Raw genomic sequence first — 54,872 nt, 5'->3', positions numbered from 1 at the left:
CGTGTTAAGTGAAATAGGTCAACCACCAATGGGCAAATATTATATGATTCTACATATTATGAAGAACTTAGATTAGTCCAATTCACAGGGACAATAAATACAATGGTGGCAGCCAGGGGCTGAAGCATGAGGACCATAGATACAGAATTTTAGCTCAGGATGATGGGGGGCGGGGGGAGAACTCTGTAGACAGATGGTAATGATGATTGAATAATAATTGTTATAGACTTAGTGCCACGGAAGTGTACATTCAAAAATGGTTCGGTTCAGTTCAGTTCAGTCGCTCAGTCATGTCTGACTCTTTGTGACCCCATGAATTGCAGCACGCCAGGCCTCCCTGTCCATCACCAACTCCCAGAGTTCACTCAAACTCATGGCCATTGAGTCGGTGATGCCATTCAGCCATTTCATCCTCTGTCGTCCCCTTCTCCTCTTGCCCCCAATCCCTCCCAGCATGAGTCTTTTCCAATGAGTCAACTCTTTGTGTGAGGCGGCCAAAGTATTGGAGTTTCAGCTTTAGCATCATGCCTTCCAATGAACACCCAGGACTGACCTCCTTTAGAATGGACTGGTTGGATCTCCTTGCAGGCCAAGGGACTCTCAAGAGTCTTCTCCAATACCACAGTTCAAAAGCATCAATTCTTCAGTGCTCAGCTTTCTTTACAGTCCAACTCTCACATCCATACATGAAGACTGGAAAAACCATAGCCTTGACCAGACAGACCTTTGTTGGCAAAGTAATGTTTCTGCTTTTTAGTATGCTATCTAGGTTGGTCATAACTTTCCTTCTAAGGAAAAAGCGTCTTTTAATTTCATGGCTGCAATTACCATTTGAAGTGACTTTGGAGCCCCACAAAATAAAGTCTGACACTGTTTCCACTGTTTCCTCATCTATTTCCCATGAAGTGATGGGACCAGATACCATGGTCTTTGTTTTCAGAATGTTGGTTTTAAGCCGACTTTTTCACTCTCCTCTTTCACTTTCATTAAGAGGCTCTTCAGTTCCTCTTCACTTTCTGCCATAAGGGTAGTGTCATTTGCATATCTGAGGTTATTGATATATCTCCTGGAAATCTTGATTCAAGCTTGTGCTTCTTCCAGTCCAGCATTTCTCATGATGTACTCTGCATGTAAGTTAAATAAGAAGGGTGACAATATACACCCTTGATGTACTCCTTTTCCTATTTGGAACGAATCTGTTACATGTTGAGTTCCAATTGTTGTGTCCTGGCCTGCAAATAGGTTTCTCAAGAGGGAGGTCAGGTGGTCTGGTATTCCTATATCTTCCAGAATTTTCCACAGTTTATTGTGATCTACACAGTCAAAGGCTTTTGTTGACACATGGTCAACAAAACAGAAGTAGATGTTTTTCTGGAACTTTCTTGCTTTTTTGATGATCCAGCAGATGTTGGCGATTTGATCTCTGGTTCCTCTGCCTTTTCTAAAACCAGCTTGAACATCTGGAAGTTTGCGGTTCATGTATTGCTGAAGCCTGGCTTGGAGAATTTTGAGTATTACTTTACTAGCATGTGAGATGAGTGCCTCCAGTACTCTTGCCTGGAAAATCCCATGGATGGAGAAGCGTGGTAGGCTACAATCCATGGGGTCCCTAGGAGTTGGACACAACTAAGTGACTTCACTTTCACTTTTCACTTTCATGCACTGGAGAAGGAAATGGCAACCCACTCCAGTGTTCTTGCCTGGAGAATCCCAGGGAATGGGGGAGCCTGGTGGGCTGCCATCTATGGGGTCGCACAGAGTTGGACACGACTGAAGCGACTTAGCAGCAGCAGCAGCAGCAGCAGAGGTGAGTGCAATTGTGCAGTAGTTTTAGCATCTTTGGCAATGCCTTTCTTTGGGATTGGAATGAAAACTGATCTTTTCCAGTCCTGTGGTCACTGCTGAGTTTTCCAAATTTGCTGGCATATTGAGTGCAGCACTTTCACAACATCATCTTTCAGGATTTGAAATAGCTCCACTGGAATGCCATCATCTCCACTAGCTTTGTTCGTAGTTCGTAGTGATGCTTTCTAAGGCCCACTTGACTTCACATTCCAGGATGTCTGGCTTAGGTGAGTGATCACACCATTGTGATTATCTAGGTCATGAAGATCTTTTTTGTACAGTTCTTCTGTGTATTCTTGCCATCTCTTCTTAATATCTTCTTTTTCTGTTAGGCATATATCATTTCTGTCCTTTATCAAGCCCATCTTTGCAGGAAATGTTCCTTTGGTATCTCTAACTTTCTTGAAGAGACTCTAGTCTTTCCCATTCTGTAGTTTTCCTCTATTTGTTTGTATTGATCACTGAGGAAGGCCTTCTTATCTCTCTTTGCTATTCTTTGGAACTCTGCATTCAGATGCTTATATTTTTCTTTTTCACCTTTCCTTTTAGCTTCTCTTCTTTTCACAGCTATTTGTAAGACCTCCTCAGACAGTCATTTTGCTTTTTTGCTTTTCTTTTTCTTGGGGATGTTCTTGATCCCTGTCTCCTGTACAATGTCACCAACCTCTGTCCATAGTTCATCAGGCACTCTATCAGATCTTGTCCTTTAAATCTATTTCTCACTTCCATTGTATAATCATAAGGGATTTGATTTAGGTCACACCTGAATGGTCTAGTGGTTTCCCCTACTTTCTTCAATTTAAGTCTGAATTTGACAATAAGGAGTTCATGATCTGAGCCACAGTCAGCTCCTTGTCTTGTTTTTGTTGACTGTATAGAGCTTCTCCATCTTTGGCTGCAAGGAATATATAATCAATCTGATTTCAGTGCTGACCATCTGGTGATGTCCATGTGTAGAGTCTTCTCCTGTGTTGTAGGAAGAGAGTGTTTGCTATGACCTGTGTGTTCTCTTGGCAAAACTCTATTAGCCTTTGCCCTGCTTCATTTCGTACTCCAAGGCCAAATTTGTGTGTTACTCCAGGTGTTTCTTGACTTCCTACTTTTGCATTCCAGTCTCCTATAATGAAAAGGACATCTTTTTTGGGTGCAGTTCTAAAAGGTCTTGTAGGTCTTCATAGAACTGTTCAACTTCAGCTTCTTCAGCGTTACTGGTTGGGGCATAACCTTGGATTACCGTGATACTGGATGGTTTGCCTTGGAAACGAACAGAGATCATTCTGTCACTTTTGAGATTGCATCCAAGTACTGCATTTCAGACTCTTCTGTTGACCATGATAGCTACTCCATTTCTTCTCAAGGATTCCTGCCCACAGTAGTAGATATAATGGTCATATGAGTTAAATTCACCCATTCCAGTCCATTTTAGTTAGCTGATTCCTAGAATGCTGAAGTTCACTCTTGCCATCTCCTGTTTGACCACTTCCAATTTGCCTTGATTCATGGACCTAACATTCCAGGTTCCTATGCAATATTGCTCTTTACAGCATCGGGCCTTGCTTCTATCACCAGACACATCCACAGCTGGGTATTTTTTTGCTTTGGCTGCATCCCTTCATTCTTTCTAGAGTTATTTCTCCACTGATCTCGAGTAGAATATTGGGCACTTATAGACCTGGGGAGTTCCTCTTTCCGTATCCTATCATTTTGCTTGTTTATAACCTAGAGAGCATATTAAAAAGCAGAAACATTACTTTGCCAACAAAGGTCCATCTAGTCAAAGCTATGGTTTTTCCAGTGGTCATGTATGGATGTGAGAGTTGGACTGTGAAGATGGCTGAGCATCAAAGAATCGATGCTTTTGAACTGTGGTGTTGGAGAAGACTCTTGAGAGTCCCTTGGACTGCAAGGAGATCCAACCAGTCCATCCTAAAGGAGATCAGTTCTGTGTATTCATTGGAAGGACTGATGCTAAAGCTGAAACTCCAGTACTTTTGCCACCTCATGCGAAGAGTTGATTCATTGGAAAAGACCCTGAAGCTGGGAGGGATTGGGGGCAGGAGGAGAAGGGGATGACAGAGGATGAGATGGCTGGATGGCATCACCGACTCGATGGACATGAGTTTGAGTGAACTCTGGGAGTTGGTGATGGACAGGGAGGCCTGGTGTGCTCTGATTCATGGGGTCACAGAGTCAGACACAACTGAGCGACTGAACTGAACTGAACTGTTTACGGGGTTCTCAAGGCAAGAATACTAAAGTGGTTTGCCATTAGCTTCTCCAGTGAACCACATTCTGTTAGACCTCTCCACCATGACCCATCCGTCTTCTGTGGCTCCACACGGCATGGCTTAGTTTCATTGAGTTAGACAAGGCTGTGGTCCCTGTGATCAGATTGGCTAGTTTTCTGTGATTATGGTTTCAGTGTATCTGCCTTCTGATGCCCTCTCCCAACACCTACCATCTTACTTGGGCTTCTCTTACCTTGGACGTGGGGGTATCTCTTCACAGCTGCTCCAGCAAAGCGCAGCCACTGCTCCTTATCTTGGACGAGGGATATCTCCTCACGGCTGTCCCTCCTGACCTTGAACGTGGAGTAGCTCCTCTCAGCCCCCCTCACCCGTGCAGCTTCCCCTCTTGGACGTGGTGTTGCTCCTCTCGGCTGCCGCCTCTGACCTCGGGCATGTGGTAGCCCCTCTTGTGCCGCCACCCCTGACCTCGGGCGTGGGGTAGGTCATCTTGGCCACTGCTCCTGACCTCGGTAGTGGTGTAGCTCATCTCAGCCGCCACTGCTGACCTCGGATGTGGGGTAGCTTGTCTTGGCTGCTTCTGCACCATCGCAGCCTGGCATTCTCAGTCGCCACCCCTGACCTTGGATGAGGGATAACTCTTCTTGACCATGCTTCTGCGTGGTCCATCTCAGCCATGCTTCATTGTGGTCATCTCAGCCACCACTCCTGACCTCGGATGTGGGGTAGTCAAAAATGGTTAACACAGTAAATTTTATGCTATGTCTATTTTACAATAATAAATGAAAAACCTGAAAACACAAATCTATGAAAAGAAAAGTTGAGCAAATTTATGTAGTTGGTATGGAGCACCCACAATAAAGAAATGCCATTTACAGAAACATGCTATTGGTGTGTGAAATAGCATGAAGTAGGAAATCCAAGAAGTGTGTTAATTTTTATAGAATGTTTTAAAAATTTTATGAAACAGAAAAATACTTTAAAACCTCTAAGAACCCTGGAAGTGCATACAGAAGCAGGAGTGTTTCTCTTGTGTCTGCTTCTCTTCTACTTCCTCCTTTCTGGAGCAGAATTCCAACCCTTTTCTAGAAGACTTTGAGATTACAGTCCTAAAACCGATGGCCAGTGGAGATGTGGGTTTATTTTCAGAGTTTTCCCTTAAGAGATTGTGGGCCAGTAGTTTCAAACTTATTTGCTGGGGGTAGGCATGGGAGTGACTCTTTTGTTCCCATTCCTACTGAGATAGGTTATATATTGACCAAGAAATCTGCTGCTGCTGCTAACAGTCGTGTCTGACTCTGTGCGACCCCATAGATGGCAGCCCACCAGGTTCCCCTGACCCTGGGATTGTCCAGGCAAGAACACTGAAGTGGGCTGCCATTTCCTTCTCCAATGCATGAAAGTGAAAAGTGTAAGTGAAGTTGCTCAGTCATGTCTGACTCTTAGTGACCCCATGGACTGCAGCCCACCAGGCTCCTCCATTCATAGGATTTTCCAGGCAAGAGTGCTGGAATGGGGTGCCGTTGCCTTCTCCAACCAAGGAATCTAAGTGAGGCTTAACGAGAATTTTTGTTCACAGGTAAAGGAGAAGGCTTGAATGGATTTTTATAAGGGAATTCTATGCATACCTCATGACTCTGCTATACAGACTACTGACCAAGAATGAGGTCTTGGATGACAAAGTATATTCTAGTATATTCTTTACTCTGTACTCAGTGACTACAGAGTCACTGACTACAGTAATAAGTGACAGAGTCTTAATCAATAGGAAAGTACTGAAAATGTACTATAGCACTTCCCTATAAACTCAGCTCTCAGCTATGTAGATTCCATAAAAACTTCTGATAACATAGAAAACAAAATTAGAGCAAAATATATGGAGAGTACATGTAAAAATAATCTTTCAAGAACATCATTCTTGGGGGGAAAATACAAAATAATCCAACACACAGCACAGATTACTAAAATAATAAAAAATCTAACAAAAAAAGACTGACTCAGCTAACTATTCTAATCAAGCTCAAAGAAATGGAAATAATGTTATATTTCTTTGTTCCAGATATCTCATAAAGCATAAAAGTACCAAGGTAAATCTTTCATAGACATTATATGAATCTAATCATGCAACACGTCTGAATTACTTAAAGCCTTGTCTGTGGGGTCAGAACTAGGTTTACCTCCCTGACCAACTGTAGCAAACTCATAATTGGACCAGTGGCCATGTTATGCACTTTAATTTTCTCAAGACTTCAAGAGTTGTTAAAAAAATACAAGGTTCTTAACATGCATTCTTCTGAAGAAGTCACAGTGTTATATGAGTGTATTGATGTCCACATATACAAGAAGATCAAAGTTTTGAAGAGGATTTCTAAACTCAGCAGTCTAACAAAACTTCCTGGGCCCACAATGACAGAGCCAAAGTCTCATAATGTTGACAAATGAAGCTGTCCTTCTATGTAGTGGAAAAATAACCACATGAGAGATATGTGATCACGGTCTTCTTCTTTGATGTTTATTGAATGAGATAATTTAGGAAAGATGAAATCTATTCTGACAAATTCCATTTGAGAATCAACTCTAGGAATAAACAACTCACTCAGTGGGACCAGAAACAGTGTGGCTAATTCTGAAGGTTCCCATTGGATTATGTCACACTGATCTAATTTATGAGTACATAAGCACACACAGAAAAAAAAAAATAAAGGTATGTTTAGGTTTTAGAATATGCTATATGTCCATATACAACCTAAAAATGGTATAAGCATTTTTTAGTGTTCAGTACGTTTAAAATAACATAAATAAATGTATGTAAGATCATATTTGTGCCATAACTTTTTATATTTCTTTGGGCCAAAGATCTTACCTCATCAATCACATAAATTTCAAAGCTCAACTTTATAAAATTCTGGTATAATGTTGTTGAGGTTTCTTTTGTTCGTGTTTATCTTGCTAGCAACTATAGTTAATGCCTAATTTATAATAAGAAAGTTCTTCAATATTTGTTGAATGAGGAAAGCTTATTGAATAGACTGAATAACTAGTTTTTCCATATAAAATAACACTCTTGAGAATTTATGAATGAGCATACTTTCACCAGTAAAATAGTCACTGAAAATATTTCATTTTTTTTTAAATCATAGAAAAATATATCATTTCATAAAATTTGATACCTGGAAAAGATGTGTAATTCCCACATAAAGCTTCACATACAGAAAAGAGTTTTCTCTTTTTTCCATAGATTTTGGCTTGGCTCATCAATTAAATTAATAAATTTAATTCCTAGCACACACTGTATGGATCAGATCTTTACTTCAAATTTTATATATGCATAATAGATACTGTAATTAAATTACTACAACTATGATCAGTTATTAATATTATTATTATCACTACTATAATGCAATTGCTTAAAAGTTTCTGTAAAGGTAAAGTGACGTCACTTAGTTGTGTCTGACTCTTTGTGACCCCATGGACTGTAGCCTGCCAGGCTCCTCCGTTCATGGGATTTTCCAGGCAAGAGTACTGGAGTGGGTTGCCATTTCCTTCTCCAGGGGATCTTCGCAACCCAGGGATCGAAGCCAGATCTCCTGCACTTCAGGCAGACTCTTTACTGTCTGAGCCACCAGGGAAGCTCAAAGGTACCTGTAAAGGTACATTTACCTGTAATTTATTACCTGTAAAGGTAAATGTTTGCTTAATTTCTATATATTTTTTCATATATAAATTTAAAGACAAAATTGCCAATACTTGGCAGTCAAGTGTCTCAATTTAAGACACTCAGAGAACTTAGGTTTGGAGACTAAAATAACCCACAAATATATTAAAAGTTCAGAATTTTTAAAACCTAGAAAATAAAACTATATTTTGTGCTTCTTTAGCATCCTCCAGAACCACTGTCCCTCATATGTCCCTTGTTCCAACTGATCTGACATGATCAATCCCTGGTAGACTGGATAAATTCATTCAAGCACAACCTTGTAGAGCTTCAAATTATGCCATCCTTCAAACCACATTCCCAGGGTAATAACTATCAACACCATTAATCAGAAAGTATAATTGGAGATGATCCTTCTACAAACTGCAAATGAGAACCAGTAGGTAAATCAAATCCCCTTTCCTCTCCTTCAAGTATCAGTCATGAGATACAAGTTCTAAACAATGGTCTCATAAGATAGAGAATGTTGCTACATTTAGCAGCAGCCAGCTCTATAAAGAATCATAATCAAGGATCTCCTACTATTTTTGTTCCTTATAGTCATTAATATATTGTTGTTGTTCAGTAACTCAGTCCGGTCCAACTCTTTGCAACCCCATGGGCTGCAGCACTCCAGGAAGTCTAATATGTAAAGTAGTATATGTGATTTTAGAGCTCAAGAAATTTAGGGATCCACTGACCCTGAACCTCAGGAACAAACCATTATTTTGCTAATCTAACTTCAGAGTGTGTCTAAACTAGTCAGATCCTGTATGCATATATAATGTATAATAAAAAAATAATATTATGTAATATAACAACAAAAAACAGCCTATTCCACATTTCTATTCTTCCCTATTCTGCTCAACATATCAACCCTAAACATAAATGAGCCTTAATTTACTTAGAGAACCAACTTTACCTGTCTGTGTCTGAGAGAAGACCACTCTCTTCAAATTTGCCTACCAGGTCACATTTAGTGTCCCAAAAAACAGTAGTTTGTTTGATATTTGTGGAATGAGATAATTTAAGAAAGGTGAAATCTATTCTGAAAAATTCCATTTGAGAACCAACTCTAGGAATAAACAACTCACTCACTGGGATGAGAAGCAGGGTGGCTAATACTGAAGGTTCCCATAGGATTAAGTACTAACACTCACAGGACAACAGAAACAATATTTATTCTGGGACTCCAAGCCACCCAGAAGAATAACCAATTGCTGTGAAAATAGGATGGCATTTGGAAGAAGATAAAGAAGGAACTCTGAATGCTGACTTTTCAGGCAAACAAGATGAGAACTCAAGGAAGATGCCAAAGATTGGTGATCTCCATTTCATAATTTTCATTTCCACAAGAGCTAAGAGCTATATCAAGAATACTGAAACTTGCATTTTCCAGTTCTGATAAAGCTGCTGTAGGATTGCTTGCTTCTGTCATGTGTATGTATTATAGAACCTCAAAAAATTCTCTCCAAACTGCTATCCAAAGCACTGAACGAATGCTCGGTATGGTTGAATGATAAAGATTGAATGAAAGTGAAGCCTGAACAATTCTGACTTCCTATCCAAGTTTTCTTCTGCAGTTATCATAATCAGTGGTGAGAAGACAGAATACCAACCTCTATGGCATCCATTAACATGTCATATTTGAACCCCAGAACTGTAATCTTGATTGGAATCCCTGGACTACAGCATATGCAGTTTTGGATTGGGTTTCCTTTTTTTGCTGTGTGCCTGGTGGCTCTTTTGGGAAACATCATTTTACTGATCATAATCCCTATGGAACGCAGCCTACACCAGCCCATGTACATCTTCCTGGCAGTGTTGGCTATCTTCTGGTTCAGGTCTTACTCCATGGCCTTTGACACTTGCTTAGCCCAGCTGTTCTTCATTCATGCCTTGCAGTGCATGGAGTCTGGTATTCTGTTGGCCATGGCACTGGACCGCTATATTGCCATCTGTGATCCTCTGAGGCACACATCCATTCTCACACCTTCAGTTCTGGGTCGCATGGTGGTGATAGTGGCAATTCGAACTACAGTGTTGGTGGGTCTCTTACCCATTCTAATCAAAAGATTGCACCGTTTCCATTCCACTGTAATTGCCCACTCCTACTGTGAGCACATGGCTATAGTTAAGCTGGCTGCAGAAGACATCCGTGTCAATAATACATGTGGTCTTTTCGTAGGTTTTACAATTCTGGGATTTGATATGATTTTCATCCTCATTTCCTATACCCTTATTTTCCAGGCTGTTTTACGTCTACACCAAAAGAAGGCACGGCTCAAAGCATTCAACACACGCACAGCTCACATTTTTGTTTTCCTTGAGTTTTATATTCTTGCCTTCTTCTCCTTCTTCAGCCATCGTTTTGGACACATTGTCCCTTCTACTCATATTCTTCTGTCTACCATCTACCTTCTTGTACCACCTGCACTGAACCCTATTGTCTATGGGGTAAAAAATAAGGTAATTCGTAAGCGTGTGGCACAGGTTTTGCTTCTGAATCATGGATCCCAGCAGTGACCTATCAAATGCGTCTGGACATGTAAAGAATATTTTTATTTCCTACAAAGGGAAAGAGTTCAGACTCTTCTTGTTAACTGCTGGGGTTTTATATCATCATGCTCTAACTTCAAAACATTTATTTCCAAGACAGCTAAGTTGACATAAAAAGTGTTCAGGTTAACACTGATATTATCTCTCTATCTCTAATATATTTCTCTTCTAATATAATCTTTCCTTTTCCTTTCCTTATTTTTAATTGTAGTTAATTTAGTTCTTCATAAGAGATCATTCTTTGATTTTAGTTTTCGAACTTTTGGTACTGGAATACCATCCAACCATTTTATCCTCTGTCATCCCCTTCTTCTCCTGCCTTCAATCTTTTCCAGCATCAGGGTCTTTTCCAATGAGTCAGCTCTTCAAACCAGGTGGCCAAAGTACTGGAGCTTCAACTTTGGCACCAGTCCTCCAGTGAATATTCAGAGCTGATTTCCTTTAGGATTGACTGGTTTGATCTCCCTGCTGTTCAAGGGACTCTCAAGAGTCTTCTCCAGCACCACAGCTGGAAAGCATCAATTCTTTAGTTCTCAGCCTTCTTTACGGTCCAACATTTGTACATGAATGTTTATACATGAATACTCTCTCACATTTGTACATGAATACTAGAAAAACAATAGCTTAGACTAATTGGAACACTGTCACAAAGTGATATCTCAACTTTTTGATAGCTGTCTAGGTTTGTTATAGCTTTTCTTCCAAGGAGCAAGCATCTTTTAATTTTGTGACCATTCACAGTGATTTTGGAGTCCAAAAAAATAAAATCTTCCACCATTTCCACTTTTTCTCCAACAATTTGCCATTAAGTGATGGGATTGGATACCATGATTTTAGTTTTTGGCATGTTGAGTTTTAAGCCAGTTTTTTCACTCTCTTCTTTCACCTTCGAGAGGCTCTTTAGTTCCTCTTCTTTTTCTGCCATTTAAGTGGCATCATCTGCATATCTGAGGTTACTGATAGTTCTCCTGGCAATCTTGATTTTGTTTTGTGAGTCATCCAGCCTGGCATTTCTCATGATGTACAATATATAATATACAGTGACAATATACAGCCTTGACATACTCCTTTCCTGATTTTGAACCTGCCTGTTGTTCCATACAAGGTTCTAACTGTTGCCTCTTTTCCTGCATACAGGTTTCTCAGGAGACAGGTAAGGTGGTCTGGTATTCCCATCTCTTTAAGAATTTTTCACAGTTTGTTGTCATCCACACAAAGTCTTTAATGTAGTCAATGAAGCAGAAGTAGATTTTTCTCTCTCTCTTTTTTTTTTTTTTCCTGAATTGCCTTGATTTTTGTATGAAACGATGGATGCTGGCAATTTGATATCTGGTTCCTCTGCCTTTTATAAGTCCAGTTTTTACATGCAGAAGTTCTTGATTCACTGCTGAAATCTAGCTTGAAGAATTTTCAGCATAATCTTGTTAGCATGTGAAGATATGAGCTGCATGATTTCCAAATATTTAAAACCTTGAGTAATAGGCTTAAGTCTTAATTTAGCTATATTGTATTCAGAGAATATGCTTTTCACAATATTAAACATTTGAAATGTGTTAAGACTTGAATTATGGCCAGTTTAAGGTCTATTTTGTATATTCTGAAATGAATATGCATTATATAATTATTGAAAAGTGAGAAAAATGATTATGATAGAAAATGAATTAATAAAACATGAAGCAAATTACAGGAAAAAAGTCAGAGAGAGAGAGAATAAAAATCACCAACACAAGGAAAGAACAAAGTCTTATTTCTACATGCTATATACATTAAAATATTAATAATGAAATATTGAAAATAAATTACTACCAATGAATTTGACTATGTAGACAAAATAAGCCCAATTCTTGAAAGATATAAATTACAAAAATTGTAAAGCAAAACATACAAAACCTGAGTATCTGTAAAGATATGAAATTTTATATCTGTAAAACAACTGAATGTTTATAATTTTTCTTAATTATTTTTGAAAAAAATTGTATATATAGAATAGATGTTAAATACACAAACACATGCAATTTAAAAATCATACACATACACACACACACTGAAAGTATTACCACAAGAAAAGTAACATATCCATCTTCTCATACAATTACTTTATGTGTGTGGGGAGACCACTGAAGATCTACCTTATTAGCAATCAAGTGTACAACACATTATTATTGACTATAGGTCACCATGTTGTGCATTAGGTTTCTCAAATGTATTCGTCTTACAACTGCAATTTTATACCCTTTGATCAAAAGCTCTCTTTTCCCACTTTGGTACAGCCTCTGGTGACCAGCATTCTTTTCTCTGTTACTATGAGTCTATGGGTTTGATTTTTTTTTAAACATTCAATATATAAATGAGATCATATTTGTCTTTCTGTATCTGGCTTATTTCACTTAGAGTAAAGTACTCCAGCTACATTTATGTTGTAACAAATGGCAGGATTTCCTTCTTTTTTTAAGGCATAATACATAGTTATGTATCATATTTTTATATACACATTTATCTTTCGATAGACACTTTGGTTACTTCCATATCCTGGTTACTATGAATAATGACACAATAAACATGGGAGTATAGATAGCTCCATGAGATACAGATATTATTTCCTTGGGATATGTATCCAGAAGAAGGACTGCTGAATTATATGGTAGCTCTATTTTTAATTTTTTTAAAAATACCACCATACTTTTTTTCATAATGGCAATACCAACTTACATTCTCACCAACAGTGCACAAGGGTTCCCTTTTCTCCACATCCTCACCAACACTTGTAATCTTTAGACTTTTTGATAATAGCTCTTCTAACAGATGTGAGATAATGATAATTGTGGTTTTGATTTGCATTTCACTAGTGATTAGTGATGGTGAATACCTTTTCATGTATCCTTATCTTAGGGGAACATTTTTCAGTGTTTTATCATTGTGCATAAAGTTAGCCATAGAATTTTCCCTCTACTTCTAGCTTTCTGGGCACTTTTATCATGAGAGGGTATTAGATTTTGTTAAATGTTTTTCTGCACAAGCTAAGATGGCCATGTGTTTTTGTTTTTTGTGTAGTTTTTCCCTGTTTGTTTGCTTGCTTCTTTTGTTCCATTAATGTGGTGTTTCATACTGATTTTTGTTGTTGTTGAGCCACACTTGCATTCCTGAAATATATCCCAACTTGGTCATGGTGTATCTCTTATTATGCTACTGGATTCAGTTAGCTAGTATTTTGCTGAGAAATTTTGCATCTATATTAATTAAGGATATTGGTCTGAAATTTTATTCTTGTTATATTTTTATTCAGCTTCGATAGTCTAAGTCCAGCCACACAGAGTGAGTATCCAGTCCTGAACACGTATTACCTACCACATTCCATGATATATACAGTGGTCCTTGTGAGCCTGCCCATATAACTCCAAGAAACATTTTCCTTCATATCCTTGTGGGGTGTTGGAACTGTCTGCTGTTTGTCTTAACTCCTGTCCTTTACTCTAGGTGGACATAAAGCAGTGTTTGTCTTTAAATCTTTTTGACAAGCCCCCCTTCCTCCCACAAAGCTACTCTAGTCTAAGTGGCTGGGAACAAAAGTGATGCTCTATGCTGGTTTTTCAGTGAACCAACAGATAGGTCAAAATGCACTTACAGTGTTTTTAGAAGTATTATATTATCTCCTGGCACTTGCAAGGTACACCAGAAATTTGGGCCCCCATTCCCACAGCTACTGCTGAACTGTGAAATGGAAGATGGTAAGTGAATTACCAAAAATGCGATAAAACTTTCTTCCAAAATTCAGCTGCTTTTCTCCCCTCCTCATTAAGCAGGTCCCTGGTGGTTGTCATATTTTGATTAGATCTTGACATTCTAAAAAATGTTTATTCTGTCAGTTTTTGAAAGTTCATAGTTGTTTGAGTAGAGTAGCCTGATTATCTGAGTTTCTTACTCCATCATTTTCCATGACGTAATTCTTAGTCCTTGTCTTTAACTGATGTTTATAAAAGATTATTCAGTTACATAGCAAACCATTAATGAAGAAATACCAAATGCATATTCTTATATCCATTTTAATAATAACCAAATCCTTCAGTATAACTATCTATCCCAAATCAGCTTAAGGAAGCTACTACTGGGTTTTATAAATCTTTTCAATGTTGCAATTCTTTGTGCTATGTATGACAAAAATCACACTTTTTGCTTAAAAGTTTTCTTAAAACTCAGCATTCAGAAAACTAAGATCATGGCATCCGGTCCCATCACTTCATGGCGAATAGATGGGTAAACAGTGGAAACAGTGACAGACTTTATCTTTTTTGGCTCCAAAAGCACTGAAGATGGTGACTGCAGCCATGAAATTAAAAGACACCATGGCAGATACATGTTGATGTATGGCAAAACCAATACAATATAGTAAAGTAATTAGCATCCAATTAAAATAAATAAATTTATATTAAAAAAAGAAAAAATTAAAAAAAAAGAAGAGCTATGACCAAACTAGACAGCATATTAAAAAGCAGAGACATTACTTGGCCGACAAAAGTCCATCTAGTCAAAGCAATGGTTTTTCCAGGAATCATGTATGGATGTGAGGGTTGAACTATAAAGAAAGCTGAGAGCCAAAGAATTGATGCTTTTGAACTATGGTGTTGGAGAAGATTATTGAGAGTCCTCTGGACTGCAAGGAGATCAAACCAGTCAACCATAATGGAAATCAGTCCTGAATATTCATTGGAAGGACTGATGCTAAAGCTGAAACTCCAATAATTTGGCCATCTGATTCAAAGAACTGATTCATTGGAAAAGACCCTTATGCTGGGAAAGATTGAACGGAGGAGGAGAAGGGGATGACAGAGGATGAGATGGTTGGATGGCATCACCAGCTCGATGGATATGAGTTTGAGCCTAGCATGCTGCAGTCCAGGGTCAGACACGACTTAGTGACTGAACTGAACTGATGACAAAAATTATCCATGAGTTTCCAGGCAAATGTGTATTTAAATCCTGAAAAGCAGCCTAATTCTAAAAGTGATTCATGTTTTTTTTTTGTATTTTTCAATTTTTGATCAAACAATGCAATAACATAATAAATATGAGTTAACAATACAGACAATAAGCGAAAAACTATACTGACCATTTCATTATAAAAACTTAAATACTCTAGAAATCAATTTGGAAAGAGAATATCATGCTGTACTAACCACAGTCACTTGAATAAATACAGAGTGAGGTGATACTTAAACAGGACAAATTTGCAAATTTGAAGGATTTAATTCATTGCAAATATCAAGTGGCAGTGACTTGAATTCAACTACTAATATAATTTAACACCATTTTGTAAATATTCCAAATTAGCCATAAAAGATGCACACACATATCAAATTCTATCTCCTCACAGTGCAGCTTTGTCTATGTATCTTTCTGAGCCTGATCGTAAGCGAAAAACCACAGTGTTTGACAGAGTAAGTTTAATTTAAATAATTATTCACTTTAACTGGGGATTGAACTAATGAGGGACAGGCTAGTAAGAAAGGAAGAGAATTCTAAAGGATGTAGAAACAGCAGATATAAGACTGCCACTACCCCTAGGAAGGACTGAGATAGAGTACCTAAGAGGGGAGCCTCCCTTTTCTGATCTGAAATTCAGACCTCATTAGAGAAGGCACAGACTTGGATCACTGAATGTTCCTGTGATGCTGATCCAGTGGAACTTGCCCGATATCTATCTTCTAGAGGGTGCCAGGAAAAGCTGCTCATGGGTTCCTGAGGAAGCTGCCGGCTGCTAGGTGCTGCTTACTTCATGCACTGTAGAACCCGGGCCCTGGAACAGTTGGCAAGAGTTGCAGGAGCCTGTTGGAGACTAGAGATGGCAACTAAACTGTCTTTGAAATGAGTACATAAGATGTTGTTAGTCGCTCAGTCATGTCCAACTCTTTGTAATCATGTGGACTGTAGCCTGCCAGGTTCCTGTGTCCATGGAATTCTCCAGGCAAGAATACTAGAGTGGGTTATCATTCCCTTCTCCAGGGGATCTTTGCTACCCAGGGATCAAACCTGGGTCTCCTGCATTGCAGGCAAATTCTTTACCGTCTGAAGCAGCAGGGAAACTCAAAGGATTAGAGTTAAGAACTAAATCTCCATCTGCCAGGATATCTGAATTTGTGTGTGTGTTAGTCGCTCAGTCATATCTGACTCTGAATCTAGAAGCAAAATTCTCTTTTCCCACAGTGCCTCACTAGTGCCCTCAACTGACACAGTTTATCACTGTACTGGCTGGTAAAAAGGAAAAAAAAGGCGGGGGTGGGGGAGGGGTGAGGTTGGGGGTGGGATGGGGAAGCCATGGCACATTTTCACAAACAAGGAAAAGTGAATTTAGAGCTGAATTAAGACAATTCTTAATTGCAGCACAGGCTGCATGGCATTAATAAAGTGGTGGGCATGTGCAACTATAAACAGAGAATACAAGCAGGGCCATGTCTTCAGTGAGTGCAGTGCTCAAAGTGTCCTTACCTACATAGATGATCCCCTAAAATTCTCTTTAATATCTTTTTTAAAAAATTCCAGAAGATGGAATAGACAAACAGAAGTTCATTTTGTTCTGATACTATTGCCAGCAATAGGGAGAGGAAGTACAGACCAAAAGTGAATACTCAATAGCCTTGAAATCCAAGGTGAGAGAATTTGAAAATTTGGGGTTGGGGGACTGCAAGGGAACTGCATTTATTAATTAGGTATCGATCACAAAAAGTAAATCTTCTGCTGTCTCCATGACTAGAGGCTGTTTTACAGTTTAGAGCACAGACATACCAAGGTTAGGTTCCTACCTCCCCATAGACTACGTGTGAGATGCACTGCCTTCCTTGAGGAATATATTTCAAAGGGGATGGTTACCAGGTCCTTGAGAAAGACATTTCTATGCTGTCAAACTCTCAGAGACTTTTAAATAACTTACATCTCAAAAGAGAAGAAAAATAATTTAATGGTTAGAAGTTTTCTAAAGTAAATGCTCTACAAGAAGAAAGAATAGTACGGTAAATACAGATTCACTGTAGTTTTGACACTCTATAATCCACAATATCCAATATATTTTTGCAGATCGCATGAGAATAGCTTTCAGGGAAAGGAAGGAGGAGTTGAGTTACTACAGATACTAAACAAGAAAAGCCCAAGGTCCCTGTTTATCACATAACTAAAATTTCTTTAGAGAAGGTCTACTCCCGGTGTAATTTACCAATCAGGATTGTGTTTTTCCCCTTTTGTCTTTTCTCCTTCCTTCCTCCATACCTTCCTTTTTTTCTCTCTCTCTTTCATTTTTTACTTTCTTTCAATGCAGCTGAGGGTCCATCTATAGAATTCTCTAAAAGATTAGATTTATAAAGTTAACCTAAGGAAAATTCCTTCTTACATCTTGTGACCTTTGGTCATAATCTTATAAATAATAACAGATCATGTATTTGATGAAAAGCATTTGTATCATTTAGAAGGTCACTGATATCCTCTCTATAACCTTAACAATCAGGCTGTTGCTTTGCCCAAATAATTCATCTAAGTCCTCAGCAGATTTTAATATCAAGTATCACAAACAAGTTCCCAAGGAGTATTAAAAAAGAATTTAATACATCAAATCACAGAACAATATCATTTTTTATCACTTTTAGAATAAGTAACATGTACTGATACCATTATTAAAATCAGGGTTTTATCAAGTCTTATAACACAGTCATATTTCAGTCATAAAATAGTAAAGTGTGATGCATATCTTGCACCTGGAACTTTTAAATCGCCACATTAGGGTCTCTCATTTTGCAAGTTTTGTGAATCTGTATTCCCAATAGTTCTTATTAGGTGACAGCAAAGAACTCTGGTTACATTCTAATACTGGGTATAGTTGTGCAACAGTTGTAGCCAAAGATGCTGTGGTGTGGGTGCATGGATATTAACATATTGTGTGTGCTGTTGCATTGACCTTACCCTTGTAGCCCCTAGAACATCGCCTAGATTGAACTCCACTACCATTACTGAAGCTGTTATTGAAGTTTAGCTACTCTCCAGAAACTCTGGGCACTCAGATGGGCACACAGAAATTCTCAGGTGATTCTCCGTTGGCCACAATTCTCATTGGGTGAGAGGATAGCTATTAATACATTTCCAAGTTCAAATCCTGTCAGAAAAGAGCTGTTCCACTGATTTACATACTAGCCAGCTATCTGTTTTTCCTGGTGAGTTTCTTCTCCATGAATTGGAATCTAAATCAATTTGCTAAAATTGTTTTCAATGCCACTTTTCCCCCACTCTGATCCAAGTTTTTTTTGTCCATTTGTTTTTTAATCATTGATAGGAGAGATGAAAGAGATTCATGTAATTTAGAGACATAAGAGATGAAACAGTAATCTAGTATCAGCCTCTTAACTACATGTGAGGAAAACTCAGAACTGACACGTCCCAGTTACTTAGTGTCAGGACAACATCAAAATACGGTTTCACACTCCTCAACCAATGTTTACCTATAAGCACTGTAACACTGCTTGTTTTATTAAAATAAGAAGATACAGTTTATGGTTTGGAAAGTTGTCTGTGTGTGTGTGTGTGTGCATGCATGTATATTTTCAATTTAAGCAGGAAAGTTTATAAGATGTGAAGAGATGGTGAAAGATAGAGGCATCCTGTTGCCTTTGATAGCTTTGATGTCTGGTCTTCTCATTGTAACTACAGCTCATATCCTATCCCCTGAAATACAGTCTTCTCTTTATCTGGGTGCATTAAAGTCTCATATTTTTGACTCTTGTTTCTTAGACTTTATACTACTTTCATTGAAGGTATCTTCCTATTCCTTTTTCTTTCTCTTTCATTTAGAGATCAGGAATGAACATCATCTGCTTTGATTATCATAGAGAGAAAATTGCATAGAATGCATGCCTTTGCTGTCCTAGAAGCATTTTTAATATAAACTTTTTTAGAAAACTGGTTTTCCTAATCATGTGTTTTCCATCTACTTGGAATCATTTAAAGGAGGATATGATTATTTCTCCAATGAAGTGGAAACATCAATTTAAATATGTGAAATTTATTGACTCCACCAAGTTCTATACATCATTGGGAAGTAATTTTTCTATTGTAACTGTGATCATTTTACTTGCTTATATAAATGTCCAATCTTATGGACTGACTTGAGGAAGGTTATTCAGCTCCAGAAAATTTATTGTCTCACGAAATTTTAGTCAATTCTTTATTTATAATGTTTCCTTGTTTGTGTATTTTAATTTTACACTTCCTCAAGAATCAGTAAATTGTCTCTGTCACACAGAAGTTCTCTACAGGTTCTGACAGCATGAACTACCAGAGACTAAGTGTTTATTTTCTCCCCCTTCGGTGTTGAATTATTATATATAAATTCATTTAGCCTTCCCACTAATTCAATGAATTAAGCAATATTATTATTTCTATTTGGGCTTCCCAAGGTGGTAATGGTAAAGAAGCCACCTGCCAATGCAGGAGACCTAAGAGATGCATGTTCAATCCCTAGATCAGGAAGATCCCCTGGAGGAAGGCATGGCAATCCACTCCAGTATTCTTGCCTTGAGAATCCCATGGACAGAGGAGCCTGGTGGCTACAGTCCATGGGTTACAAAGAGTTGGATATGACTGAAGTGCTTAGCACTCACGCACATTATTTCTGTTTATAGTTGAGTGAACTTAAAGAACTAGATAAGATTCCTCTTGAGGTAAATGTTAGAATCAGCATTTTAGATACTATGTCATATTTCTGAATTTCTATACCATGTTTTACATATTATATTTTATATTTTTATGAGATAATCAACCAGGTGTGGCCACAAGAGAAAAGAGACAGGCTCAGGAAAGCAATAGTTATTATACTGCTGCTGCTACTGCTGCTAAGTCGCTTCAGTCGTGTCCGACTCTGTGCGACCCCATGGACTGCAGCCCACCAGGCTTCTCCACCCATGGGATTCTCCAGGCAAGAACACTGGAGTGGGTTGCCATTTCCTTCTCCAATGCATGAAAGTAGAAAGTGAAAGTGAAGTTGCTCAGTCGTGTCTGACTCATAGCAACCCCATGGACTGCAGCCTACCAGGCTCCTCCGTCCATGGGATTTTCCAGGGAACAGTATTGGAGTGGGGTGCCATTGCCTTCTCCAAGTTATTATATTAATAGGTCCTAATAGAGACAAGAGGCATAGCAGGTCTTGCAGAGCCAAATGGAGAGTAATCAGAGTAAGTGGGAGGCAAAAGACAGGAGGAGCAAGTAGGGGTCAGGGAAGAACTTGGGTGCTTAGAAAAAGGCTTTAATTGGGATTTCCATGGGGAAGTCATGACAGGGAAGGGTGAACAGGTTAGGATTCGCTGCTTTGAAAAATTTTTGTGGGTTTTGAATATAGAGATGATCTCTGTTGCCCCTGGATGTTCAAGGCAGAAAAATACTGCCTCCTGGAGTTTGTGGGCCAGAGAAAGGAAGTATGGATTAGTTAGTTTGCAGACCAAAGATTTGCTGCTGGCTAGGCATTTTGCTATCACCCAGACAGACAGAGACAGCCTCTCCCCAACTGGAAAGGTTTTTTTTAAGATGTCAAAACATAATATGCATAAACATAAAACATAAAATTGTATGTATATAATATATAAAAAACCACATGTTACATTCTTATACTTATGAAGTATAAATAAATATATTTGTATATTACAGCAGTAATCCCTCTAGTTTCCTATCAAATAAAAATATATAAAATCCCATTCAGAGTGGTATTCTCTATTCAGTGTATTTGCCTATGACAAAAATCATACACAGAATAAAACTTGTGGATGATTTTAAGTTTGTATAATAATTAATGAAAAAGAAAAAAGAGTATATAAAGTCGCCTTAAGTTTTTTGAGTAGATTTCTAAAGAAAGAGAAGAGGGAAATTATAAAAATAACAGAAGTTTGGGTTGGGTGTGAAGCAAGGTAATTTGATCAAAAATATCAGAAATGATTTTCATTGCCAACAGAAAATACTAAAATGACAGAAAACATCTAGGTTAGGCTGAGATCCATTATAAACAGTAGAGTGGCCCACAGGCAACTCTGTCCTTTTACATCTGAAACAGATGATCATAACTAAAATATTTAAGCTACAGGGGTTACCCAATAGGTCAATTTTTATGTTACCATCATATCCTAATTTACGGTGCCTTTTATTCAACTGACTTTTCATTTATCGTCTCAACTTTGTTTTCTTTAAGATCTGTAAGGATTTACGTCGTCTTCTATCCCAGTCTGCTTACACATCCATTTTGAAGCTAATGGGCCAGAATTTTTTCAGTAACTCAAGTTTTCCTCCACTACTGATAAAAGGACACCACTTCCATATAAATTCCAAAACCTGGATAAGAACCTGCACATGGGGCAACCATTTTTTTCTGGAGAGAACAAACCTCCTCACTGTCTCACCTGAGAGTCAATTCCAAGGTTTGTGAGTAGATATTTTACTTCCTGGTACTGTGGCTGCTAAGTCGCTTCAGTTGTGTCTGACTGACTCTGTGCGACCCCAGAGACGGCAGCCCACCAGGCTCTGCGGTCCCTGGGATTCTCTAGGAAAGAACACTGGAGTGGGTTGCCATTTCCTTCTCCAATGCATGGAAGTGAAAAGTGAAAGTGAAGTCGCTCAGTCGTGTCTGACCCTCAGCGACCCCATGGACTGCAGCCTTCCAGGCTCCTCTGTCCATGGGATTCTTCAGGCAAGAGTACTGGAGTGGGTTGCCATTGCCTTCTCCAATTTTACTTCCTAAACCAGAGTAAATGTGAAACCTGGGAAAAACTGCCACTTTCTGGAGATTCTAGTTTCAAACAAAGTAGATGGGGCTATGAGTTTGAGGAGCTAATCTACGACTTCAATTGTCACAGAGGAATTTCACCTAATCTGAAAGATGTCTGGGGTTTAGAAGTCGATATAGACAAAAAAATTAATGTTGTCATCTGTGGCACAATCTGAGACCACTTTAAAAACTAGTAAGGTCAATGCCTTTAGAATCATAATTTTGACTTCTACAATTTCTAGGTGAGAAACACTGGACTCATCTTCCTTTTGCGTAAATATCCATACTGGCATTTGGAAAAGGTATTTAAGAATTCTATTATCATGCTGATTTAAGCTGATTCCCAAATATTTAATGCCATGTGTCCATATTTCCATCCATTTTTTTCATGATCTACAAGGAATGACAAAGAGAATCCCCTTCTTCCTTCCCATCCATAATTTGTCTGTGAAGAGGTATCAGGATCAGTGGTGAGGAAAGGATTCATGAGCCTTATGGGATCTACTAACATGTCATATCTGAACCCGAAGACAGTGATCCTGATTGGGATCCCTGGACTAGAGCATGTACAGTTTTGGATTGGATTTCCCTTCTTTAGTGTGTGCCTGGTGGCTCTGCTGGGGAACATTGTTTTAATAATCATTATTGCAACAGAACGCAGTCTTCACCAACCCATGTACATCCTCTTGGCAGTGTTGGCAGCCACTGACCTAGGACTCTGTGTAGCCATTGCTCCCAAAATGTTAGCTATCTTCTGGTTTGGCTCCTATTCCATGGCTTTTGATGCTTGCCTCACCCAACTCTTCTTCATCCACGCTTTGCAGGGCATGGAATCTGGCATACTGTTAGCCATGGCCTTTGACCGCTATATTGCCATCTGTGATCCTTTGAGGCATGCATCCATCCTCACACCTCTCTTTCTAGTCCAGATGGTACTGATGGTGGCGATTCGGACAACAGTGCTTGTTGGGATTTTACCCATTCTACTAAAACGACTGCAAATTTTCCAATCGGTGGTTATTGCCCATTCCTACTGTGAGCACATGGCTGTGGTCAAGTTGGCTGCGGAAGATGCCCACATTAACAAATCATATGGGCTTTTTGTGGCCTTTGCAATTCTGGGTTTTGACCTGATTTTTGTCTTCATTTCCTACATTCTTATTTTTCGAGCTGTTTCTCATCTTCCTCAGAAAGAGGCACGACTCAAAGCATTCAATACCTGCACTTCCCATATTGTCATCTTCCTAGAGTTTTATATCCTTGCTTTTTTTTCCCTTCTTCAGCCACCGTTTTGGACATGTATCACCCTATACTCATATATTCTTATCTACCATCTATCTGCTTGTTCCCCCTGCCCTAAACCCCATTGTCTATGGTATGAAGACCATGGAGATCCGCAAACGAGTTGCTCAGATTTGTATTATGAAGCATGACTCCCGGTAGTAATCCAAAAATAATATTACACAGGAAAAAATATATTTTTAGGTTTAAGATGAAAACTTCTTGTACCATGTCTATTTTGATGAGATTTTTACATCATAATGATCTCCACTAAAGAATGCATATTCCCAAAACAGGAACAATCAGACTATGAGATAAACTTAGGTGAAAAAAATATATGTATCTCATAACTTCTTATCAACCCTTCATCTCTCCCTTCCTTTCTTCCTTTATCTTTTTGCCTTCCTTCCATCATTCTTTTCTCTTTTTTTCCCTTTCTTTTATTGTTTACAAGGAAACAAGACATGAGATTCCTTGTATCTTCCTGTAATATCAACAGGCAGTTTATCATTTGGATGTGCAAGATTGACCCAGATATATCCATTATTTAAAAAGAATAAATCTAATTTAATTTTACTTAAGTTATGTTAAGACAAGAACAAAAGATTTCAGTTCACATGTGAGAAGCAACTACTTTATATTTTTTTAGGGAATCAGAGAGGATCTCATATAGACAGTCATGGCAAATGTGAGATTTGAATAATGTTTCATTTAAAATGATGAAATTGTGTTAAACATAACTTAGTTTTTAAAACACTATAACTCAGGTAGTTATGTAGGAGTATGTGCAGATATGTGTGAATCGAACTTCCTTGAGCATTTGATTCATGAAAAGCAGAATCAAATATGCCTTCACCAGTTCTTCAGGCCAGAATACTGAAGTGGGTAGCCATTCCCTTCTCCAGGGGATCTTCCCAACCCAGGGATCAAACCCAGGTCTCCCGCAATGCAGGTGGATTCTTTACCAGCTGAGCTACTAGGGAAGCCCCTCAGGAGTGATCAAAATTATACAAATCATTCTGCATTATGAAGTTATGTATTAATATCCAAGTAATATGATCCTTGACAACATTTAATAGCCCAAACACAGTCTTTTGTATTGGGTAGGTGAACAATTCCTCTTTTCAAAGTTCCTATTGACTAGCATTGCTTGTCATGGCTTTAGAAGGAGTTCATTTTCTGTCTGTATTGTTGCAACTCACTATGAACTTATTTTTTTACAAAAGGTCATTAGGAGACCCTGACAAATTTTGAGATACTGTCCATTAATCTGAGCCAGTTCTCTGATGATGCACATGGAACAGGTTCTTTTTTCCCCACTCTTTTTATCCATACAGCTCAAAAAATATTACAAAAAAACCTAATACTCTGATGTTTAAGCCATCTCTCCCTTAGTCTCATTTTCACATCAGATCTTCCTGTCCAGTGTCTACAGCTTGAGAGCATACATGCCACCACATGAACACCAATAAATCTTAGCTCAGGTTTGTCATCGACCACAGCTGTTTGTCTCTTTCCCCTTGATGACCAAGTAAGTTCAGTTCAGTTGCTCACTCATGTCTGACTCTTTGCGACCCCATGGACTGCAGCACACCAGGGCTCTCTGTCCATCACTAACTCCTGGAGTTTACTCAAACTCATGTCCATTGAGTCAGTGATACCATCTGACCATCTCATCCTCTGTCATCCCCTTCTGCTCCCGTCTTCAATCTTTCCCAGCATTAGGGTCTTTTCCAATGATTCAGTTCTTTGTATCAGTGGCCAAAGTATTGGAGTTTCAGCTTCAGCATCATCCTTCCAATGTATATTCATAACTGATTTCCTTTAGGATGGACTGGTTGGATCTCCTTGCAGTCCAAGGGACTCTCAAGAGTCTTCTCCAACACCACAGTTCAAAAGCATAAATTCTTTGGTGCTCAGCTTTCTTTATAGCCCAACTCTCCTATCCATACATAACTACTGGAAAAACCATAGCTTTGACGATATGGACCTATGTTGGCAAAGTAATTTCTTTGTTTTTTAATATGTTGTCTATGTTGGTCATAACTTTTCTTCCAAGGAACAAGCGTCTTTAATTTCATGGCTGAAGTCACCATCTGCAGTGATTTTGGAGCCCAAAAGGATAAAGTCTGTCATTGTTTCCACTGTTTCCCCATCTCTTTGCCATGAAGTGATGGGACCAGATGCCATGATCTTAGTTTTCTGAATGTTGAGTTTCAAGCCAAGTTTTTCACTCTCATCTTTCACTTTCATCAAGAGGTTCTTTAGTTCTTCTTCACTTTCTGCCATAAGTGTGGTGTCATCTGCATATCTGAAGTTATTCATATTGATCAAGGTAATGACCTGTACTATTTCTTAGAGAAGGAATAAAAGATCAAAGTTTTATTACCTCATGATGGGCTCAAACAATAAACAGGTAAGTATGACATTAGAATGGCCCTATCAAGAGTTCTCCCCAAAGCAAACCAAAGCTAGAATTTTAGTGTATGTGGTATAACTGGGGATTGATACATGAAAAATCTTGTGAGAGAGGAAGCAAGTAAGACAGTGAAGAGAAGAAGCTAATAAAGTAATCATGACTGAGATTACTGCTGTAGATTACCAGAGCTTTTTCCTGCTAGGAATACTGGAAAAATGCAAGAAACACACCTACAAATTGTTCCCATGGGGGACCAGAAACATGGGATATTTATTTAACAATCTCCAACTGGTTCCACATAGGAAAAGGAGTATGTCAAGGCTGTATATTGTGCCCTACTTATTTAATTTCTATGCAGAGTACTTTATGAGAAATGCTGGGCTGGAAGAAGCACAAGCTGGAATCAAAGATTTCGGGGAGAAATATCAATAACCTCAGATATGCAGATGACACCACCCTTATGCAGAAAGTGAAGAGGAACTCAAAAGCCTCTTAATGAAAGTGAAAGAGGAGAGTTAAAAAGTTGGCTTAAAGCTCAACATTCAGAAAACGAAGGTCATGGCATCTGGTCCCATCACTTCATGGGAAATAGATGGGGAAACAGTGGAAACAGTGTCAGACTATTTTGGGGGGCTCCAAAATCACTGCAGATGGTGATTGCAGCCATGAAATTAAAAGACGCTTATTCCTTGGAAGGAAAGTTATGACCAACCTAGATAGCATATTCAAAAGCAGAGACATTAACTTTGCCAACAAAGGTTCATCTAGTCAAGGCTATGGTTTATCCAGTGGTCATGTATGGATGTGAGAGTTGGACTGTGAAGAAAGCTGAGTGCCGAAGAATTGATGCTTTTGAACTGTGATGTTGGAGAAGACTCTTGAGAGTCCCTTGGACTGCAAGGAGATCCAACCAGTCCATCCTAAAGGAAATCAATTCTGAATATTCATTGGAAGGACTGATGCTAAAGCTGAAACTCCAATACTTTGGCCACCTCATGCGAAGAGTTGACTCCTTGGAAAAGACCCTGATGCTGTGAGGGATTGAGGGAAGAAGGAGAAGGGGATTACAGAAGATGAGATGGCTGGATAGCATCACTGACTCCATGGGCATGAGTTTGGGTCAACTCCAGGAGTTGGTGATGGACAGGGAGGCCTGGCATGCTACGATTCATGGGGTCGCAAAGAGTTAGACACGATTAAGCGACTGAACTGAACTGAACTAAACTCTCCATATAAGAAAAACACAGAAGCTTTAAGTATTACCACTAGCTGGGTTGAGTCAAAAGTATCAGAAACGATTGCCAGCAATTAATTTACTTTTATTAATTCTAAAGACACTGTCTGTCATAATATACAGAGTGGAAATACATCACATTCTACAGAATGTTATTATTGGCAGATTCCAACAATGGTTATAATTATTTTTTGTAAATGGATGGTTTGAGGGGTATTTAGTTAGAGAAAAGTGCTTCTTTCTTCTATATAACTTACCATTCCATACCTGTTCCCAATCCACTTTTTTTTTCTGGTATACTACCTGGAATGGATTAAGTTTTTTCACAGTGGAGCATGGGCCAGACAAGAACCTAATTTCTTAAATTGAGAGAGGAGAAAATTGCTGTTGTGCAGAATAAGGTGTGTTGTCTGGGAAAGGAACAGATGTGTTGGTGTGTCCTGGCTCTCTCATCAATTCCTATTAATTCCTGTATACATAAAGTGAAGGTGTATTGACTACCTTGGAATCTCGATAGGAAAAAAAAATTCAAAAACTGAGAGTAGACTACATGTATGAGATTGATGTGGGAAGCACTGAAAATAATCATTGGAGACAATGCTAAAAATGTTTGGGACCATAACATCAAACCTTTGATAGGCAGTTAATAGTGATTTTGCATATCTACTGATGATGTAATTGGTGTGTACATCAGATATATGTGCATACAGAAGTTCCTGTGAATGTATGCATATCTCAGGTGAGGTGTATAGGTGAATACAAATATATATATGTTATCATATTCCAGAAAAAAAAGAGTTTATAAACAAATAAGATGATTGCAAGGCTGTATATGAAGGAAATAGCATGTCTATTTGTATATACTTATGTGAGTAAATATCATCTATGTGATATTTGTTCTAAACAGATTTGAGGGTGTCTATATTATAAACATTAGAGGTATGAAGATGGGTATGATTTGCATGTATAGGTCCCTTGGCTTATGAATTGGTGTTTAATAATGTTTTTTAAAAAGCTAAGACAAGAGTTTAGAACTGGTTTGCATGACGTGAAAAGTTCAATTTCTGGGCATGCCATTGCCCTTAAAGAAATGTCAATGTAAGAGGGATAGGGTGGGGAGGGAGGTGAGTTCAGGATGGGAGGGACATATATATACCTGCGGCTGATTCCTGTTGACATATGGCAAAAACCATCACAATATTGTAAAGCAATTATCCTTCAATTAAATAAATTAATTAAAAATAAAGGTAAAGAGTGCAGACTAAAACTGAACTATAGAACAGATCACAGATGACTGAACGCCAAAGAAACTGGCAGTACAGACAGGCCATATTGTTTGACGATAAGCATTAAGGAAAACAAACTGAAGAAAGTCTCTTGAGGTGGGAAGAATTTTGACTAAGATCAAGGAAAATGCTTTCTAAGTAGCTAGAGAATGAGCTAAAACAGCAGTAATGTGTTATTTCTTTACAAATAAAGAGTCAGGTCTGGCTAGACTGATGCCTGTTCAGTGATTTAGTGAAAGTAGAGCACCTGGCATGGAGTTTGAAACCAAGTCATGTAGAACTTGAATGCTATGCTATGGAGTTAAGCCATTATCTTAAGCAACAGGCTGTTGAAGATTTTAACTGGACAAAATGAGACGTCTGTTTGAAAAAGATGACTCCAGGTGGGTGCAGAGTCAATGAAAATTTTGAATATGAGAGAAATTGAATATACGCAGGTTAGTTAGAATTTTGTAGCACAGAGATTGAAAGTAATGAAAATATAAGACAGAAAAAAGACAAAGGAGATATGCAAAGAAATATTGGTCATTGGTTGGATAAAAGGTAGGAAATAAGTAATTCAAAGGTTGTGTATTTAACTCGGGTCAAAAGAACAAAAGAAGTGAAGGCTACAGAGGAACAATCTAGCTGACAAGGAGATAAGGAATTATTTTGGAAAGACTTACTTTTAAGGTGCATATGAAGAGAAGAGTGGTTCACAACATTGTTGCAATGTTTTCTGGGACACAGCTATAACTTAGGGTTTAAGACATAGATCTGGGTGTTCCGGTTTGTGAAAACTTGTGAGGTTGGATAGGTGGAAGGAAAAAAGTGAAGCTAGAGAAAAAAATAGCTTCTTTGAGTTCTTTAAAAGTTGGTTTATAACACTATATAAGATGTGCATGTACAATATTATATTTCATGTTCTGTATACACTACAGTGTGCTCACCACTTAATACTTATTTTCTGCATGTCATCATACAGTTGACCTTTGCCCATTTCACCCTTCACCCACCCTTCTTCCTTCTGGTTACCACTACTCTGTTCTCTGTATTTCTGTTTGTTTTTGTTTTCATTTTATTTACTCATTTATTCATCTATATTCCTCATATGAATGAAACAATATGATATTTTTCTTTTTTTCTTTGCCTTATTTCGCTGAGCATAATACCTTCAAGATCCATCCATGTTGTCACAAATAAAAGGATTTCACCTTTTTTTTTAACTGAAAAGTGTTTGATTATAGGTGTGTGTGTACATGTGTATGCATATATATATATATATATATATATATACACACCATATCTTTATCCATTCATCTGTTGATAGACACTTAGGCTGCTTCCATGTCTTGGTTATTGTAAATAATGCTGTGATGAACATGTGATGCATATGCAGCTTTTAATTAGCATTTTCATATTTCTATGATAAATACCTGGAATGGCTGGACCACATGGCAGATCGCCAACACGCACATGAAAAGATGTTCAGCATCACTAATTCTATGGGGAATATGAGTCAAAACCATAATGAGAGACACTACCTCATACCAATCAGAATGTCTATTATCAAAAAGGCAAGAGATAATAAGTGTTGGTGAGGATATGAAGAAAAGATAACCCTCATACACTGCTGGTGGGATTGTAAATTGGTGGAACACTATGAAAAACAGTATGGAAATGGAGGTTACTAAAAAAAAAACTAAGGCTGTCTTTTTTTTTTTTTCCATTTGTAAAATCTTACCTATCAAGTCCAATCTACTGTATATTGGTGCTATGTTCTGACACTGAGTAACTCTCTAAGGATTACACTTCTCTATTAAAACCTTTCAGACAAAAAAAGGGGCTCAGTATTTATTGATATGGTCATGGATACTTATACATGTTTATTTCAATTAGGGTTATTTTCAATAATATATAATTCTGTTGTTGAAATATCTGAAACATAAATGTGGAAGAAAAATCATTATATCAACAAAAACTTTGGATAATTGTTTTTATCCACAGGTTTTAAGATACATGCCTAAATTCAGTTTACCTCATTTGAAAAAAATTTTCCAATTTATGTTATGTGATGAAAGTAGATAAACAATAAAATTAATTACAAAATGTTCTCCTGTTTTATTACACATAAGCATTTATGAAGGATTGCTTGTCATGAAGGTTTCATAACAACTACATCTTGATGGAAAGGACATGCCCCTCTACATTCCCACACTGACCAAGTCCTTCTCTTGCCTTGGTTTATACTTTGCCTTACTAAGCCCAATTCTGACAGGAATTATCTCTACCTACAACGTAACATGATTTCCAGCTCTATAGGTACGAACATCAATCTCCTTCACAATGGAAGATTCGTAGCACCCACTCCCGCATTTGCTTGGTCCGAGCCCCATAAATCAAAGGGTTGATCATGGGAGGCACCAAGAAGTAGAGATTGTCAATGATAATCTGTAGGTGGGGAGCCATACGATAGCATAAAATCTGGGCCAAGACAGAAAAGATAACAGGGGAATAAAAGAGAGCAATGACACAAAGATGAGAGCCACATGTGCTGAAAGCTTTGCCCCGTGCCTCCCAAGAGGGTATCCGAAAGACAGCATGAAGGATCAGCCCATATGACAGAATGATAAAAAACAGATCAAATCCCACAGATGCTACAATAACCATAAGGCCATAGACAATGTGGTCAGAGAGGTCTCCACAGGCTATTTGCACCACAGCCATGTAGGCACAGTATGAGTACGCAATGATGTGAGTTTGGAAGCTTTCCAGTCTTTTCACCAGGATGGGTGCTGGGGTCAGCACTGCCACTGCCCTTGCCAGGACAGCCAGTGCCATCTTCACAAGCAGGCTGTTACTAAGGACAGTTGTATATCTCAGAGGGTGCCAGATAGCCACAAATCTGTCAAAAGCCATAGCCAGAAGGACCCCAGACTCCATGACATAAAATGATGGGATGAAAAACATCTGTGTGAGGCAGGCATTAAAGCTGATTTCCTTGGCATTCATCCAGAAGATGCCCAGCATGCGGGGCACAGTGACACTGACAAGAGACAGGTCAACAACTGACAGCATGGCCAAGAGGAGAAACATGGGCTCGTGAAGACTCTTCTCCACCCTGATGATACATAAAATGGTGGCATTGCCAATGACAGCAACAACAAACACCAAGAAAAAAGGCACAGAGAACCAGACATGGGAAGATTCCAGGCCAGGAATTCCAGCCAGGACAAATATCAAGGGCTGAGGGATGGAGTTGTTGCAAGAGGACATCCCTCTCCAGACCTCCTCAAGGTCTGATTCCTAGAGAGAAAGAAAGGAGGGACATTTTGAAATCACTGCATCATTTGAAGCTAAAATGCTGGGTACTATAGTAGTTTATGGCGATTAGCAAAATTTACCAACTAGTGAACAAATAAATGTTGCAGCTAATGGAGTTAAGGAGGGAGATAATTCTCAGTTACTTTCTCTGCAGGAGAGAGAAGCAGTCTCAGGGAAAAATTCTCAATAAAAACATACCAACTCTGCTGTGTAAATTCTCCTGTTGACTTGATCCTGTTTAATATTCAATGTATATAAACTTGTAGGAGAGTTTTTTGGTTTTTTTTTTTCTCCTCAGAGAACAGGACCTGAAAGGAGACCCAATATATTCATTACAGGCATGACATGGGGATGTGGATGAGCTAGAAAGCATGGTTTTCACTCACGAAGTTGAATATCATCATCCGAAGGTCCTCATTTCTTGAGACTGGGCTTCGTGCTTCAGAATTCTCTGGAGTGTTTTTTTTCTTTATTTTGACCAATAACCTAGGAAATTTGCTGATCTTACATGTGAAAAATATGGTTTTCTGGAGGAATAACTGATATTTTGAAGGACAAAGGTAGAGTCAAAAATACCTCAATAGATAATAATTTCATATTAAAATTTTATATATATATATTCATGTGTTTTTGTATAGCAACCATAATTTAGAAGTTAATGGTAACATATTTCTATATAAATAAGATCATATTTGTTAAATATGTTAATATACATAACAAATAGAAATACATATTTACAAATTATTTGATGACAGCTATAGGTTAAAGACCATAAAATACTAAATTTCACTATTAAGGTCTGGACTTCACATTTTATTAGAAATATTCCAATTATATAATATTTATAAAAGGCAATCACAGAAAAAATAGAAGCTTCAACAGATGCTTAAAATACAGAGATGAGAAAACATAACACAAAGTTGCTTTAAAAAATAAAAGTACATGGCAAGGGGGAGTGGGAAGGAGGCTCTAGAGGAAGGGATATATGTATATATACAGTCCATGAAATTCTCCAAGCCAGCATACTGGAGTGGGTAGTCTATTCCTTCTGCAGCAGATCTTTCCGACCCAGGAATTGAACTGAGGTCTCCTGCACTGCAGGTCAATTTTTTACTAACTGAGCTATCAGGGAAGCCCATGTACACATATAACTGATACACACTGAGGCACAGTAGAAGCCAACACAACATGGTAGAACAACTATACCACAATAAAAAAGTACAGTAATATTAACACTGTGTCCTTTTTTTGTTTTCACAAACTTCGATTATTTGTCTTTTTGCCAATTACTTTACTCTAAATACTTAGGATCCCAAAACACAGTGGCAAAAAGTACACAGCTTTTATACATCATAAATTGAGTTATGAAGATCTAAGTATTTCATGTATCAACCACCTTTGGTAAAAGGCAAGCCACAGCCAAATGGCAGGCAGGTCTCCTAGCAGGTAACTTGGTATAGTAAAAATAATACGGTCTTTAGATAACGCGGCTGTGATACAATTTCAACCCTGCCACTAATTCTATGTGACTTGACCATAAAGTGTCCAAGGCTGTGAGCCTCTTTCCTCATCTCAAAAATGAGATGAGCTTTACCTTGCAAAACTTCTGTGAGAATTAAATACATCATTAAATCCCAACATTGTATAAAATGTACAATGTTTCTGGCCTAATTCTTTTAATGTTTCTGTGCTCTACAAATGCAATTTTCTTCTTTTTTAATAAAGTACAAAGATTAAGTGAGATGTGCCAAAAATAAAGTCCTTTTTGCTTTGTGTTTATGAGGATAATAACTATTATAAGGATAATAACTAGTCTTGAACAGATACCATAAGAAGGACTACATGATGGCCCTGATAAAATATGTAATTTTATCCTTAATCTTTTTCCCCCTTAGATGTGTATTATTTTACCATAGCTATTATCACTACGTTCTAACAAAGTACAAATAATTTGGCAGCCTGTAAAATCCCATTTCCAAGCCATCTTTCTAAAAAAGCGTTTTAGAAAAGGTTGGAAGGGCCATAAACTTACATTCAACCTCTGTACTTTTCTACCATCGTGTGTTTCCATAAATAACCTTTAATCAGTACTTTATGGATCCTTACCGGAAAGTCATTTCTTCCTGATCTCAGCAATCCATCTCTAATACAATAGGAGACCTCATCTGAGGGCTTGAGTACACTAGAAAACCAGAACCCAGAAACCTGGCGGTGATAATAGAAAAGACAGTGTACTTTAAGCACCATGTCAATTTATCAGCATCCAAGAGAAGGTAATTTGAAAGTTTTCATTTTGCTCATGGCCACTGAGGTCAGCATTAAATATTTCTTAGAACTGCCCCAAAGTAGTCTCCTCTAACAACTTTTCATAAATCTGTCAGGTTCAATGTGTTCAAAATAAGAACTGTGCATTCTATGTCTCTACTCAGTGTTATTGAAAAACATCTTTTGAAAGTGCATTGGTGGTTTTAAAAATACACAGAGAAAAAAATTGAAACATACATTTTCTAAGCAAAATGATATTAAAGAGTTTGTCTTTTTTAAAATTGAAGTATAGCTATTATACAGAGTGAAGTAAGCCAGAAGGAAAAACATAAATACAGTATACTAATGCATATATATGGAATTTAGAAAGATGGTAACAATAACCTGGTGTATGAGACAGCAAAAGAGACACTGATGTATAGAACAGTCTTATGGACTCTGTGGGAGAGGGAGAGGGTGGGAAGATTTGGGAGAATGGCATTGAAACATGTAAAATATCATGTAAGAAACGAGTTGCCAGTCCAGGTTCGATGCACGATACTGGATGCTTGGGGCTAGTGCACTGGGACGACCCGGAGGTATGCTATGGGGAGGGAGGAGGGAGGAGGGTTCAGGATGGGGAACACATGTATACCTGTGGCAGATTCATTTTGATATTTGGCAAAACTAATACAATTATGTAAAATTTAAAAATAAAATAAAATTAAAAAAAAAAACAACTTTACAGACAAAAAAAATAAAGATAAAAGTATCAGTTCATTTAATCTAAAAAAAAATAAATAAAATTGAAGTATAGTTGATTTATATTGTTTAGTTTCAGGTGTACAGCAAAGTGATTCAGTTTTATATATATATATATATATTTCCATTTTTACATATTCCTGTTCCTTATAAGTGAGTTCCTTATAGATTATTATAAAATACTGAGTATAGTCCCCCATGATTTTTTGATTCATTACCTGCTATGGGGAAAAATATATATTTGGTGTCACCAGACATAGATACCTGGCCAAATAAAGAAGGCTAAAATATTTTTAAAGGTGCGTTTTAGTTCAGTAGGAGAAAGAAACCTACCACAAACTCAAAAGAAAAGACAGCCCTGTGAAATTAGAAGCTCACTATCAACAGGAGTTTTCAGGTAGAATTTAAATGCTCATCTATCAGGAATAGTATAAATAAAAATTATCCATGTGGTGGTGGCATTAGGATATTATTTGAGCTTTAAGTACTGCCAGCAACAACTATATAAATATTAATCTGAGTAAAGGAAGCATAAATTTAGATTTAAAAATTAGGAAGATAGTACTTATTATTTTCTAATGAATGTCACTGGGCAATCTAAAGATTACAGATCTCAATCTTAACTGTACAAGGGTTAGTGACTATGGTATTTAGATGAAAAGATTTGAGAATCTCTTTATCCTATATGACTTTGTGCATCTCAGGACTTTGTACTCTTTTCCCGCCCCGTTTTTCTCTCTTTTCCTAGCATAGTACCTGTAGATGGTTGAGAATTTGGTCACAGGGGGACTGGGACCAGCAAAGCCACTGTCCTCTTGAGGTGTGAGGAAGATCTGTTGATGTCCAGAACAAGACGACCATCTGAGCTAGAGGCAGATTTATGCTGGTTTGTCCTGGCCCTCCTGAGTCCTTAGTGGTCTCTCTGTTAAGCAAGGGACATTATTTAGCTTTGCTATTCTGGAGAACAAATCCTAGAGCCAATTAGTGAGGAGAGTACAAATGGATAAGAATTGTTCAGGAGCACTGTAAAACTAATTGCTGATGTGTTGTGGCATGTGGTATGGTATGGTTTAGGAAGCCCAGGGAGGAGTAAGGATTGAAGAATTATTTAGAATGAAAATTAAAGAACACCTGGGGCAACAACAGGCAGGGCCAAATGCAACTATAATTATATATAAACTGCTATGGCTTGCTTCAAAACCAACAGTTTAAATCATTTTAATTTCCAGTGGCACTGGGACCTCCACAGACAAAACTGAAAGTGAAATGAGAAGTTTTGATTCCCTAGATACAAAAAGGATCCATAAAAAGCTGGCAAAAAAGTATGCAGTAAATAAAATATTTAATTGACTAAATTAAGACCATTGTTTGGTAAATGAGACACGTAAAAAGAAAAATAACAGAGAAGTGAGATTCAAGTAGAAGAAAGAGATGAGCTTTATTTTAAAAAAATGCATAATTCTAGGTTTAGGAGAGACTGAGTTTCAGAAAAACTCTTGGCAGAAGTCAAAAGCTCAACTTGAGAGTAAATATAAAAGCGGAAGAAATTGCTAACAACTATTTTTTTGCAGGATGTAGTCAAATGTAAATATCCTGGAGACAATGACTGGGGCACTGTTTGTTCACTATTTCCCCACTGCCTGGCAAATTGTATAAGTCTTCAAATATTTTTTAAATCAGTTAATGCACCACACACACACACACACAAAGACACATAAATACACAAAGGTTCTTCATCAATCATCCACTCCAAACTTTAGGCTTAGGGTAAGCAACGGTCATAAAATGTGTGAGCTTGTCAAAGTGTTCATCAAGCCAAGTCCTAATGTATATTCAGGGTACTCAAATCAATTTAATTCTTTTCATCATGATGACCTGCCGGGAGCCGGTGAGGCATTCCACTCGTGACAAAGGTCATGAGGAAGGAGGCTCGGCATACGCAAAGGCAGGATCAAGCCTCAGGAGTCCCCCTGGATATTCTCGAGCATCTACCCCCCAAAAACCAGAGTCTGCCTACTTTATTGCTTTGTGCTCTCACCTCTGACTTTACTGGGGGCTGTCCCCCACCACCATCTTGCTCTCTCTGTCAAAGAGTTAACTTACAGCTCCAATTAATAAAGTTCCTGGGCAACTAGGAGTGTTTAAATCCAAACCCCTCAGATGGCTCTCTAACTCACCTGACAATTTTACCCAGACTCCTACAGCTATGCATACAATTGTTTACAGTCTCCCAGCCTCGAGGCATGGGAAGCTTAAGATATTCAAATAGCTTAGAGCCTCTCAGAGAGTTAGAAACTGTCAGAATAAAACTAGTAAAAGATTTCACTGATGAGCCAATGCTTGTTGCCAAGTTTTCACATCTCCTGAATTGTATCCTTGAATGTATATTAATTAATATAGTTGGTATGTAGAAAAAATAAGTAGTGGCCTTGGTGTTAGTAACTTTAGACCCTTAAGGTAATAAATTCTTTCCTTTGTTGTAAACCCATTACACATCCACCCTATAGGAATGCAATTTTATCTTTGGAAGATGGCGCCAAACCTTAAAATAATTACTCATAGAGAAAATAAGTCTTACGGTTGATAAGTCTATATCAAGAGTCATAAAATGTTAATAGGCCTTCTGGCCAGAAGATGATGTAAATCACCTAAACCATTTGTATACGATAGATTTGCAGGAAAGAAACCCTGGTTTTTGATAAGGATCAAAGACTGCTGACTTTGCATCCCCTATTATCCTCTATGTGTAACTTAGGGTATATAAGCCCCTGTTGAAAATAAAGCTACGGGCCTCGCTCACCAAAGCTTGGTCTCCCCATGTCATTCTTCCCCTCAATTTCCAGCTGAGTCTCCATCTGGAGCGCGGATATCCTCTGCGACCATTTATTTGCCTGGGCTTCTAAGACCCTCTCGAGAAGGTGTCTAAGGTGGGGCACCTTCTGCTATTCGAGAGGGCGCCTGCAGCCTCCATGGTCAGAGCTAACCTGGTGTCACGGGTTATATTGATTTTCTGCGTAAACCAAGCTACTCAGCTTCTTTTCTCCACTGAATTTTCCTACTGAGCTATCCTCATTCTATTACTCTTTACATCTTTGATGAATAAATAAATAAATAGTCGCCGAAGCCATCTCTCCTTCGAATACCCTGGATCAGCTGGGGCTGGACCCCGGCAATGACCATCAACATGGATCAAGTTATCATCATATTGTCCTTGAAAACTTTATAACCTCCTAAAAGTTTTTCTCTAGTCATTCCTCCTACTCTGTCTTAACCCACTTTCTTCATTGCAGCCACAATGATCATTTTAAAATACAAACCTGATTATGTCACTCCCGTGCATAAAATTTCCATTGTCTTCCTTTTGTTTTTAGGATAAAATTGTGAATTCTCAGCATGCCTACCCCATGCTCTCATGCAACTCTCTTAGCTGTCCTCAGCACTCTTCATTCCACTCTGTACTGCATCCCATGAATGGACCTCCTTCAGTTATTCAAATGTAAGATGACTTTGCCTATCTAAATATTTATCTTAAAGTCTACCTTAAATCCACACATGTTCACATATACTGTTCTCTCTCTCTTTAACACCACCCCAACATTTTCTCTTGCTTCCCTCAGCTAGTTATCTCCCATTCAACACTCACATAAATGTCTTGTTAAAGGAAACTTTCCTTGATTCCCCTAGGCCAGAACAAAACTGATGTTAGTTGCCTTTATAAAAATCCATGTTTCTACTTGATAGCACTTGGTATCCAATGTAGCTATGCATTTGAACATTACCTACTTAAGTCATGTCACCTCAACCAGAATATAAACTCCCTGACACATGGATTTCTTTTTTGCTCACCTCTCATTAGAATCTATCACAACCTGGCACATTTTAGCCACTCCATAAATATTCTTTTGTTGTATGAATATATGAATAAGCTGTATATCTTCTCCCCATTGACTAGAATTTAATGCAGGGATCCTGGCTGTATAATTGTGTGGTTGTTATTATCTTATAGACACACGCCCCAGGAAACAAACTCACTCAGAAGGACAGTGTGGACAGTGGAGTACAGTTTATTATACCGGTGGGTCCAAGGCAGAGTTTCCTCTTTAGCCAGGGACCCTGACTGACTTTTGTGAAAATCTTATATAGCTTAAGTGTACTGCACAAGCCCACATTCCCAAATTCCTTAAACCTAGGCTGGAAAGTGTTAAAGGGAGATTCAATCAGGTTACAGCCATGATTCATAATCAGAAGGGTCAGCTGGTTATATATTGTAGCCTATGCCAATGGGAGCCATAAAGATTATAAAGGTGATTGACTATATAGGAGATTATCACATTCTTTTTGGCGACAGGAAATCTTGGTATGGAATCTGGTGTTGATCAGTCCAGGAGGCCAGATTGGCCATAGGTATGCCATCCCCATGGCTACTAGGCATGTAGTCCAAAGTTCACTGAAAGTGCAAAATGGAATTTCCTTCTTTTTCAAGATAGAGTCAGTTCGGCCTGTTCCTTTCCTCTTCAATTATTGTTGATCATCTGCAATTTGAGAGCCATTGATAGATAACCGATAAAAGCTAAATGCTTAGTTCATATTTCCCAATCTAACACATAAACAATCTTGTTTAACATATAAGAAATATATTACCTTGTCAGGAAATGTTTTTTAATTAGATTCAATGATCCATTATACTACAAAATTTAATTAAAAAAATACAACTTGAAGGTCAAGACTTTAAAATTTACTTTCTGGAAACATCCAACATAATCACAAACATTCTTAAAGATTAAATTTCCCTAGAGATTCTCTTAAGCCTGGGAGAGATTCCTTTGTCATTGAATTTTTCTCCATTATTTTACAAAAATATCATTAAAACTTATCTTTATATTTTTAATTCAGTACTTTAATTATAACTATTACAAAACTAGGAGCTCTGAAACATGACAAGTGAATTCCACACCTTATGGCTTCATTGATAAAGCAGCATTCATTGAACACACATGTTCATAGGACACTGAGAGGTGTTAGAGATAAAAGTAAATAAAGGATAGTCTTTAACCATGGGATTAACTACTTTCATTTTTTAAAAAATATATACTTCACCACTTTATCAACAGGTGATGTTGAGAAAATTACTTAATCTCTCTAAGTCTAAATTACTCATTTGTGAAATCAGACTAACATTCTGATGATTATGGTGATAATTATATAATTTGAATTACATATATGTGTGTGCAAACATGTAAATATATATTAACATTATATAAATATTAATAAAATATTAATAATATATATTATATATATATATTTATTGCAGTTGTTTTAGTTGCTAAATTGTGTCAGACTCTTTTACAACCCTATGAACTGTAGCCCACTAGGCTCCTGTCCATGGGATTTCCCAGGCAAGAATACTGGAGTGGGTTGCCATTTCCTTCTCCAAGCGATCTTCCTGATCCAGGAAGTGAACCCACATCTCCAGTATTTTTACCACTAAGCCATTAGGGAAGCATGTGTGTATGTATGTGTGTGTGTGTGTGTGTGTGTGTGTGTGTGTGTGTATGTATATATACATATATTTAAATGAGACATATATGTCTCACAAAGTCAGGCATTCAATATACAAAAATTATACATGTCTGTATAATCCACAATGTTAACTAATGTATGTTTATTAAAAGCTTACTGTGTGGTACTATTTAGTGTATCTTACATGCTTTCTCTCATTCAATCCTTAAAACTTTATGGAGAAGACAATGTCATGATCCCTGTTTTATTATGAAAACAAAGCCCAGAAAGTTTTATCAAAGTGTCTGGGTACACGAAGACAGCAAGTGGTAAAGCTGAAACATGAACCCAGGCCCTCTCATTCTAGAGTCAATGCATTTAACCTCTAACTATACTGTAAGTTGAAGTGGCAAAAGTACAACATATCATTTCATTTTTTACAATAATGACAGGAAGAATTTCTGTTTAGTTTGAGTCAAGGAAACAATCTTTCTGAGGACTTTAAACACAAGCTGTATCTTGAAGGATAACTGAATCCTCTCCAGGTAAGAAAGAGGATGGAACAGAGAAAAACATTCTAAACAAAAACACAAAGATATGACGAAAACTACTGTTTGAATAAAAGTGAGAATTTTAATGAACAGTATAAAGAGTATACATGATATATAAGAAGGATAAGAGAAACAGTAGAAAAGGTAATTCATAAAGCTCTGCTTTGCCATCCTGGAGCTTCCATGGGTCTGACACAATTACTCGCTTGTTTTAAATTGTTAGGAGGATAACTATGGTCTCAATGTAGAGAATGTACTGAACATAGTAATCAAAAGTTAGTTCCTTGAAGATATCAGTAGAAACTGTTGAAATGTTATAATAGAAATGATAAAAGCTTAAACAATGGCATTTAATAGAGTCAAGGAGGAATGGAGAACCTGGATGTTAACCTCTATGAAGCTCTGAGACTAAAGAGATGGCAAATAGTGAGAAAAGAAAAAAAGTACAAATAATACTTTAGGAGTAGTAAATCACACAGAGAAACCAGGTCAAGGAAGTTTAGCATGTAACTCTAAGTACCTCTGTTACCAAACCAAACTCTAGTCCGCTTACACACAAGCAGTAAAGCCAATCTACAGACACCAGGTTGTGGTGAAGAAAGCACTTATTGTAGGGCACCAAACAGGAGTCTGGGATAGTTAACGTCCAAAACTCCCCAGTGGGTTTCTGCAGACGATTTTTAAAGGCAAGGTGAGGGAGAGGAGCTGCAGGGATTTTGGTTAGCTCATGAGCAATTCTCTAATTACCTGATGGTGAGGTAACAGGGCAGTGTCACAAGGGTTAACATTATCAGTCCTCAGGCTCTGGTAGGTCTGGAGGCTAATGCCTGTGGTCGTCAAGTAGTTAATTTCTTCCATTTGGTGGGGGTTTTAACATCAGCAAAGCAACTCAGTAAATGTGCATTAGATACTGTTATCTAGGTACTTCTGAGAGGATCTAAAGTAGAGGATATGGGGGAAGGGTCTACCCCAGAAGGCCCCACAAGGTACTGCTCAGTTACACCTCTAGAGTAATTTCCATTTTTTTTGTAAGCCAAGAAGTGAAGGAATGAAAAGTAACAAATATTTGATTTTTTCCAGTAAAATATTTATATTCCTTTTAATAATTTCATTTTCAATGTCAGCAGTAGCATAATCACTACAAATTTAAATTGAGTTATTTGTAATAATAGACTTCGTCTCTGAACAAGGACTTGTTACATATAAATACCAGCATACCTGAATCTAGCTCAGTGGGCTGCCAATGCCCTGGGCAAACTCCCAAGTATGTAACATCAAACATAAAGCGATTTTGTTTTCAGGATAAAGGTTTAGAAATCCCATGTTGGTTCAGGTAACAAAATAATTGCAGACACATGTTACTCTTGGTGGAGAGAGAATACTCTATGAGCAATACAATGCTTACAGATCTGTGGACTTGATTATTTATAGCAATGTTGAACTTTTCCACATTTCTACTTGACAGCTTGTCCAGTTTGTCAATTTGTAGGAATAAAACACAATTACTTGTTGTATTCAGAGGACATCAACCCTGATATATTGCCTCTTCTAAGGATATTTACAGTCATTGGAAAAGACTCTGATGCTGGGAGGGATTGGGGGCAGGAGGAGAAGGGGATGACAGAGGATGAGATGGCCAGATGGCATCACTGACTCGATGGAAGTGAGTCTGAGTGAACTTCAGGAGTTGGTGATGGACAGGGAGGCCTGGCGTGCTGCGATTCATGGGGTTGCGAAGAGTTGGACACGACTGAGCGACTGAACTGACTGAACTGATACTTTATGTGGAATCCTCTGAGGTTTTAATGGATTTCCTTCCTTTTAAAATCATTCCCTATTTGAAAATAAACTGCTACCCCAGTTAACACCATAAACGATCACTAGCAACATAAAAAGAAAAGAGTCCCTTTAAGTTCATCAGGTTATAAGTAAGCTCCCCAAAATTCAAAGGCACACAGAATATATTAAGTGTACTAGTTTAATTAGAATTGAGAAATTTCTATCATGTATGGTCATTCTTCCCCATTAAAATCTGATACGATGTCTGATACCAGTGGAAAAGGCATCATGTCAGTTATGAAAAAGGGATAAGTCATTTATATTCTTCCCTCTTTATTCTTACACCATCTGTGCAAACAATTTCAGTATAATCGAGCAACCTTTACTGTTAGAGAACTAAGAACACGGTCTCGAATTTTCTTGGTCCTTATACCATAAACAATGGGGTTAAGAAAAGGTGGTACGAGCATGCATATATTGGCAATGAAGATATGAATATGGGGGGCCACACTGTGGCCAAAACGGTGAGTGAGGAAGGTAAAGACAGCTGTGGAGTAGAAAACGAGAATGACACAGACATGGGAGCCACAAGTGCCTAGGGCTTTAAGACTTGCTTCCCGCGATGGAAGACGAAAGACTGCACGAAGGATTAGGACATAAGACACAGCAATGAATAACCCATCACAGGAACCAATGACAGAGGCCACACTGAGGCTATAATGCTTGGTGGGCCCTGTGTCCACACACGCCAGCTTCACCACAGCCATGAACTCACAGTAGGTGTGGGCAATGATTCGAGTTCTGCAGTAGGGCAGCTGTCTGAGCAGGACAGGATGTGGGGAAAAGAAGGCCACTCCCCGCAGTACCACAGAAGCTCCCATTTTAGCGATGCGAGTGTGGGTGAGAATGGTGGTGTGGCGCAGTGGATGGCAAATGGCCACATAACGGTCAATGGCCATGGACAAAAAGAAGCCTGATTCCATAGCAGTAAAACTATGAATGAAGAACATTTGGGTCAGACAGGCATCAAAGGCAATGTCCTGGGCTCCAAGCCAGAAGAGACAGAGCATGCGAGGCAGTGTAGACGTGGAGAGGACCAGGTCAGTGACTGAGAGCATGGACAGAAAGAGAAACATAGGCTCGTGGAGGCTTCGCTCTGTCCTCACCACAACCAGAATGGTCATGTTCCCCACCACCGCCACCACATACATGGAGCAGAAGGGAATCCCAATCCAGACATGCAGATGCTCTAGTTCTGGGATGCCCATCAGCAAGAAAGTGTCTGGAGATGTTTGGGATTTATTGGCTGGTCCCATTGCTCTGCTGCTTTCTGTCTCTTGCTGATAGAATCCTCCTTTTTATGGCAAAAGCTTTGTGCCAAGATCATCACAACCAAATCTGGCAACAAACGAAAAACAAGCCTGGAAGATCCCAAAGCATCACATTAGAAAACATCCAAGGTTACACTTCAGGGTGAAAAAATTTAGTAACACTAATTACTAAAATAAAAACCTTGCAACCAGACACAAAATACTAATCCTAAATCAAGTCATGAATCTCACACATTTAAGAACAAAACAAACTCTAAATCTGTTAACAATCTAAGTATAGTAAAATTCAATACTACTTTTTAAATTCACAATTTGGTTTCAACTTAAGTCAAATTATCTTTTGATAAACAATATCAGGCTTTATAAATGGAAAGGATCTAAGATCTCATCTAACCCAATTTTCTTCTTAATATCATTCTGAGATATAATATTCTAGGACATGTCTGAAGTACTTTCTGAGAGTACATATGCTCAGGTATGATTACTCATTTCCTAGTCCATTACACATGTTCCTAGTACTGTTACAGAATGTATCCTCAGGAGGTGTGAAACAGTACTGCCTTTTCCATGGAGCTCTACAGATTTATCTGTCTTGTGCATAAAAGTCTTCACAAAATGTGAGCTTTAACAGTCATACCTTTATTAAGTTCTCTCCTTTTCAGTGAAATAGTCCTAATTGACATACCTGCTTATTTTAACCTTAATTTTCAAAAATCCTAACTTTCTACCTTAATTCTTCTCTTCAGTCCAGTTCAGTTCAGTTCAGTTGCTCAGTCGTGTCTGACTCTTTGTGACCCCATGAATCGCAGCACGCCAGGCCTCCCTGTCCATCACCAACTCCCGGAGTTCACTCAAACTCATGGCCATCGAGTTGGTAATGCCATCCAGCCATCTCATCCTCTGTCGTCCCCTTCTACTCCTGCCCCCAATCCCTCCTAGCATCAGAGTATTTTCCAATGAGTCAACTCTTCGCATGAGGTGGCCAAAGTACTGGAGTTTCAGCTTCAGCATCATTCCTTCCAAAGAACATCCAGGACTGATCACTTTTAGGATGGACTGGTTGGATGTCCTTGCAGTCCAAGGGACTCTCAAGAGTCTTCTCCAACACCACAGTTCAAAAGCATCAATTCTTCGGCACTCAGCTTTCTTCACAGTACATCCCCCAATATGCCTTGTTTCTTACTTTGATCACTTCTGTCTGAACATACAGATCATTACAAAGATCCATGTACTTGGTACCAGTTTTGATTCATACATTATTAGCGTGATTTCAGTTACTGTCATTGTTTAAATGAAGTAAGGAAAGAAAGTAAGACTTAGTCATCCTAACATGAAAAAAAATATATATATTTTCCTGGAATCTTTGTATATGTTCATTTGTAGCTGGAAAAACAATGTGAACTAAATATCATTTTTCAAATTTTATCAATTAAAACATAGTACCCCAGAGTGTTATGGATAATGCAATGGCCTCGCAGAAAGAATGGCTGAGACATCAGAATGCTAACATAACTGCATGACTGCAAAGTTCACACTATTTCCATTACACCCAAATCAGTATTTGCTGTCACAGATGTTAAGTAATAGTAAAATATAACCAACAAAGAATTTTCATAATTTTAAAGTCATATTTGTTAAGACACTTTTGAGTGAGTGTTTCAACATTTGCCTTTTTCATTTAAACTTGATAATCTATAGAGTATTATTTTAGATATTACTTTAAATAACCATTGTGTTTCCTTTATTATTATTAAGCATCTATCAATATTCACACCCTGAATTAAATGATTATTGTCTATCAATTTTAAAGGTATTTATTCTACATCTACAATGAAGCAATTGAAATCTAATTTGAAATAAGAATAGACCAATAACATTCTTTTTATCATCCTAGAAAACTGTGTTTAACCATTCTAATATACTCTACATAATATCCATAAATTAGAAATGGATCTGTTGAGATAAATGTAATTACAAATATTGAGTCCTATTTACTTCATTGTAATTTATAGTCTGATCAAGTATCATCAAAACTGGAATATGACTTACATTACCCAGCATTTTGGGAGGAACGTAGACCTTGTTAAACTGACTATATATTGTATTAGAAATATTCCCAGTGTCTTCTGAAAAGTTTCCAGCCTGACCTGAGCTCTGTAAATGACAATTTATTTAATACTTTAAATGACCATGATCTTTGACTTAGAAGAAATAAAGTTCAATAAATCTTGAAATGTATCACTTATCATAAATAATGGTATAACTTGTTTTCATCTTTTTTTCCCCTTCCATCTGATTATTTTCACTATCACAAGTTCTTCCTATGCCCTTTTATTAAATGCATGTATTTCCATAAAAACTTTTAGTTGTGCTCTATATACTGATTATGGGCTTCCCTCGTGGCTAGATGGTAAAAAATCCACCTGCAATGTGGGAGACCTGGGTTTGATCCCTGGGTTGGGAAGATCCCTTGGAGGAGGCAATGGCAATCCACTCCAGCATTCCTGCCTGGAGAATCCCCATGGACAGAGGAGCCTGGTGGGCTACCGTCCATGGGGTCACAAAGAATCAGATACAACTGAGCAACTAAGCACACAGCACAGCACATACACTGATTACATCTTTTTCTCGGTTTCCTCAACTGTAAAGTGGAGAAAATAAAATGCTGTTAATGCATGTTAACAGATTAGCACATTATCTTACACAGAACATTTTAAGATATTATTTCTGTACCTCCCATGGGGGTAACAACGAACTTCTAACTATTCCCCAAATACAACATGCTTCTTTGTGAAATTGTGCCTTTTTCACATACTTCTATGATTGTAATGTTCCTCCCCCTCCTTTTTATTAACTTCCTTTTGCAAACCACTGTTCCTGCAGTAGTATCTAGGTCAAAAGTAATATTCTTCCTCCCACAGACATTCGCCATGACTGATCAACATCTAATGCTAACTGGGAGGAACACGGCTCTTCCTTGCTAAGAGTTGAATCTGACCTCAAAGCTTATCCTGGTCGAGGAGTTAAATGCTACTTTAACTCTTATTTGAGGTGTCTATGACCACATGCTCCATGTACTTTAGATAATCAACAGAGTTCACTACACCTTTTTAGTGTTTTACATGTCTACAAGATTTACTCTTAACTTTACTAAGAGTATTTTTGAAGAGATGGACATTACCTTTTTGAGGAAGTGTCTCATAATTTAAATGCAGATGTTTGAATGTAGCTGCCTTCTCTCTTTTTCTGTCCTGTATCTCTATCAACTCACCCAAATTAGAAGTTTAGAGTAATCTAGACAGCCATCTTGCATGAGAGCAGGTGCTAAGAAGTGTGGTCATTGAATATCAGCTGGATTATACCCAGCAACAAATCCCACTGGATTTAACAGTGTAGGTGGCAGGGGAATCAGTGGTCCTCCATGATATGGGGCCTTTTCCCAAACTACAAGACTTAAATTAATTAATATTAATTATCCCATAAGGTAACAAATAAGGATATTATTATTTCCCAAAGGTTTTCTGAGTGCTTTGATATGAAATATATTTGTGGGAAAATATTAGGAAACCTCAGAACAATAAGAAAGTATTATGTTCATATACTGAGAGGTCATCACTTTCTGCACCTATGTTTAATGCTAAAAAATCCTTCTTTCACTGATCTTCAAAACAACCTTTGTAAATAGGAAATTACCACTAAAAAGTCAAGGAAGTAGTGAGACCATTAGATTAAATGATTTAAGTAAAATTTTTATAGCAAATGAAGGGCGATTTTAGGAACTGAATCCAGATATCTCTAGTTCCACATTTTATTAACTTAATCACTACATGACCAAGATTTAAAACTGAAGTATGCCTGAATTAAAGTCTATAAATTCCATGGATTAAAACTGATAACATCCCAAAGGACCAACAAGAACCTTTATAGTCTTGTTGGTTCTTGGCATCACTTTCCACTACACAGCTCATCTTTAAGTTTCCCTGAGTCTCGACCAGTCCAGACTATCTTTCACTGTCTCCTTTAAGATTCTGATTCATGTTTTTGCTTCTATGTCTGATACTTCCCTAGGCCTTTTCATTTCCTATTCATTTTAAGGTAATGATGGAATGTCACTGCTTCAATAAGGACTACTATTCTTTTATACTAAATTATGTTTATATGTTATATTTCTACTGCAATTTGTATTTTTTCACTTTCTCATTTATCATATTGGTAAATATTTTAAAATGACAGACGCCAGTCCAGATGTTCAGCATACAATCACACAGGTTGTGATCTAAATAACCATGGGGACACCAATCTAATAGCCTCTGATATGAATGGTCTCTAGATCAGAAAAGCCCATATACAGAGGCAATCTTTGGCTTATTTTTATAACAGAGATCTCAAGCTTGCACTTTTCTAAAAAGATGGGTAGAGAAAAATATCATCTACAACCAAGTGACTGGTCTTATTTTGAATTCATATTCACTATATCAAGTGGGCCCCTAATAATACATTTAATTTTGAAGTCTTTTAATTTCTGTCACCTCAAAATTATTTCCTGTATTCTTTTAATCCAAACCTCTGTCACACTTCCCCTAACTTCACTCTTGGATGATAAACTAGATTCCACTTTCACTGAGAAAAAAGAAGCAAGAGAAGATCCCATCAACATGTTTACCAACATGTCTATCTATCTGCCTCTGAGCTCATGTATTACTACTGACTTGCTGCTACTATGAATGGACTGTCAACTTCTCCACTTGTGCAATATATCCTTCCCTGTCTTGCAACTCAACTATTTTGCTTTTGCTTTTTTTGTTGTTGTTGTTATGCTTTCTCATGGGTAACATCATTGTCTTTCTGTGGCCTCATAGTGGATGCATGATATCTAAGTCAGGTAAGTTTTTAAATTGATCTCTGTCACTGACCTGGAAGAGAGTGATAATTAAGGGAAGGATTACAGTGCTAGACTTCAGGTCATGCACAGAGAGCATGGCTAGGAAGAGATATGTGGGTTTATACCAAGTAGGGTCTGTCTTGATGATGAACACAAGCACACATTTCTCAACCTGAACCAAAAGGTAGAAAAACAAGACTAGGCAGATGGAAAGGAAAACAATGAAAACCTCCTGTCCTGAGTTTCTAGGGAGTAGAAAGGTGGTTGGATGAAAATTGATTCTATTAAGAGCTAACATCAAAGGAGTTATTTATCCTTCTCTACTCTGAGCTTGAGAGAGATCATTGCATGCTCAGTCATGTTCAACTCTTTGCACCCCCATGGACTGTAGCCCACCAGGCTCCTCTGTCCATGGGATTTCCTAGGCAAGAATACTGGAATGGGTTGCTATTTCCTTCTCTAGGGGATCTTTCCTGACCCAGGGATTGAACCCACATCTTTTGAGTCTCCTGCATTGGCAGGCAGATTTTTTTTTTTTTTTTTTTACCACTGTGCCACCTGGGAAGCCCACTCTGAGCTTAAGACTGTTAAAAATCCCAATGTATAAAACTAGAAGTTAATTTTAGTCATGGGATAAAAAGCAGAGTATCCTAATGAATGTACTGAATCTTGACCTCTTATATATAGACGATCTGCAACTCAGTAGCTTGACTTACAATTTTTGTTTGACTTTACAATAGTGCAAACCGATATACATTCAGTAGAAACAGTACAGTGAATATTGAATTTTGATTTTTTCCAAAGCTAGCCATATGTAGTAAGATACCCTCCTGCTGCTGGGCAGTACAGTGAGCTGCAGTTCCATCAACCATGTGATCATGAGAGCAAACATGTTTACAAGCACTGTACATCCATACAACCATCCTGTTTTTCACTTTCAGTATTCAATAAATTACATAAGATATTCAACACTTTGTTATAAAATAGCCTTTGTGTTAAATGTATTTGCCCATCAGTAGGCTAATGTAGGTGTTCTGAGCACATTTCAGGTAAATGACACTAAGCTATGACATTCAGTAGGTTAGGTGTATTATATGCATTTTTTACCTCTGTTATTTTTAACTTATGATGGGTTTATCAAGATGTAAACCCACCAGAAACTGAGGAAGATATGTATAGGATTCAGAGCAATATGGATGACTAGCCATGTCTTATCAATCTCAGTTTTGATTATAACTGAGTAGTGAACTGAACTCTGGAAAGAAGAAAGGGCAAAGTCTCCAGGTGTGTGTGGGTTGGGAGGGTATGACTGTCACTTAGAATATTATCTATATTAAAATAAGTTCTCCGCATGTGTGATATGTCTGATGAACAGATTAATATATCATTATGACTAAAATAGAGCACTTCAGTACACTAAAAAAGCACTGATTTTACATATTTATAAATTCTCTGAAGCTCCAAGAGATGGAATAAAGGCATATATTCACGTTTTTTCTTTAACAGAGGCAAAATAATTGGTTATATATCTTGGTATACCAGTACTTGAGAAATAAATGGAAGAATTCCAAGATTAAAGTATATCTCTTGTTTGTATTTCTAAGTTTTATGCCATTAAGGGGAGATAAAGATACAGATATACAAATATAGCCATATACACATAACCTTTTATCTGTGGGAAATATACTGAACCTATAAGAACTATTGGATTTTGTGTTTTCCTCATTGTTCTTTGTTTCAAACTAAGAGGTCTATCCACATTTCTCATGAGAAGTAACAGGATCTCTGTTTTATCTGAGGAAAGAATGTTGAGAAATTCTAATGGTTCTACTATTTCAGACCTGTAGAATAAGAACTGCCAAGCCCAGAAAGAAAATTGTGGAGATTGGACTCATACAATAAGATAAAGTCTAGTGCCTTACATCCTGAAATACTGGTGATCTATGATGTTGTAGCACCACTACCACGATTCTTTCTCATATGCAGCAAGGCTTTTTCACATTTCTCAAATTTTTGTTCAAACCCCACCACCAGTTGAATGTCCTTTCCCCTCCCCTCTACACAGTCATCATTTTCTGTTCACACTTTTCTCTTTTTCTATGATCTCTTCTGTTAATTCTACCCACAGTGAAATTCACATATGGTGAAATCCTATAACCATGATTGCTAATTTTGATTAAAAAACATACTGATGATTATCAATGTTTCCTGAATAGGAATCTTAATCACGGTGTTATTTGGAACAACTGACTGACATAAATTTTAAACATCACAAATTTTAAAATTGAGTTTCTAAGATTGAAAGTATCTTCTAAATTTATTTAGAATGTTTTTATGTGATCTATGAAATTCTGATAAATTTTAGGGGAAGTAGATATAGAAATTTTGGTGAGTCTAAGGAATCTGCTGACATTTTACGAAGTCCAGCCAAAGGATCAAAATAGCTCTCCAACTAAAAGCTTCTCTGTAAGGCATACAGTTGATATATTTCTTAGACAACCTCCAGAGCAGTGTCCAGAGACTACCATCCCTATAGAACTTCTCATCTGCTAAAATCACCTTGTGTTGTGCTGTGCTAAGTCACTTCAGTTGTGCCCAACTCTTTATGACCCTATGGGCTGTAGCCCGCCAGGCTACTCTGTCCATGGGATTCCCCAGGCAAGAACACTTGAGTGGGTTGCCATGCCCTCCTCAGGGGATCTTCCTGACCCAGAGGTCAAACCTGCATCTCTTACATTTCCTGTATTGGCAGGTGGGTTCTTTACCACTTGTGCCACCTGAGAAGCCCTAAAATCACTTTATCTACCTTCTATTGGAAGCACTGCTTATTACTAAGCAAAACAATAGTGTATGGGATTTGTACTCTTACCCATGCACCTGGTTATTTTCTCTTCTTGGTAACGTGGCAGTTTGAAAATTATAACTACTAAATATTAAATCTGTAATATATGAACTACATTCTAGCAGTCAGTAGAATTCAAGATATTGTTTATTTTTTTTAATATTCCTGGCTCAATCATAATTTCTCTAAAAAGCCACTGAAGCTCTAACATCAATGTTGACACCTTCACAAAAATTCATGTTCATGAGTTCATTATTTTTGTTTCTGCTTGTTTCCCTTGAGGGGAGTACTCATGTCTTCTTAATTAAATTTATTTAGTTTTTGGGTATTATTAGTACTATTCATTTTTCTCAAGCCTTTCATTTCATTCAATCAGGTCATAGATACAACACTTATTACTGGTTCTAAATATTCACAGCCATATATATAGGACTCAAGATTTCTTCAAAATGCCTAGTCTATAAAATTCAGCATGTAGATCTTAGATAATTTTTCCTTTTTTGGAGGGGGTGTGCAGGGAGAAGTGTCTACTGAAGTTTTCTATCCTTCTATCTACTTTTCATTCCCTATTGTACCTACCTCCAAAAGGTACATATTTAGGATGATATTAACAACTTCATCACTAATATTACTAAATAAAAAAGTTACAGTAATATGTTGAGTTAGAATCCATAGATATTCTACACATCTGGTAAATAACAACTTTCAGGTGGTAAGTGAAAATCAGCTTACGGGAGTGAAAGTGTTTACTTATTTTTCCTACATCATCTCTTGCAGTTCTATGTATCTTGAACTATGTACTTCATTGATCCAACTAAAATCAAGCAACTTTTACACTTAGTGCCTTAATAACATGCTCCCGTATTTTCTTGGTCCTTACTCCATACACAATGGGGTTGAGAAAAGGGGGCGCCAAAAGATACATATTTGCAATAAAAATGTGGATATGTGCAGGTATATTTTTCCCAAAACGGTGAGTGAAAATGGAAAAACCAGTTGTGGAGTAAAAGACAAGAATAACACAAACATGGGATCCACATGTGCCCAAAGCCTTAAAGCCAGCTTCTCGAGATGGCAAGCGGAATACAGACTGGAGGATGAAGACATAGGATACAGCAGTAAGAATCGCATCACATGAGCCAATGATAGAAGCCACACTGAGGCTGTAACGTGAGGTGGCTCCTGTGTCCACACACGCCAGCTTCAGCACGGCCATAAACTCACAGTAGGTGTGGGCAATGATTCGTGTTCTGCAGTAAGGCAGCTGTTTGAGCAGAATGGGGTGTGGAGAAAAGAAAGCAACTCCCCGAATCACCACAATAATACCCATTATAGTGATGCGAGTGTGGGTCAGTATGGTGGTGTGGCGCAGTGGATGACAAATGGCCACATAACGGTCAATGGCCATGGTCAGGAAAAAGCCTGATTCCATGGTAGTGAAGCTGTGAATGAAGAACATTTGGGTCAGGCAGGCATCAAAAGCAATGTCATGGGCTCCAAGCCAGAAGAGACAGAGCATGCGAGGCAGTGTAGACGTGGAGAGGACCAGGTCAGTGACTGAGAGCATGCATAAAAAGAGGAACATAGGCTCATGGAGGCTTCGCTCTGCCCTCACCACAGCCAGAATGGTGACATTCCCCACCACCGCCACCACATACATAGAGCAGAAGGGAATCCCAATCCAGACATGCAGGTGCTCCAGTCCTGGGATGCCCATCAGCGAGAAGGTGACAGGAGAGGGATGAGAAGTGTTGAGAGGAGGCATGATGGTTTTTTCTTTGATTTTTATCAGTTCTTCCGAAGATAAAGTTGCCATGCCAAGATTAACACAACCAGAAGGTGGAAATATGGGAGATTTAGTTGAGGACGACCCTTAATGATCTGTTTGTAAAACAATTCAAATTCATAACGACATGAATTTTAATTCACTAGGATCAGATAAATAAAATGTGTAATATCATACCAAATACTGTGTTTGCAAATACATAAAGATCATTCATGTGTCACTGCATATTACCATAGGTACATATAGGTCATCTTATCCATTTATTTCCAACAAAAAGTTTCTACATTTATTTAATTCAACAACTATTTGTTAACCAGTTACTGTGCAACAAGCCATGTCCTAGGCACTGGGAATAAAGTAACACATATCAGATATTCTTCTCAAGGAGATTACACTCTACAAGAAAAACATCACAATAGGATGGTGATAAAAATGTTATGTAAGCTGATATCTAAATTTTGGAGCTCACACTCTATCTAGGATATCAGACATTCTTGGAACGGAAATAGCAAGAAAAATTACTGTGAAGCAGGAGCAAACAGACAAGAGTGTCAGTGGTGGGAACTTAAAAATCAAAGGAGAAAGCAGGAGGCGATGAAGGCAATTCTTCCACATCAATGACTTAATCTTCACTTCCCCACTGTTCATTTTAGCAAAACATCAATTTTATAAGTGACTGTGTTGAGAATATTCTAAAATTATCTGCTTCAGTTTTCTCTGTAAAACATTTATGAAAGATATTTAATTTTCCAATGATTATATGGTTCCAAATTTGTTGTAGATAACCTGACTTGGTGTATTTTCATCTGTCACTCATAAGTTCTCCATACCACCAGTTCCATAGGATTTATATTTCCTTTACACTCCTTCCTGTGATAGTTGCCTGAAAATTATATTGCTAACATATTCACACTTTTCCAAATGCAGTATCACAATGTGAAAAGTGCACAGTTAATATTTAAACTATGGATTTATGACTTGATAAAGTGGAGTCTAAGAAGAGCATGCTTAGATTCCCCAAGGTGAATAATACAAGATATTATTCCTCAGAATGCAGAAGTATCTTCCAAAGCCATCTTGGGTTTTGACTTCCCTCTTCAAGCTGATTTTATGTCAGTGATAAACAGAAACTATGTTCTTTGGAGCAAGACTTAGAAAAGTCCTCCTTAATCTCTCAATCAGTATTTCTCTCAAGTGAGAAGACTTTCCACGGCTGTAATTGATTAAGTGGAGACACTGTAAAACTTTTTGGGAGTTATTGAAAATTCTTGTTTCACTAGAAGACTGCATAACCCACAGTCTAGGTGATTTAAGTAGTAGAAATAAACAATATCTCCACCTCCTGTTTTAAGATAAAGAAAGTTAAAATGCAGGCAATCAAGCTTCTGGAGTTACACATTAAATCTGGATAACTAAAAATTCACAAGGCTGCATGCAGTAAAAATGTGATATCAGTTGGAGTATTTCCAAATGAGAGAATGATCTTGACACCTTTGGGTTGGCTTCTTAAATGACAATAATATATCCCATGCCTCTGGATCTCATTTGTC

The 54,872-nt window shown here is 37.8% G+C and overlaps 4 protein-coding genes and 1 pseudogene across 4 annotated transcripts; 2 read left to right on the top strand and 3 right to left on the bottom strand.

Moving 5' to 3' along the window:
- The first annotated feature begins 9,408 nt into the window (after positions 1-9,408).
- On the top strand, positions 9,409-10,311 carry LOC133261344 (olfactory receptor 52A5-like). The gene has a single exon (XM_061439838.1). The coding sequence runs from the start codon at positions 9,409-9,411 to the stop codon at positions 10,309-10,311; it is 903 nt and encodes a 300-aa protein (XP_061295822.1).
- Positions 10,312-22,617: 12,306 nt separating this feature from the next.
- On the top strand, positions 22,618-23,566 carry LOC133261343 (olfactory receptor 52A1-like; annotated as a pseudogene).
- A 7,087-nt stretch (positions 23,567-30,653) lies between these two features.
- On the bottom strand, positions 30,654-41,560 carry LOC133261027 (olfactory receptor 52K1-like). Its single transcript, XM_061439623.1, has 4 exons — positions 41,450-41,560; positions 41,223-41,369; positions 33,753-33,851; positions 30,654-31,628 (listed from the first exon to the last, which is right to left on the bottom strand). Exons 1-4 carry the CDS (start codon positions 41,558-41,560, stop codon positions 30,654-30,656), a joined length of 1,332 nt encoding a protein of 443 aa, XP_061295607.1.
- Positions 41,561-42,843: 1,283 nt separating this feature from the next.
- LOC133261026 (olfactory receptor 52P1-like) lies at positions 42,844-43,797 on the bottom strand. The gene has a single exon (XM_061439622.1). It carries the CDS (start codon positions 43,795-43,797, stop codon positions 42,844-42,846), a length of 954 nt encoding a protein of 317 aa, XP_061295606.1.
- An 8,559-nt stretch (positions 43,798-52,356) lies between these two features.
- On the bottom strand, positions 52,357-53,350 carry LOC133261342 (olfactory receptor 52M1-like). The gene has a single exon (XM_061439837.1). The coding sequence runs from the start codon at positions 53,299-53,301 to the stop codon at positions 52,357-52,359; it is 945 nt and encodes a 314-aa protein (XP_061295821.1). The 5' UTR covers positions 53,302-53,350.
- Between the last annotated feature and the right edge of the window lie 1,522 nt (positions 53,351-54,872).

The sequence above is a fragment of the Bos javanicus genome, chromosome 15, assembly GCF_032452875.1.
Source record: "Bos javanicus breed banteng chromosome 15, ARS-OSU_banteng_1.0, whole genome shotgun sequence".
Classification (NCBI taxonomy): domain Eukaryota; kingdom Metazoa; phylum Chordata; class Mammalia; order Artiodactyla; family Bovidae; genus Bos; species Bos javanicus.
This window is presented reverse-complemented; position numbering and strand designations above follow the sequence as displayed.

What these genes read in the sequence shown, in the direction of transcription:
- LOC133261344 (XM_061439838.1), top strand. Translation starts at nt 9,409, where the DNA reads ATGGCATCCATTAACATGTCATATTTGAACCCCAGAACTGTAATCTTG.
- LOC133261027 (XM_061439623.1), bottom strand. Translation starts at nt 41,560, where the DNA reads ATGGAAGAAATTAACTACTTGACGACCACAGGCATTAGCCTCCAGACC. An exon ending in CCCTGTTACCTCACCATCAG is followed by an intron (nt 41,370 to 41,449) that starts GTAATTAGAGAA and finishes AATCGTCTGCAG; the next exon opens with AAACCCACTGGGGAGTTTTG. An exon ending in CAGGAAGAAATGACTTTCCG is followed by an intron (nt 31,629 to 33,752) that starts GTAAGGATCCAT and finishes CTTTCTCTCTAG; the next exon opens with GAATCAGACCTTGAGGAGGT.
- LOC133261342 (XM_061439837.1), bottom strand. Translation starts at nt 53,301, where the DNA reads ATGCCTCCTCTCAACACTTCTCATCCCTCTCCTGTCACCTTCTCGCTG.
- LOC133261026 (XM_061439622.1), bottom strand. Translation starts at nt 43,797, where the DNA reads ATGGGACCAGCCAATAAATCCCAAACATCTCCAGACACTTTCTTGCTG.